General features: G+C 38.5%; 1 protein-coding gene across 1 annotated transcript; it reads left to right on the top strand.

Moving 5' to 3' along the window:
- The first annotated feature begins 31560 nt into the window (after positions 1–31560).
- LOC112813399 (zinc finger X-linked protein ZXDB) lies at positions 31561–39437 on the top strand. The gene has a single exon (XM_025858447.2). It carries the CDS (start codon positions 32229–32231, stop codon positions 34656–34658), a length of 2430 nt encoding a protein of 809 aa, XP_025714232.1. The 5' UTR covers positions 31561–32228; the 3' UTR covers positions 34659–39437.
- The last annotated feature ends 32652 nt before the right edge of the window (positions 39438–72089 follow it).

Raw genomic sequence — 72089 nt, 5'->3', positions numbered from 1 at the left:
AGGGCAATTCGGCCTCCAGCAAAGACATTTGGGAACCACGGCAAAAGGCCCCTCCCCCAGGAGATCAGCACGAATAGCCAGCAAGCCAAGACCAAGTTTACCAATCAAGGAAAACGGGAGAACTCCAGCGCGAGGGGAACACTGCACATAGAATTCATGGCTTTTTTACCATGATTCATTAGTTTTTCAAATTTTCTTAACTGTTTTTAGTTTTTTTTTTGAATTTTTCTTATTCCCTTTTTCAACCAACAACTTATCGATCCCTTTTTTAAAAAAAACATTTTTTATTTTTCATTTTTAGAGTCATATTTTATCCCTTCATAGGAGTTACCCTTATTTTTGGAATATATATATATATATATATATAAGTTCTTCTCTCTTTAAAATTTTGATATACAGTTTCTTCTAACAGATCAAAATATACCCTAAATCACTAGTGTATGGCTTTGTTCTAGTCTCCTGCCTGATCACAGTCTCTCCCATTTTTTTTCTTTTTTCTTTTTTTTAAATCTTCTTCCTTCTTCTTTCAAACAAATTCTTATCAATTCCGTTTATAAAACCTGTTATAAGTTTCATCTTTACAGTCATCTTCCATCCCTTCATTTTATCAACCCTTATTTTGTACATATATGTCTTTCTACCTTTAAAATTTTAGGAGGCACTTTCTTCTAACAGACCAAAATACACCCAAAATCTAGTGTGTGGCACTGATCTATGCACTAGCCTGATCATATTTGATCATATTCTGTTTTTTTTTTGTTTTATTCTGTTTTTGTTTGTTTTTATCTTTTTTTTTCTTTTTCTTTTTTTTCTCTTTCTTTTATCTTTCTCTCCCTTTCTGGTCCCCTGGTTTCAGGTCTTTTCTGATTTGTATAGAGTATATTTGCTGGGGACGTTGTTAACCTGTTAGCATTTTGTTCTCTCATTTATCTGTTCTCCTCTGGACAAAATGACAAGACGAAAAAAATCACCTCAGCAAAAAGAACAAGAGGTAGTACCGTCTGCCAGGGACATACTCAATACTGATATTAGTACGATGTCGGACCTAGAGTTCAGAATCATGACCTTAAAGATACTAGCTGGGTTTGAAAAACGCGTGGAAGTTATTAGAGAAACCCTTTCTGGAGAAATAAAAGAACTAAAATCTAACCAAGTCGAAATCAAAAAGGCTATTAATGAGGTGCAATAAAAAATGGGGGAACTAACTGCTAGGATAAATGAGGCAGAAGAGAGAATCAGCGATATAGAAGACCAAATGATGGAAAATAAAGAGGCTGAGAAAAAGGGAGATAAACAACTACAGGATCAAGAGGACAGAATTCGAGGGATAAGCGATACGATAAGACAAAACATTAGAATAATTGGGATCTCAGAAGAAGAAGAAAGAGAGAGAGAGGCAGAAGGAATATTGGAGCAAATTATAGCAGAGAACTTCCCTAATGTGGGGAAGGAAATAGGCATCAAAATCCAAGAGGCACAGAGAACCCCTCTCAAAATCAATAAAAATAGGTCAACACCCCGACCTCTAATAGTAAAACTTACGAGTCTCAGAGACAAAGAGAAAATCCTGAAAGCAGCTCAGGAGAAGAGATATGTAACCTACAATGGTAGAAACATTAGATTGGCAACAGACCTATCCAGAGACCTGGCAGGCCAGAAAGGACTGGCATGATATCTTTAGAGCAGTAAACGAGAAAAATATGCAGCCAAGAATACTATATCCAGCAAGGGTGTCATTGAAAATAGAAGGAGAGGTAAAAAGCTTCCAGGACAAACAAAAACTAAAGGAATTTGCAAACACAAAACCAGCCCTAAAAGAAATATTCAAAGGGGTCCTCTAAGCCAAGAGAGAGCCTAAAAGCAGCATAGATCAGAAAGGAACACAGACAATATACAGTCACAGTCACCTTACAGGCAATACAATGGCACTAAATTCATATCTTTCAATAGTTACCCTGAATGTAAATGGGCTAAATGCCCCAATCAAAAGACACAGGCTATCAGATTGGATTAAAAAACAAGACCCATCAATATGCTGTCTGCAAGAGACTCATTTTAGACCCAAAGACACCCTCAGATTGAAAGTGAGGGGGTGGGAAACCATTTACCATGCTAATGGACACCAAAAGAAAGCTGGGGTGGCAATCCTTATATCAGACAAATTAGATTTTAAAAGAAAGACTGTAATAAGAGATGAAGAAGGACACTATATCTTACTTAAAGGGTCTATCCAACAAGAAGAACTAACAATTGTAAATATCTATGCCCCTAACATGGGAGCAGCCAGTTTTATAAGGCAATTAATAACAAAAGCAAAGGAACACATTGACAACAATACAATAATACTGGGGGACTTTAACACCCCCCTGACTGAAATGGACAGATCATCTAAGCAAAAGATCAACAAGGAAATAAAGACTTTAAATGACACACTGGACCAAATGGACTTCACAGATATATTCAGAACATTCCATCCCAAAGCAATGGAATAAACATTCTTCTCTAGTGCTCATGGAACATTCTCCAGAATTGATCACATCCTAGGTCACAAATCAGGTCTCAACCGATACCAAAAGATTGGGATTATTCCTTGCATATTTTCAGACCACAATGCTTTGAAACTAGAACTCAATCACAAGAGGAAAGTCGGAAAGAACTCAAATACATGGAGGCTAAAGAGCATCCTACTGAACAATGTATGGGTCAACCAGGAAATTAAAGAAGAATTAAAAAAATTCATGGAAGCCAATGAAAATGAAAACACAACTGTCCAAAATCCTTGGGATACAGCAAAGGCAGTCCTGAGTGGAAAGTATATAGCAATACAAGCCTTTCTCAAGAAACAAGAAAGGTCTCAAATACACAACCTAACCCTCCACCTAAAGGAGCTGGAGAAAGAACAGCAAATAAAGCCTAAACCCAGCAGGAGAAGAGAAATAATAAAGATCAGAGCAGAAATCAATGAAATTGAAACCAAAAGAACAGTAGAACAGATCAACGAAAGTAGGAGCTGGTTCTTTGAAAGAATTAACAAGATTAATAAACCGCTGGCCAGACTTATCAAAAAGAAAAGAGAAATGACCTAAATCAACAAAATCATGAATGAAAGAGGAGAGATCACAACCAACACCAAAGAAATACAAACAATTATAAGAACATATTATGAGCAACTCTATGCCAGCAAATTAGATAACCTGGAAGAAATGGGTGCATTCCTAGAGATGTATCAACTACCAAAACTGAACCAGGTAGAAATAGAAAACTTGAACAGACCTATAACCACTAAGGAAATTGAAGCAGTCATCAAAAATCTCCCAACAAACAAAAGCCCAGGGCCAGATGGCTTCCCAGGGGAATTCTATCAAACATTTAAAGAAGAATTAATACCTATTCTCCTGAAACTGTTCCAGAAAAATAGAAATGGAAGGAAAACCTCCAAACTCATTTGATGAGGCCAGCATTACCTTGATCCCAAAACCAGACAAAGACTCCATCAAAAAGGAGAATTACAGACCAATATCCTTGATGAACATGGATGCAAAAATTCTCACCAAAATAGTAGCCAATAGGATCCAACAGTACATTAAAAGGATTATTCACCACGACCAAGTGGGATTTATCCCTGGGCTGCAAGGTTGGTTCAACATCCTCAAATCAATCAACGTGATACAATATATTAACAAAAGAAAGAACAAGAGTCATAGGATCCTCTCAATAGATGCAGAAAAAGCATTTGACAAAGTACAGCACCCTTTCTTGATCAAAACTCTTCAGAGTATACGGATAGAGGGTACATACCTCAATATCATAAAAGCCATCTATGAAAAACCTACAGCGAATATCATTCTCAATGGGGAAAAGCTGAGAGCTTTTCCCCTAAGGTCAGGAATGCGGCAGGGATGTCCACTCTCACCACTGCTATTCAACATAGTATTAGAAGTCCTAGCCACAGGAATCAGACAACAAAAAGAAATCAAAGGCATCCAAATCGGCAAAGAGGAAGTCAAACTCTCACTCTTTGCAGATGATATGATTCTGTATGTGGAAAACCCAAAAGACTCCACCCCAAAACTGCTAGAACTCACACAGGAATTCAGTAAAGTGGCAGGATATAAAATCAATGCACAGAAATCCGTGGCATTCCTATACACCAATAACAAGACAGAAGAGAGAGAAATCAAGGAGTCGATGTCATTTACAATTGCACCCAAAACCATAAGATACCTAGGAATAAATTTAACCGAAGAGGCAAAGGATCTGTACTCAGAAAACTATAAAATACTCATGAAAAAAATTGAAGAAGACAAAAAGAAATGGAAAAACGTTCCACGCTCATGGATTGGAAGAACAAACATTGTGAAGATGTCAATGCTACCTAGAGCAATCTACACATTCAATGCAATCCCCATCAAAATACCATCCACTTTTTTCAAAGAAATGGAACAAATAATCCTAAAATTTGTATGGAACCGGAAGAGACCCCGAATAGCCAGAGGAATATTGAAAAAGAAAAGCAAAGCTGGCGGCATCACAATTCCAGACTTCCAGCACTATTACAAAGCTGTCATCATCAAGACAGTATGGTACTGGCACAAAAACAGACACATAGATCAATGGAACAGAATAGAGAGCCCAGAAATGGACCCTCAACTCTATGGTCAACTAATCTTTGACAAAGCAGGAAAGAATGTCCAATGGAAAAAAGACAGTCTCTTCAACAAATGGTGTTGGGAAAATTGGACAGCCACATGCAGAAGAATAAAACTGGACCATTTCCTTAGACCACACACAAAAATAGACTCCAAATGGTTGAAAGACCTAAACGTGAGACAGGATTCCATCAAAATCCTAAAGGAGAACACAGGGAGCAACCTCTTCGACCTCAGCCACAGCAACTTCTTCTTAGAAACATCGCCAAAGGCAAGGGAAGCAAGGGCAAAAATGAACTATTGGGATTTCATCAAGATAAAAAGCTTTTGCACAGCAAAAGAAACAGTCCACAAAACCAAAAGACAACCGACAGAATGGGAGAAAATATTTGCAAATGACATATCAGATAAAGGGCTAGTATCCAAAATCTATAAAGAACTTATCAAACTCAACACCCAAAGAACAAATAATCCAATCAAGGAATGGGCAGAAGACATGAACAGACATTTTTGCAAAGAAGACATCCAAATGACCAACAGACACATTGAAAAGTTCTCAACATCGCTCGGCATCAGGGAAATCCAAATCAAAACCTCGATGAGATACTACCTCACACCAGTCAGAATGGCTAGAATTAACAAGTCGGGAAACGACAGATGTTGGCGGGGATGCGGAGAAAGGGGAACCCTCCTACACTGTTGGTGGGAATGCAAGCTGGTGCAACCACTCTGGAAAACAGTATGGAGGTTCCTCAAACAGTTGAAAATAGAGCTACCATACGATCCAGCAATTGCACTACTGGGTATTTACCCCAAAGATACAAATGTAGGGATCCGAAGGGGTATGTGCACCCCAATGTTTATAGCAGCAATGTCCACAATAGCCAAACTGTGGAAAGAGCCAAGATGTCCATCAACAGATGAATGGATAAAGAAAATGTGGTATATATATACAATGGAATATTATGCAGCCATCAAAAGGAATGAGATCTTGCCATTTGCAACGACGTGGATGGAACTGGAGGGTGTTATGCTGAGGGAAATAAGTCAATCAGAGAAAGACATGTATCATATGACCTCACTGATATGAGGAATTTTTAACCTCGGGAAACAAACTGAGGGTTGCTGGAGTGGTGGGGGGAGTGAGGGATGGGGTGGCTGGGTGTTAGACATTGGGGAGGGTATGTGCTATGGTGAGCGCTGTGAATTTTGCAAGACTGTTGAATCACAGATCAGTACTTCTGAAACAAATAATGCAATATATGTTAAGAAAAAAAAGAAGAAGATAGTAGGAGGGGAAGAATGAAGGGGAGTAAGTCGGAGGGGGAGACGAACCATGAGAGACGATGGACTCTAAAAAACAAACTGAGGTTTCTAGAGGTGAGGGGGTTGGGGGGATTGGTTAGCCTGGTGATGGGTATTAAAGAGGGCACGTTCTGCGTGGAGCACTGGGTGTTATGCACAAACAATGAATCATGGAACACTACATCAAGAACTAATGATGTACGGTGATTAACATAACAATAGAAAAATTTTTAAAAAAGAGTACACTTACCATGTTGAGCACTGAGTAGTGTATAGAATTGTTGAAACACTATATTGTAAACCTGAAACTAATTTAACAGTACATGTTAACAATACCGGAATTAAAATAAAAAAGGTAGGAAAAAACAGTAATCAAAATAATACAACATAAAGAAACCCAGAACATGATGGTTTCTCTGTTGAACTCTATCAAACATTTAAAGAAGAATTAACATTGTGGATTTGATTTGTATTTCCCTAATGGCAAGTGATGTGAAGCATTTTTTCATGTGTCTGTTGGCCATTTGTATGTCCTCTTTGGAGAAATGTCTGTTCATGTCTTCTGACCATTTATTGACTGGATTATTTGTTTTCTGGACGTTGGGTTTGATAAGTTCTTTATAGATCTTGAATATCAGCCCTTTTTCTGTTATGTCATTTGTAAATATCTTCTCCCATTCCGGAGGTTGCCTTTTAGTTTTCTTAACTGTATCCTTTGCCATGCAGAAGATTTTTTTCTTGATGAAGTCCCAATAGTTCAATTTTGCTTTTGTTTCCCTTGCCTTTAGAGATGTGTCTTGCAAGAAGTTGCTCTGGAATGAGGTTGAAGAGGTTACTGTCATGTTCTCCTCTAGGATTTTGATGGATTCCTGTCTCACATTGAGGTCTTTCATCCATTTTGAGTTTATCTTTGTATATGGTGTAAGAGAATGGTCCAGTTTCATTCTTCTGCATGTGGCTGTCCAATTTTCCCAGCACCATTTATTGAAGAGACTCTCTCTTTTTCCATTGGATATTGTTTCCTGCTTTGTTGAAGATTAGTTGGCCATAGGGTTGAGGATCCATTCCTGGGCTCTCTATTCTGTTCCATTGATCTATGTGTCTGTTTTTGTGCCAGTACCATGCTGTCTTGATTATCACAGCTTTGTAATATAGCTTGAAGTCAGGCATTGTGATGCCTCCACCTTGATTTTCTTTTTCAACATGCTCCTGGTGATGCGGGGTCTTTTCTGGTTCCATACACATTTCAGGATTGTTTGTTCCAGCTCTGTGAAGAATGATGGTATTTTGATAGGGATTGCATTGAATGTGTAAATTGGTCTGGACAGCATAGACATTTTAACAATGTTTATTCTTCCAATCCATGAGCATGGAATGTTTTTCCATCTCTTTGGGTCTTCTTCAATTTCTTTCATAAGTGTTTTGTAGTTTCTAGAGTACAAATCCTTTTCCTGTTTGGTTAGGTTTATTCCTAGCTATCTTATGGTTTTTGGTGCAATTGTAAATGGGATCAATTCCTTCTTACACCCATTAGAATGGCTAAAATTAATGAGACAGAGAAAACAAATGTTGGCAAGGATGTGGAGAAAGGTAAACCGTCCTACACTGTTGGTGGGAATGAAAGCTGGTACAGCCACTCTGGAAAACAGTACAGAGATTCCTCAAAAGTTAATAATAGAGCTACCTTACAACCCAGCAATTGCACTACTGAGTGTTGACCCCAAAGATATAGGTGTAGTGAGTCTGTGTCCAAATTTCTCTTTTCTTATAAGGACACTAGAAATTGGTTTGGGGTCCACCCTAATTCATATATTCTCATCTTAACTTAATGACATCTTCAAAGATCCTTTTTTCCCCCCAAAGCGGTCATATTCCCAGGTAACAGGACTTCAATATATCTTTTATTTGGGGGGGGGGAATACAACTGAACCCATAAGAGATCCCAACCATCATTAGGACAGAATCCCTTTTACAGAGTGGAACAATCCAGACCAGGTATGCCTTCACCTCTGACTATCTTCAATTTCATTTGCGTGTGTGTGTGTGTGTGTGTGTGTGTGTATGTGTGTGTGTGTGTGTTTTCCATTACAATATTTTTGCCATAATGTGGGTGTCCTGTTCAGGGCAACAGAGAGTGGGACCAAGCCAGTGTCTGCCCTTAACATTCAGGAGAAACTTCCCTTCGGTAACCAAAAGGCAGGCCCCCGAGGTGTAGGTGTGGCATCTCCTAGGTTGGTGGTCCTTGAGTTGGTTGGCCAAACTCTGGGCATGTGAGCAAACATGATGCCATAGACCAGAAAAACTGGGATTGATTAAAAAACATGCTTCTTACTACAGGTAATATTGAGTTACTGCACTTTTTGAGCCTTCATTTCCTCATTAGTCATGTGTAAATGTAATGCCTTTTTCTTCGGTTCCTTCCATCATTGGATAATACATATATTGGGCCCCTACTGGCTAATTGATAAACGTTACCTTTCTGACTTTTTCCTTTCACTTTTCCACACACATAGGGGTCTTCTAAAAATAATTTTTACCTAATATAAAAATGAAGACAGGGGTGCATGGGAGACTCAGTTGGTTAAATGTCTGCCTTCGTCTTAGGTCATAATCCTAGGGTCCTGGGATCGAGCCCCACACCGGGCTCTCTGCTCAACAAGGAACTTACTATTCCCTCTCCCTCTGGCTCTGCCTATTTGTGCTTGCTCTTTCTCTCTTTCAAATGAATAAGTAAATGAAGACAAATATAAAGAGTAAGTTAAAATATCTGTAATTCCCTCACCCAGATATAATTATTATTTAAATGTTTATGTATTTTCCTTACAGTCCTTGTTAATGCATATGTTTACACGCACTATTTCTACAAACTTGATCTCATTCTGTACGTATTTGTTTTGTAACCACTCTCACTTAACAAGATAGTACATTTTCATATTTAATTAAATGTTCTTCTAAAACAAAAGATATAGACATAGGGAAAAGAAGGGGCACATGCACCCCAGTGTTCACAGCAGCAATGTCCACAATAGCCAAACTGTGGAAGGAGCTGAGATGTCCTTCAACAGATGAATGGATAAAGAAGATGTGGTATATATACACAATGGAATATTACTCAGCCATCAGAAAAGATGAATACCTACCATTTACATCAACATGGATGGAACTGGAAGGTATTATGCTAAGTGAAATAAGTTAATCAGAGAAAGATAATTATCACATGGTTTCATTCATATGTGGAATAAAAGGAGTAGTACAGAGGATCATAGGGACAGGGAGGGAAAATTGGATGGGAGGATTTCAGACAGGGAGACAAACCATATGAGACTCTTGACACCGGGAAAAAAACTGAGGGTTGTGGAAAGGGAGGTGGATGCGGGGATGGGGTGACTGGCTGATTGACATTAAGGAGGGCATGTGATGTGACGAGCACTGGGTGCTATACACAACTAATGAATCATTGAACATTAAATCAAAAACAATGTTGTAATATATGTTGGCAAATTGAATTTAAGTAAAAAATGAAAAAAAGAGATAAAATGAAACTAAAAAGAAGAAGAAGAAGAAGAAGAAGAAGAAGAATTAACAGCATTTATATTTTCAAACTGTTCCAAACACATGAAGAGGGAACATTTGCAAAGACATTTTAGAGGCCATTGCCATGATTCTAAAGCCAGTTATGGGTACTACAAGAGAAGTGAACTACGGGTTAGTGTCTCTAATAAATGCAGATGCAAAAATTCTGGACTAAATGCAAGCAAATAATTGACTTTCTTTTTTAATAATCTGTGTATGCATTTATTTCTTTGTCTCCTTTTAGATGTTTCTATTCACTTCCCTAATGAAGCACAATGGATTAAGCTCACGTTTGTCATCCCTTCCCTCCCTTCCTCTTATTTAGACATGTTTTATTTTTCATGCTGCTGACCCTCATTTTCACTACATGTGTGTCTTTGGGGTAAATACCCAAGAGTGCAATTGCTGGGTGATAGGGTAACTTTATTTTTAATCTTTTGAGGCACCTCCACACTGTCTTCCAAAGTGGCTGTACCAACTTCCATTCCCACCAACAGTGTAAGAGGGTACCCCTATCTCGACAACCTCTCCAACATTTGTTGTTTTTTTTCCCTGTCCATTTTTGCCATTCTAACTGGTATAAGGTGGTATCTCAATTTGGTTTTGATTTGAATTTCCCTGATGGCTAATGATGATGAACATTTTTTCATGTGTCTGTTAGCCATTTGTATGTCTTCCTCAGAGAAGAACCTTTTCATATCTTCTGCCCAGTTTTTGGCTTGATTACTTTTTTTTTTAGGGGGGATGTTGAGTTTGAGAAGTTCTTTATAGATCTTGGATACCAGGCCTTTATCTGTAGTGTCATTTGCAAATATCTTCTCCCATTCTGTGGGCTGCCTCTTTGTTTTGTTGACTGTTTCCTTTGCTTTACAGAAGCTTTTTATCTTGATGAAGTCCCAAAAGTTCATTTTTGCTTTTCTTTCACTAGATTTTACAGATGTATCTTGAAAGAAGTTGCTATGGTCGATGTCCAAGAGGTTACTGCCTATGTTCTCCTCTAGGATTTTGATGGATTCCTGTCTCACATTGAGGTCTTTCATCCATTTTGAGTTTATGTTTGTGTATGGTGTAAGAGAATGGTCGAATTTCATTCTTCTGCATGTGGCTGTCCAATTTTCCCAGCACCATTTATTGAAGAGACTGTCTTTTTTCCATAGCATAATTTTTCCTTCTTTGTCGAAGATTATTTGACCATAGAGTTGAGGGTCCATATCTGGGCTCTCTATTCTGTTCCATTGGTCTATATGTCTGTTTTTGTGCCAGTACCATGCAGTCTTGGTGATCATTGCTTTGTAATATAGCTTGAAATTGGACAAAGTGATGCCCCCAGTTATGTTTTTCTTTTTCAACATTTCCTTGGCAATTTGGGGTCTTTTCTGATTCCATACAAATTTTAGGATTGTTTGTTCCAGCACTTTGAAAAATGTCATTGGAATTTTGATCGGGATGGCATTGAAGGTATAGATTGCTCTGGGTAGCATAGACATTTTAACAATGTTTATTCTTCCGACCCATGAGCATGGAAAGTTTTTCCATCTTTTTGTGTCTTCTTCAATTTCTTTCATGAGTGTTCTGTAGTTCCTAGAGTATAGATCCTTTACCTCTTTGGTTAGGTTTATTGTGAGGTATCTTATGGTTTTTGGTTCTATTATGAATGGAATCATTTCTCTAATTTCTTTTTCTACAGTTGCATTATTAGTGTATAAGAAAGCAACTGATTTTGGTGCATTGATTTTGTATCCTGCCACATTCCTGAATTGCTGTATGAGTTCTAGTAATTTGGGGGTGGAGACTTTTGGGTTTTCCACATAAAGTATCATGCCATCTGTGAAAAGAGAGAGTTTGACTTCTTCTTTGCCAATTTGAATACATTTATTTTTTTTGATGTCTGCTGTTGCTAGGGCTTCTAATACTATGTTGAACAATAGTGGAGAGTGGGCATCCTTGCTGTGTTCCTGATCTTAAGGGAAAGGCTCAGCTTTTCCCCATTGAGGATGATATTTGCTGTGGGTTTTTCATAGATGGATTCTATGAACTTGATGAATGTTCCCCCTATCCCTATAGCTTGAAGCGTTTTAATCAGGAAAGGATGCTGTATTTTGTCATATGCTTTTTGTGCATCAATTGAGAGGACCATATGGTTCTTCTCTTTCCTCTTATTAATGTGTTCTATCACATTGATTAATTTGTGAATGTTCAACCACCCTTGCATCTGGGGGATAAATCCCACTGTGTCATGGTGGATGCTCCTTTTCATATATTGTTGGATCCTATTAGCTAGGATTTTGTTGAGGATTTTGGAATCCATATTCATCAGGGATATCAGTCTGAAATTCTCCTTTTTGATGGGATCTTTGCCTGCTTTGGGGATTAAGGTAATGTTGGCCTTGTAGAACGAGTCTGGAAGCTTTCCTTCTGTTTCTATGTTTTGAAGCAGTATCAGTAGAATAGGTATTATTTCTTCTTTGAATGTTTGGTAGAATTCTCCAGGGAATCCATTAGGCCCTGGACTCTTGTTTTTTTTCGGGAGGTTTTTGATTACTGCTTTAATCTCGTTACTGGTTATTGGCCTAGTCAGGTTGTCAATTTCTTCCTGTTTCACTCTTGGCAGTTTATACGTTTCCAGGAAGGCATCCATTTCATCCAGATTGCTCAGTTTATTGGCATATAGTTGTTGATAATAATTTCTAATAATTGTTTCTATTTCCTTGGTGTTAGTTGTGATCTCTCCCCTTTCATTCATCATTTTATTAATTTGGGTCCTTTCTCTTTTCTTTTGGATAAGTCTGGCCAGTGGTTTATCAATCTTATTAAATCTTTCAAAGAACCAGCTTCTAGTTTTGTTGCTCTGATCTACTGTATTTCTGGTTTCTAATTCATTGATCTCTGCTCTGATCTTATTTCTCTTCTAGCGTGGCTTAGGCATCGTTTGTTGCTTTTTCTCTAGTTCTTTAAGGTGTAGAGTTAGTTGGTGAATTCAGGATTTTTCTATTTTTTTGAGTGAGGCTTGGATGGCTATGTATTTCCCCTTAGGACTGCCTTTGCTGTATCCTATAGGTTTTGGGCCGATGTGTTTTCGTTCTCATTGGTTTGTATGAATTGTTTAGGTTCTTCTTTGATACTCTGGTTGAGCCAAACATTCTTGAGCAGAGTGGTCTTTAGTTTTCAAGTGTTTGAATATCTGCCAAATTTTTCCTTGTTATTGAGTTATAGTTTTAAAGCATTGTGGTCTGAGAATATGCAAGGAATAATCTCAATCTTTTGGTATCAGTTGAGACCTGATTTCTGACCAAGGATGTTGTCTATTCTGGAGAAAGTTCCATGTGCACTCGAGAAGAATGAGTATCCTGTTGTTTTAAGTGAAATGTTTTGTATATATCTATGAGGTCTATCTGGTCCAGTGTGTCATTCAAAGCTCTTGTTTCTTTGTTGATTTTCTGCTTAGATGATCTGTCCATTGCTGGGAGTGGAGTATTGAAGTCGCCTACAATTAATGTATTGTTATCCATATGACCCTTTATTTTGGTGAACAGTTGGGTTATGTAGATGACTGTTTCCATGTTAGGGGCATAGATATTTATAATTGTTAGACCTTCCTGTTGGATAGATCATTTAAGAATGATATAGTGTCCTTCTGTCTCTAACTACAGTCTTTAGTTTAAAATCTAATTTTTCTGATATAAAAATTGCTACCCCAGCTTTGTTTTGAGGTCCATTGGCATGGAAGATGGATCTCCATCCCTTTACTTTCAGTCTGGATGTATCCTTAGGTTCAAAATGAGTCTCTTGTAGGCAGCATATGGATGGGTCCTGTCTTTTTATCCAATCTGCAACCTTGTGCCATTTTATGGGAGCATTTAGGCTGTTCACATTGAGAGTGATTATTGAAAGATCTGAATTAATTGACATCATGTTGCCTGTGAAGACCTTGTTTTTATAGATTGTGCCCATAAATTTCTGTTGTATATCACTCTTGGGGTCTTTCTCCTTTTATAGAACCCCCCTTAATATTTCTGCAGGGCGCAGCTCAGTGGTCACATATTCTTTCAATTTCTGCTGGTCTTGGAAACTCTTCATCTCTCCATCCATTCTAAATGACAGCCTTGCCAGATAAAGTATTCTTGACTGCAAGTTCTTCTCATTTGGTATCCTGAATATGTCTTGCCAGGCCTTTCTGGCTTGCCAGGTCTCTGTGGATAAGTCTGACGTTATTCTGATGTTACTCCCTCTGTACATAAGGAATCTCTTCCCCCTAACTGCCCTTGAGATTGTTTCCTTGGTTCTAAGATTTGCAAGTTTTACTATTACATGCCGGGGTGTTGGCCTGTTTTCCTTGATCTTGGGAGGGGTCCTCTCTGCCTCTAAGACACGAATGTTTGTTTCATTCCCCAGATTAAGGAAGTTCTCAGCTACGATTTGCTCAAATATATCTTCTAGTCCTCTCTCTCTCTCCACTCCCTCTGGGATTCCAATAATTCTGACATTGGAATGTTTCATGCTGTCACTTATTTCTCTGATTCTGTTTTCATGGATTCGGAGTTTTTCCCTTGCCTCCTCTTTTCCCTTTTATTTATTAAATGGTCTTCCAGGTCACTTATTCATTCTTCTGCCTCACTTACCCTAGCTGTTAGATTATCTAGATTAGATTGGATCTCATTGATAGCATTTTTAAGTTCTGCCAATTCAGCTTTCATTTCTGCCTTTGGAGACTCTATGTAGCCATTAATTGATTTCTCCATTCTAGCTATTGTCTTCACAATTGCTAGCCTGAATTCCATCTCTGACATCTTGGTTATCTCTGCATCCATTTGTAAATCTGTGGCATAAGGCATAATCTCTGAGTCTTTCCTATTTTGGGGGTTCCTCCTCCTATTCATTCTGTTTAGGGGTGGTTGAGGGAAGGTATAGAGTCCAAATTATTGACCAGAACCCAAGTAAGATGCACCTGGTTTCTAGGGACCTTAATGTTGCTGGCCTCTTGTTTTCCCAGCCTGTCATCTGGGGGAGGGGCCTGCCACGCTGTTACTCAGGCAACCCTGTTTGGTCAGAGTTGCCCTGCCCCCCTGTGGTGGGGGATGGGCTCAGTGGCAACCGTTGTTGGGGGCTTTTGTTCTCTGGCGACTTTCCCTGGTGGCTTTCTGTGTCTCTTCTGAGAGTCAGAGCAGAAGCGACCATTTCCAACCCTCTGCTTCAGAGCAGAGAGATTGCAGTCTGTTCTTCAGTGAGCTCTCCAGATCACACTATCTCCATTTCTGTCTATGCTGCTATTAACTGCACCATCCTGGGTTTTGTGCCCCTTAGCAGGGCTCCCAGTCCTACCTCCAGGTTGGGGCATGTCTCTGCCCTTTGTGCTTCTAAAACCACCAGCCGTTCCTAGTTCATATGCGTGACCCCGCCACTCTGGTTTCCGGCAGGATGGCTGCCCTAAAATCCTTTCCCTGCCGCTACCAGTCTGTGAGCCTGTACCCTATCCCCAGCGTGGGTGACTGCCACTCACTAGCAGTGTAGGATCCCCACAGCCAGGCTCCCTCCTGCTGCCATCCATCCTCTGATATCTGCCCACCAAAGTACACCTCCCTGCTTTGTACCTCAAAACCAAGTACCTCCGAACTTCTGTTTGTAGAGATCCAGATCTTCTTACATCTCAGGCTGATTTCGTGGATGCTCTAAGTGGTCTGGTAGATATCTAGCTCATTCCAGGGACCAGTTGGAATAGGGTCCCCTACTCCTCTGCCATCTTTTCCCCCAATCAAATAATTGACTTTCTCTGCTTGACTTTATTTCACTTAACATTATCTCCTCCAGTCCCATCCATATTGATGTAAAAGTTGGATATTCATCCTCTTTGATGGCTGAGTAATATTCCATTGTATATATGGACCACATCTTCTTTATCCATTCGTCTGTTGAAGGGCATCTCAGCTCTTTGAACAAAAGGAATCGCATGGAAGACATTAGGAGAAGGAAGGGAAAATTGAAGGGAGGGAAATCGGAGGGTGAGACGAACCATGAGAGACTATGGACATGGAAAAACAAACTGAGGGTTTTGGGGGGGGGAATGGGTTAGCCCGGTGATGGGTATTATGGAGGGCATGTATTGCATGGAGCATTGGGTGTTATTTGAAAACAATGAATCATGGAACACTACATCAAGAACTAATTTTGTACTGTATGGGGACTAAAATAACACAATAGAATAAAATTAAATTAAAAAAGGGGAAAAGTATGAACAAAAAAAACAAGTATTAAACTTTGAATTGACAATTTGGGAGCTATTTAGGACTCAAATTTATTACATTTCTTGATGACATTCGTTTGGGTATTTTTTCCCCCTTGATAGAATTAAGCTCTCTTAATATAGGCTATTTTCTTCCATTTTTTTTTCCTATTGTCTATGCCTGATTTTAGTTCACTACAGCATCTGACCTCTGTAGTTTAAAAAACAAAATTTGGGGGCACCTGTGTGGCTCAGTTAAGCGTCTGCCTTCGGCTCAGGTCATGATCTCAGGTCCTGGGATCGAGCTCCGCATCGGGCTCCCTGCTCAAAGGGGAGCCTGCTTCTCCCTCTCCCTCTGCCTACTGCTCCCCCTGCTTGTGCTCTCTCTCTCTATCTCTATCTCTCTGTCAAATACATAAGTAAAAATCTTAAAAAAAATAAAAAACAAAATTTGTATTAAGTTGTTTTAGAATATAGTAAGGTCATTCATTGAAGATAACCTTAGATAGTAATTATTTCAAGACCTAAAAATAATATTTGCTAACGATTTCTTTCTACAATTTAAAACATGTTTCAAAGAAGTTAAGTGTTTGATGAAACAATACTGATTTGTATATTATATGAGAATTATATTGGCAACAAGTAAAATAGACCTTTCTGTTGCAAATTTATCCAAGCTAGTTTGGTTATTCATATTTTTTCAGGGTTTTTTTGGTCATAGCCTTGCTTCAGGTGAACTGAAATCTCAGACCAAATTTTGCCCCATCTACAAATCTTTATTAGCAAGCAAACACCAAAATAATCAAAGAACCCTATTTATAGGCAAGAAAATTTCCCACTTTGTTTTTTTAAACATACTCGGGCAAGCACTAAAACAAGTAAATAATATTTTATTGGTGGTATTAGCTCACTTTTTAGTCTGATTAGGCCTCAGAATCTTCTATGAAGCGGAGGGAGGGTGTTTGGTGCAGGAACAAGACCTGAGGACTTTAATGACCTTGGATGCAACTCAAAAAGTGTTAGGCTGCTGGAATTGTTGGAGAATCCTACTCTATTCATGCAAAGGTGGAGAAGTTGGTATGCTATTTCTGACTAGTCTCATACTTCAAACCCTCTGTCCCCAATAAAATTTATTGCTAACATCCTTTGTGCTTAAAGATGAACCCTCCATTGGAGATGCAGGTAAAGATAAAGAATGCAGGTGAAGCTATTGGATCCAGCTGCCTTTGGAGTTAAAATCCTGAATAAAATCTTTAGTAAGCTGACAAACCACTAAAAAAAAGAAAATTTAAAAAAATGCAAGCAAATAAAATTCAACACCACGTGAAAAGCATCATACACCATAATCCATGGGATTCATCCCTGGGATGTGAGGATGATTTGATATATGCAAAACAATAAGCATGATACACAACATTAATAGAAGATAAGTTAAATATTATATGGGGAGCCTGGGTGGCTCATTCAGTTAAGCATCTGCCTTTGGCTCAGGTCATGATCTCCGGCTCCTGGGATCGAGCCCCACATTGGGCTCCCTGCTCAGCGGGGAGTCTGCTCCTCCCTCTCCCTCTGTGCTCTCTCCCCCTCTCTCTCTCTTTCAAATAAATACAAAAATTTTTTTAAAAATATATGATTATTTCAATAGATGCATAAAAAGGATTTGACAGAATCCCATAATTCTTTCATGATAAAATCTCTCAAGAAATGGGATAAAAGGAACACATTTCATCATAGTAAGTTTTATATGATAAGCAAACAGCTAACATCATAGTCAATGTTGGAAGGTTAAAATCTTTTCTGCTATGGTCAGGAATAAGACAGTAGTGCCCACTCTATCCATTCTTATTCAACATACTAACCAGAGCAATTAGGCTAGAAAATAATAAGAAAAAGGAAGTAAAAAACTGTCTCTATTTGCACATCACATAATCTTATATATAAAAAACCCTAAAGACTCCACCAAAATACTGCTAAAACTAATAAGCAAAATCAGTAAAGTTACAGGGTACAAAACCACTGTACAAAAATCAGTTGCATTGGGGCACCTGGGTGGCTCAGTTGGTTAAGCGGCTGCTTTCAGCTCAGGTCATGATCCCAGGGTCCTGGGATTGAGCCCCACATCGGGCTCCCTGCTCAACGGAGAGCCTGCTTCTCCCTCTCCCTCTGCCTGCTGCTCTGCCTACTTGTGCTCTCTTTCTGTCAAATAAATAAATAAAATCTTTAAAAAAAATCAGTTGCATTTCTATACCCTAACAACAAACATTCTGAAAGAGAAAAAAAGAGAAGAATCTCATTTACAATAGCATTAGAAATAATAAAATACTTAAGAATAAATTTAATCAAGTAGGTGAGTGATCCATACACTATAAATGGCATGATGTTTATAAAAAGAATTGAAGAACACACAGAGAAAGGAAAAGATATCCCAAATTCATGGATTGGAAGAATTAATATTGTTAAAATGTACCCAAACCATCTATAGAATCAATGCAAACCCTATTAAAATCCCAATGGTTATTTTTAGAAAAATGGGGGGAATCACAAAATTTATATGGAAATACAAAAGACCCCAAGGAGCCAAAATAATTCTGAGAGGAAAGAACAAACCTGGGGGAAGCACAATTCTGGATCTCAAACTTTATTACAAACCTATAGTTACCAACATAGTATAGTATTGGCATAAAAACAGATACATAGCTAAATGGAACAAAATGGAGATCACAGAAATAAGCCCACACATATATGGTCAACTAATATTGGACAGGGGGGCCAAGAATATTCAATGGGAAAAGTCTAGTCCCTTCAATAAATTGTGTTGGGAAAACCAAGTATTTACATGCAAAAGAACAATATTGGATGCTTTTATTACACCACTCATAAAAATTAACTCAAGATGGGATTAAAACTTAAATGTAAGTCTTGAAATTATAAAAGTACTACAGTAAAACATAAGGAGCAATCTCCTTGACTTTGGTGTTGGCAACAATTTTGGGGGTAGGACACCTAAAACACAAGTAACAATAGTACAAATTACGAAGTAAGATTACCTCTATCTAAAAAGCTTATGCACAAAAAAATTAATTTAATTAAATGGCAAGCTATGGAATGATATAAAATATTTGCAAACCATCTATCTTATAATGAATTAATATCCAAAACATATATGGGATTCACACATCGCAATAGCAAACAAAAACAAAAAATATGATTAAAAAATGGACAGAGGACCTAAATAGACATTTTTTCCAAAGAAGACATCCAATGGTCAGCAGTTATATGAAAAGATGCTCAACATCATTAATCAACAGAAAATGAAAGTCAAAACCACAATTAGCTATCACCCACACCTGTTAGAATGGTTATTATCAAAAAGACAAGAAAACAAATGTTGGCAAGGCTGTAGAGAAAAGGGAACCCTTGTGCATTGTAGGTGGGAATATAAATTTCATACAGCCATTATGAAAAATAATATGGAGCCTCCTTAAAATTTTAAAAAATAGAAATACCATATGATCCAGCAATTTCTCTTCTGGATATATGTCTGGAGAAAATTAAACCACTCTTTTGAAGAGATATCTTTACTCTCATGTTCCCTGCACTTTCACAGTAGCCAAAACATGGAAACAAACTGTCTATTAACAGATGAATGGATAAAGAAAATCCTTCATATATGTATGTACACTGAATATTATTCAATCATTGAAAAAAGGAAATCTTGCTTTTTGTGACTACATGGATAGACTTGCAGGTATTACGCTAAGTGAAATAAGTCGGACAGAGAAATTCACATATTTATATTCCCAATTATATGTGGAATCTAAAAAAAGCCGAACTCATAGAAACTGAGACCAGAATGGCGGTTTCCAGTGCCTAGGTTGCGGGGGAAATGGGGAGATGTTGGTCGAAGACTACAGACTTCTAGCTATAAGATGAATCAGTGCTGGGGAACTAATATGCATCATAGGTGATTATAGTTAACAATCTTGTACTATATTCTTGAAAGTTGTTAAGAGAGTAGATCTTAAACGTTATTGCCACAAAAAATGGAAATTGCATGTGGGGATAGAGGTGTTCACTAACCTTATTATGGTAATCATGTCACAATATATACATGCATCAAATTATGACCTTGTATACTTTAAACTTACATGTGTTATATGTCAATAATATCTCAATAAAGTTGAGAAAAAATAATAAAGTTGTATTTGAGTTAAAAGAAAAAAACCTGAGCTGATTTTAATAGTTAATGGGTAATTACCCCTTTCATCAATTCTCTCAATTTGGTCACCACCAGGATGGGTGGGATGGGGTTCCTTTACAGCATGAGTGCTTCATGGGATTAGGAAGATATTGGCACCTGTGACCTGGCAGAGTCAGCCAATGCTACTTTTTGGAATCCAAACCACAGTTTAGTGGTAAAAAGCTGATGACTTTTGACAGCTGCAAGAACCTTACATGAGATTGGATCCTTGTTACTGATAGTGATCAGAGATAGGTGATGGAAGATAAGGCTGCCTCAGAAGGGAAAGTTGGCCTGGGGTTGTAATCTAACCCTCGTAAGCATTGCAATTTCTCCACCAATTTACCAGAGATTATCCAGTTTGGGATCCCCATTGGATGGACCTTGCTCCCTGCTATATAGCCAGGCAGCTCCTTTTTCATTTGGTTTCTGGCCTGTGTCCTTAAAGAAAGATTATGCCCCAGGGCAAACAGAGGACTTTTCTCCTCCTTCAAAAGAGGATTCAACCCCTCCCTCGTATCTCTTCCTTTATCTTTTCTGTCTTTATACATTTCTGTATAAATGTATACAGAAGATAGCTATCACCCACACCTGTTAAAATGGTTATTAACAAAAAGACAAGAAAACAAGTGTTGGCAAGGCTGTGGAGAAAAGGGAACCCTTGTGCATTGTTGGTGGGAATATAAATTTGGTACAGCCATTATGAAAAACAATATGGAGCCTCCTTAAAATTTTAAAAAATAGAAATACCATATGATCCAGCAATTTCTCCTCTGGATATATGTGGTTACTGGCAAATTTTCCTGGGCCTTATTGCGGTGGCACTGTGCTGGCTTTTCTTCTAGAAAGTACCTATCCTCCCCTCCATCTTGTCTCCCCCAGGAATTTGGCCACTGCATCCTCTCCAGAAGTTGCTGCCAGCAAGGCAGCACAAGTCTCATGATTTGGAACACCTGTTCAGCAGGACAAGCACCTCCTTCAGAATCCTGGGAGTGACAAGGCTATAAATGTCCTTGCCCCTAGTCACTTTAAGTAGCACTTTAGTTGGCTGAGCCCATTTTTATTCCAGAGGTATGCACTTGCCCTCTTTTTTCTAATCAGGTGCACAAATCTTACAACATTCAATACCTACCTATTGGGGCACCCAGGTGAGGGGTTTGACCTCCTTACCTGCTCAGCTCAGTGCCTCTGACTTCAAGAATCCATAATAATGGTGTGAGTTCGCTCAAATGCTGGACCTACAGTTTGGCCAGGTTACTGAGGCACAAGCCAGACCATAAAAAGTGTATTGGTTAGTATAGCAAAGATCAAAAGCATGTCAAACTGATACAGAGACATTCCAAATTTTGTGTCTTAACACTTATGGCTATCCAAGATTGATTTTCCAATTAACTGTCGTACTACCCTGAATAGACTGCATGCCGATTTGTCCTTCATGATCAAACCCCCATCCTTTTCATAATTTATGATGAATTCTAGGTTCTGGTCTAATCAAGGAAAAAGACAAGACCACAAGATGGCAGTAGCACCCAACATGCTTTGTTTGGGAGCCGCTTTGACAGATTGCTTGAAAAGGGAAGTCTCTCGAAACAGGAGACCTTTCAATGATTCTTGGATCACTACATCAAAAAAATAATAAAATAATAAAATAAAATAAAATAATTTGCAAGAATTAAAAAGAACACTCTTTTTGTAATCTGCTAATATGCAGCAATAAATCACTAATTCAGATGCTTAAAAAAAAAAAAGGAGACCTTTCAAAGACAGCTATAGAAGGGCACTACCCAGAAAAAGAAGGGGCTAGGCAACTCTTGGTGAAATAGGGAAATAGGAAAGGGGCTTTCTTGTTTAAGTGATATGGCTCAACCACTAGAGGAGTCTGGGTCAGAGAGCTCTGAAGGCAAGCAGTGGTGTTTTATAGCCTCTGAGTTTGTCTTAACTCTGCCTAGCATATGTTTGGTGCAGTTTGGTAAAGCAAGCTCTAAATAGTAATATATATATTTCATCTATATTTAAAGCAAATGTATGTGCAAAAATTTGGGTTTGGTGATAATCCTAGCCTGTTGTGAAAACGTAAACAACCTAAGAGCCAATATGCAGGTCTTTAACTTTAACTCACTTATAGCAATATGTCATTTAGCCACTCTGATTAATCTGACTGACAAGGGCTGAGGTCAAATCTATGCAATTTGTAACTTTAATAAGACTCTAAGTAGCAAATTGTAATCAATTTTCAGTGTAAACTTCATTGATGCCCCACACCTCAGGGTCCTAAATGAGTAAATTCCATCAACTGTCATGATTTATCAAGTTCTGGTGATGAGAAGCACTGTAAGTGTATGATAAGCACACAGTGGGTTTATGTTACCATGTGGAAAACTCCAATATTTTAAAGGGATTTTAGCAAACTCCTTCAGAGGGAAATATTATCTTTGTTCCTGAACAGCAAACAAATAAACCTTCTGTCCCAGAGTGAAATACTATATTTTCTTCCAAGGCTCTTTGTTACATAGATAGCATTGGAGAATAGTGTGAAACAAATGCTGTTAATGCCTCTGATCAGAATTCAAGGAGAAATATGAGACTTATAAAGAATTGTCTCCCAACAATGACAAGCTATTTCTAAGATTTATGTGGAAATTCATAGGACTTAGAATATCCAAAAGTGTTAAGGAGGGCTCGTGTTGTGATGAGCACTGGGTGTTATACGCACCTAATGAATCATTGAACACCACATCAAAAATTAATGATGTACTCTATGGTGGCTAACTGAACATAATAAAACAAAAACAAAAACTAAAACAAAAAGAATAACAATGCGGTAGGACTTACACCGACAGCTTCCAAGACTTATTACTATAAAGCTATAATATACAAAAAAAGTGTGGCACTGGCATAAAGATAGGCAAATAGGTGAATTTTGCAGAACAGAGAATCCAGAAATAGACCCATATGGATATAGTATTTGCTTGTCAACAAAGGTACAAAGCTAATTCAGTGGAAAAAAGATAGTGTTATCAGGGACTGGTGCTGGAACAATTAGATAGCTATAAGTTAAAAGAAATGATAATCTTTACCTTATACCATATACAAAAATTAAGTAGAAATTGATATTAGACTTAAATATGAGCTAAAACTATAAAAATTTTAGAATAAAAAATAAGACAAAATCTAAGTGAATCTGGACTTGGCAAAAATATCTTAAATAGGTTGTAAAAAATATTAAGTACAATAAACAAAATCAATAAATTGGACTTCATCTAAATTAAAATAATTTGTTCAAATAAGGATACTGTTAGGGAAATGAAAAGTAAGACACAGAATGCAAGAAAATATCCATCAAAGATCTTATATTTAAATGTGTAAAGAATCCTTAAAAATCAATAAGTACTAAGCAAACAACACAATTATAATGGGCAAATATTAGAACAGACTCTTCACAAAATAAGATAAATGGATGGTAATTAAGCACATGGAAAGATGCTCAACATTATAAATAGGGAAATGCTAGTTGAAACTAAAATGAGGGGCCCCTGGGTGGCTCAGTTGGTTAAGCAACTGCCTTCGGCTCAGGTCGTGATCCTGGAGTCCCGGGATCGAGTTCCGCATCAGGCTCCTTGCTCGGCAGAGAGTCTGCTTCTCCCTCTGACCCTCTTCCCTCTCGTGCTCTCTATCTCTCATTCTCTCTCTCTCTCAAATAAATAAATAAAATCTTTAATAAAAAAATTAAAAAAAAAACTAAAATGATATACCACAACACACCTATTACAATGGTTCAAATTAAAAAGACTGACCATACCAAGGCTCCATGAGTGTATGTGGCTATGGATATTTGGAAACAGTTTAGCAGTTTCCTAAAATGTTAAATATACAGTTACCATACTGCTGTTCTTAAGTTTTTATCTGAGAAAAAATAAAGCATATATCTACACAAGGACTTGTACATGAATATTAATAGCATCTTTATTTGTAATAGGCAAAAACTGGAAAAACCTTAAATAACCATATGATGAAATACAATACAATAACAAAATAAATATATTATTACATCAAATAACAGCAGGGAAAAATCTCAAATAATTATGGTGAGTTTAAAAAGACAAAAAGAGAATATAGTGTATGATTCCATTTATACAAAATTCAACAAAATGCAAACTAATCTATAGTGAGAGAGAGCAGATTGGTGGTTGTCTAGAGGTAGGAATGGGGATGGGTAGGAAAGCAATACACAAGTGAGCAAAGAAACTTTTGGAAGTGATGGATATGGTCACTATTCTGATATGGTATGAGCTTCATAAATATATACATATGGATTTTTTACTTTTATTTAAAGCTTTTTTTTTATTTATTTGAGACAGAGAGTGCACGTGAGAGAGAGAGAGAAAGCATGACCGGGAAGGTTGGGGGGGGTGCAGAGGGAGAGGGAGAGGGAGAAGCCGACTTCCTGCAGAGCAGGGAGCCAGATGTGAGGCTCTATCCCAGGACCCTGGGATCATGACCTGAGCCAAAGGCAAACAACCAACTGAGCCACCCAGGCACCCCTACATATGGATTTTTTAAATTAAGTAATGGAAAAACATGTTTGGAGTCAAAGAACCCTTAAACAATAAGGCTTGCAAAGTCTTTGACAATTTTTAGCCAATTAGCTTTTCTTTAAAGTGAATAATAAATCAAAATCTTCAATACTTTTTTTTCTATTTCTTTATTTTAATGTGCTATTGCTTTCTGTATTCTGGGTCATATTTTCCAATTACTTCTTCATATGCTATAAATATACTTTTTTTCATTGATATTAGTAATATGCATCCCAAGCAAGGTCCTGTTTTCATTGTGATAGACCAGGAGCCTGTCTGATTCTGATATGAACCACTTGTGGGCATAATTATGTGTCAGAAGTCTAACATTTAAGGAAGGCTCTGGACTAGTTACCTGTTGCTGGGAAAATGAAAAAGCAATGAGCAGTTATTGCAAATACCACTTGATGAGTCAAGTACTCAAATATGCTAACTGGTTTAGACTGTTCCATTACCAAAAAATTCCAACCAATTCCTGTCCACAGTTCCTCTTTTACTCAATACTTCTTCATCCTTCAAGATCCCACTCCAAAGTTGTATACCAGCCCATAGTAGACCTTTGGGAAAGTACTTTTTCTTGGAAAAATGAATCATATGCAAGATGGGCTGAGGCCAAATGCAGCAGGTGGCTGGGAATTAAAGAGGTCTCTCAGCTGGGAACTGGAGACTTTGGGAGATGCTGAGGAAGAAAAATGACCATATGAGTCCACTGGGCTTTGAAATAGGGACCTTGCATTTGCATGTGTGGGATAAATTATGTGAAAACTAGTAACTTCCTTGTTGAGCAGGCTGCAGGAAAAAGGCTTTCTTCTGACTATGGTAGGCACTTGCCTTGTGAATCTCTTTTTACTCCAGGCGCTATGCTCTGTGCTGAGTCTGAGTTCACAGTTAAAATTACAGAGACCTCAGAGTCAAAGCCCAGGCCCATGTGAATGCCCTGCAGACCACACTTCTAGTGGAAGTGGGAAAAAAATTGAAAATAAGTGTGGATAGATGGTGGTTTCTATTTTCACCAGATCACACAGATAAAAAACAAGTGAAATGTAGCATATATCTTTCTGAAAAGTTAAACTGTCTTCAGGACATGAAGAGGTTTGACCTCCATCAGACCAGAAGGACAGAGGGACAGGTCCTGCAAAGTTCCCTGCTGAGCTAATAACTGGGACAGTCTTCCCCACCACAAGCTTTGCTGGCATACAGTACACCCTTCCAGAGGATGGCTTAGCCCATTAGTCCCTGGTTCATTTTATGGTCCCAGAGAGATGCTGTTTAGAGCACCTTCTGGGGAGAGGATTGCCCCTACCAGTTTCTCTCTTGAGATTAAATTCCCCTGAGCCAGTCAGAAGGTGCCAAGTTTGTGGATGGCAGGGAAACAGGGCCTGAGTGAAGTCTTAGGGTGGCCATGATATCCCTGAGTGTGGTTTGGGGTATTTGTAGTAAATAGAAACAGAAAGGGAAAGGAAAACCTCATACCCATAAAATTTTTGAGGGAAAACTGGAGCTTAATGTGATGGAGCCCAGGCATCCTCAGAAATTGTATTACATTCTGATTGAGAGTAGGTAAAGGGTACGGGGAAGGTTTCTGTGGTACAGTAGTTGTCAAGTTTGCCCAAAGTACAAATGGTTCCCACGCATAAACACAGGTTTTACCCCATACCCATCCCCTCTTTCCTCATTTGGACCAGAGAGAAACAACTACTTGAATTTTCAGGCATTCCTAAACTTTTACGCTTGCTCTGCATCTTCTGCCAGAGCATGATAGGTTGATATGCAAGACACAACAAGTAATACAACATGTTTGTGCTGTTTATGCTTCCTACTTTCTCCACTTTTGCTCTTTTGTTTGGGTTCAGGAGTGACAGGGCAGGGGTCACTCCTGTTGTCACTGGGAGGATGCAACACTTGGCGGGTCCCTCCCAGCTCATGCCTCATGGGGGCCCCCAAAATTCTCCTTCCTGCAGGGGAGAGACATCACAGCTACACAGCCCAACTTCAGAAGCCACAGATTGGAGGTGTCTGTTTCCACAACAACTGATTCTCTGTGATTTTTAGCAAGTCACGGTGCCTGCTTGGATGCCCAGTGGTTACAGCTTCCCAAGTGGCAGGCCTGGAGGGTTGTTTCCTCCTGTTCGTGAACAAGTTTCAGATTTCACATTTGTATCTCACCATTGCCAGAGTGGTAGTGAAGAGAGTTGGACCAGGCAACAGGTCCAACCAGCATTTAAAGGACAATCTCCCTATTCATACACAAGTCCTCATGTATAAAGTCTCAGGGTGCCTGGGATAAGAAGCCAGTCCAGTCCTATGTGTGAATAGAACTCTGCAGGTGAATTTTTTTCCTGTGGTTTCTGAGCACAAGAGGTGAATATGCTTCATACATTGCTCATACCAGAAAGAGAGTACAAGAGTACAAGGATGAGCAACTTTTCAAGTATTTTTTCTCCTGATTTAGCGATATCTTATTCTATCTATTGAATATGGGCACACAGAAAGAGAAAGTTTTTTTTCTTAATTAAAATACCTCTCCTTCTCAATGTAAGTTACAAGTTTAATCACTAAAGAATGGATTGCTTGCCCCTTAAGAATGGAAAAAAATATATATGCTACTTCCCCCCATCAATTTTTGTCCATTTTGGAGCCTAAGACCAAAGAGAGAAGTACAGTTGAGAAAAGTACAATTAAAACACTTAGACTGACAACAATGGTAAACATGTACACTTTGTTAGACTAACACAGGAATCTTTGGCCCTGCTGCTTCATGGTCAGGGCTCTGTTGGGCATGATTTTGAATGAAATCCAAGCATATTCTCTCCCTCTTTAGTTTAGGTACAGCTACCAGGAATGCAGAGCAGCATTTAAGGTATAAAGTACTTTGTTCTCAAGGACAACACTACGGTGAGAGAGGCAATCTCACCATACGCCAAGGTTCTCTTTACAGGTGAAGCAGACAAGCCCGGGGTAGGACTAGAATGCAGGGTTCACAAGTTCTCTGCCCTAGCCCCATGACAACCCCTTGTGCCAAAGCCTGGGTTTTACAGCAAAACTCAGCACTGAGTGTTATATGCAACTAATGAATCATTGAACACTACATAAAAAACTAATGTACTATACAGTGGCTAACTGAAAATTAATAATAATAATAATAAACTTAGTTCAGACCGGGGAACCCTGGGTCCACCAAAAATCCTAAGAAGTCTATTAAAGTTCCTGCAAAGGCCAGTCCTGATGCTTTAATCATTAATTTACCAGAGAAATAACGGGATGATACTATTCCTTGGGTGAGCTAACAATAACCCTGGCAGGTGGGATGCCTACTATCCATGCATACTAAGAATAAAAGTGAATCCCTTAAACTGATAAAGGACATGAAGCCAATTATTAATGTGTTGCCTCTCTACTCTAAATTCACCCCTCAAAACATGCTCTCTGATAATAGATGAATTTTTTAAGTATCTCTCCTTCAGAGTGAACACAATATTATAATCTCAGTAGAAGACACTGGAGGTTGAAGGAGGAAGTGCCTGTGATTTCTGGTTCTTAGGGGTGTGGCTATGAAGATATCCTCAGTGCTCGGCTCCAAGCATGAGCCAAAAACAACTGTCTTCATCAAATGTGCAATCCTGATGTGGCCTGGAAATAAGCTTTTTGTGGCCCTCTTCATAGGTACATCCATTGGTACATCATACTACGTTTGGTATCATCCAAAACACTTGCCCCCTTAATTCCCTCTGTTTTCTTGCTCTTCTGCCCCATCCCCAAACAACTACTCTTCTGTAGTTCTCCCAGTGCTGCAGCCCTCCCAAAACCAAGGTCTTTCTGATCCTATGTGCAGGGCATTTTTAACTCCAGGCCTCCAACTCCACAAGCACCCCCATTCTTACTACACACCCACACACTGGCCACTAGTTGTGGCTTGTCCACACTGATGTGTTCCAGAGGGTTGTTTCCTGCTTACCCTGTAACTGTAGACCAGCTCTGGTTTTGTAAACCAGCTCTGGCACCCACAAACCAGCAAACTTGTTTGTCATCCAGTAGGTTCTCCTATACCTTCTCCACTGAGGTGTGAACTCCAGCCTTGGAGAGGGGCCCACATTCAAAATTGGTCTTTCCTTGGGCCCTCTCCCACAGCCCTAGAATACCACACATAGGAAATAACATATCCTATTTATTATGCATTTTTCATAGTTTAATAATTCTTTACATTAAACCTTATGTTTATGTTAGACTTCCCCTGTCCACTGTGCACTTTCTACCCCGTGCTTGATTCAGATTTCTACAGAACACATGTACATCAAACATCATTCTTAGAATTACTGATACCTTTCTCTTTGAGAGATGCATCAAATAAAGACCTCCACGATCATTGAGAGAAAGCAGTAAGGGAAAAGAAAGGAATAAAATGCTTTGAAAGGAAGAAGTAAGACTGGCATTATGTGCAGATGTTATGATTCTGTACCTTAAATCTTACAAGTATGTACAGACAAGTTGTTAGAATCAACAAAAGAGTTTAGGTATTTGTAACATAAAAAACCAATATACAAAAGCCATTTGCATTCTATTTACCAGAATAAATTTAGAAAATGAAAATTTCAAAGATGGTATTTGCAAAATATGAAATGCCTAGGATAAAATGTCCTCCTATGGAAAAAATACAAAATATTATTGGGACACATTAAAGAAGGTTTTTTTATTATTAAAAGGAAAGATAGACCATATCTATGAATCAAACATGCAATAATGAAAAGAAGGCGAATGTGAAAGTTCAACACAATCTTAATTAGATACCACAAAGAGTTTTGCTTTAAATTTTTAAATTTTTCTGATGAATTGATCACTTAAATGGAGTCAAAACAGGCCAAATATAACCAAGACACTTTTGAAAAACAAGGAAGAATTGACAGGCCTTATCCAAATATCAAGATTGGCTTTAGACCTGTAATAATTAATACTGGTATATAGTATTTCAAATAGACAGATTAATAGGGCCATGGTACTTACTAGAGTGTATAGAAACTAGCTTATACATAGGTAGATACTTGACAAATGTGGCACTAGAAATCAGTTGGAAAACAGCAGAATTTTCAATGAGTGGTTCACTGAGACAATTGGTTATCCAAATTAAAAACAAACAAACAAAGCCCTACTCAACACCATACACAAACATCACTTACAGGTGGACTAAGACCCGTGAAAGGCAAAACCATAAATATTTTAGAAGACAATATAGGAAATAGAAAATATTTTCATGACCTTAATGCAGGGACAGATTTCATAAAACAGGAAATCACTAACCATAGGAAAAGAATGGTAAATTTGACTGCATTATAATTAAGATCTGTTCACAAAGCACAGCATAAAGCACGTGAAAATACAAGCAACAGAGCAAGGGACTTTTTGGCCACACGTATAATGACCAATGCACTGGTATTTAAAACATATGAAGAACTCATTAAATCAGTAAGTACAACACTGAAAATAGAATAGAAAAATGGGCAAAAGATTTGAATTTGAACAGTCCTTTCACAGAAGAGAAAATCCAAAAGGCTCATAAATATGAGAATATGCAAAAGCTTAATAGTAAGAGTAAAAAAAAGTAAATTCTGACAATTCTTGGTGTAGGTGAAGAAGTGTAGCAGCAGGAACTCTCTGTGCTACTGGTGAGACTGTAAATTGGCACAACTACTACAGAAATCAATTTGGCATCATCTAGAAAAGTTGAGGGTATTCATACCCCAGTGATTCTATTTTTGGAGGTGGACCCAAGAGACTTTTACACATGTATTCCATGGGAAATGTCCAAGAATGTTCACTGCAGCATTGTTAATACTAATAGTCCCAAACTAGAAACAACCATAGTGTCCATCCACTGTAGAATTGGATGTTCAATCAATTCATGATTGCTTCACTAAAATTATACACTGGAATGCTAGTGAACAATGGAGACAAAGAATCTATAGCTACTCTGAAAAACATGGATGAATCTCTCAAATAAGTGATACAAGTGAGAGAAGCAAGCCATCAGAGGAAGCATGCGGTATGATTTATTTATATTAATTCATATAAATGGTATTATTTAGGGATGTGTACACAAGTGGTAAAGCTATAAAGAAAAACTCTGAAATACTCACAATGTCAGGATAATGACTATATCTCTAAGAAAGGGTGTGGGTTGTGATTGGGAGGAACACAGTGTCTGTATTCTGGAAAGCTGGCAATGGTCTATTTCTTGACCTGGGTCCTAGTTACATGGGTGTTTGTTTTTACAAATTATCTAAACCTGGCAGATATGTTTTATGCACTCCTCTATACCTCAGATTTTTAAATATGGCTTCCTGCAAAAAAATGTAATGGAAGGAAAATATGTGAAGTAAAAATTTTGATAAGGTTTAGAGTATTAGGGATGAAAAACTTTTTCTTTCTATCAAGTGTTCTGCAAGTATACATTATCACTAAAAAGGGGGGAGTGGGGATTATTTAAACTATATGCGCCCCATAATCTAGTCATTACCCTAAACCTTTTCCTTGCTAGATATTTCACCCTCTATTTATATCATTTCCCAAATCACAGATGACAGACAAGTCGGAAGATCATCATCATCATCATTAACACAATCATTAGGCATCACAGGCCAAATCCATTACAGTGAGATTGGGTCACCACACTGAAATGCAAGCCGGCACACCAGGACTATTGAACACGGTCATATGTGTATTTTTCTCAGCAGAGTCCATAACAGTGACTTAGGGCTTAATCTTATCACACTTAACTGGTACTCCTGTCCAGAGACCTCCATGTGCTGGAGAATCTAGAGTTAGCTAAGGAATGCTGTGGGACTGGACATGAAATTTACCATGGTGTAATGGCAAAGAGCTGGTTTAGGTTGTGCACCCTCTTAGAAGAACCCAGGGGTGGGGTGGGTTTTCCAGGATTCAATATAAATTGTTTCATCTTCCAGGCTTTGCACTTCTAGGCTGAACAGTGGTAATCTGTTTTGGCCCCACCTCTTACTCATTCTAATTTCTGTATCAGCAGGCAATAAATAAATAAATAAATAAAATTTTCCTGAGGACCTTGCTCAAGACAGTTCTGGATATGGAACTTGCCCAGGAAAAGAAAATCATTTTCAGCATAATTTGCTAGCATTATGGTAGTTTAATGTTGACACATAGTGTATTGTCCCAGGAATTTTCTCTCACTGGATTGATAAATCCAGCCAGGCAGCCATCCAGTAAACAATTTTTTACAAAAATCACCATGCTTACCACTGGGAGGGGGTGAGGGTGTTTATTTTGGTATATACAGTGATGTACAGATTTAAGTTGCATTTAGCAGATAGATTGCTAGGTATTCCAGCACCATTTACCAAGTGAACTTTCATTTCCCCATTATCTGGGAAGACGTCCTTGATTTCCTACAAATATTGAATGTAGAACTTATTTGTGCATACCAGGCTCTGCCTTTGGGCTTTCTATTCTGTCCCAGAGACCCAGTACCAGAATATTTAAATCACTGTGTCGTTAAACACGTTTTAATATCTGATAGGGCCAGTTTCTGCGCATTGCACATTTTTTTTTTTTTCCCTTTCAGGAACGTGTTCAGGCCCGCGGCAGGGGGCGGGGTCGCGCCTCCTCCGTGGCTCTGGTTCCAGTGGAGCCTCACCGACGCGGAGATGGAAAGCCCGAGGCTGCTCCCGCCTCGAGGGACACGACAGAGCGGCGGTGCTGGCAGCCCCGCGGGCGCCAGCCGGTTCCACGGCGGCCCTGACCCGCGGGCTGGCCAGGTCCCCGCGCGCCGCCTCCTGCTGCTCCGGGGCCCCCAAGATGGCGGGCCCGGGAGGCGGCACGAGGAGGCCCGAGCGGCCTCACGGGGCCCGGGCCCGAGCCCGTTGGCGCCGAGGTCGGATCACGCTGGCGGCGGCGGCGGCGGCGACAGCGATGACTTCTTCCTGGTGTTGCTGGACCCGGCGGGTGGCGATGTGGAGACCACGGGCGCCGGCCAGGCCGCAGGGCCTGTATGGAGGGAGGAGGCCGAGTCGGTCCCACAGCTCCAGCAGGGTGAGAATGGCGCGAATCCCGCGGGCCGCCAGGCGCTAGGCCCCCGCTGCCTGTCCGCAGTCCCCGCCCCATCCCCGGCTGAAAACCCGATCCCCGCCCCAGGCCTGGGACCCGCCGCGGCCTTCACGGGCACCGTCACCATCCACAACCAAAACCTGCTGTTGCGCTTCGAGAACGGTGTCCTCACCCTGGCCACGCCCCCGCCGCCAGCCTGGGAGCCTGGGGTCGCGCCTGCCCCTCAGCCTGGGGGTCTGATGGCTCCGCAAGCGGGGGTCCCGCACGCCGCGCAGCCCAGCGACTGCCCGGAGCTGCCGCCCGACCTCCTGCTGGCGGAGCCGGCGGAACCGGCGCCCGCCCCCGCGCCTGAGGAGGAGGCAGAGGGCCGAGCCGCAGCCGAGAGTCCCCGCAGGCCGCTGGGCCCAGGCCCGGGCGTGGTGCTGTACCTGTGTCCCGAGGCGCAGTGCGGACAAACCTTCGCCAAGAAGCACCAGCTGAAGGTGCACCTGCTGACTCACAGCAGCAGCCAGGGCCAGCGGCCCTTCAAGTGCCCCCTGGGCGGCTGTGGCTGGACTTTCACCACCTCCTACAAGCTCAAGAGGCACCTGCAGTCGCACGACAAACTGCGGCCCTTTGGCTGCCCTGCGGAGGGCTGTGGCAAGAGCTTCACCACGGTGTATAACCTCAAGGCGCACATGAAGGGCCATGAGCAGGAGAACTCGTTCAAATGCGAGGTGTGCGAGGAGAGCTTCCCCACTCAGGCCAAACTCAGCGCCCACCAGCGCAGCCATTTCGAGCCTGAGAGGCCGTACCAGTGCGCGTTTTCTGGCTGCAAGAAGACGTTTATCACAGTGAGTGCCCTGTTTTCCCATAACCGTGCCCATTTCAGGGAACAGGAACTCTTTTCCTGCTCTTTTCCTGGCTGCAGCAAACAGTACGACAAGGCTTGTCGCCTGAAAATTCACCTGCGGAGCCACACCGGTGAGAGACCTTTCCTTTGTGACTTTGACGGCTGTGGCTGGAACTTCACCAGCATGTCCAAACTCTTAAGGCACAAAAGGAAGCACGAGGATGACCGGAGGTTCATGTGCCCTGTGGAAGGCTGTGGGAAATCTTTCACAAGGGCTGAGCATCTGAAAGGCCACAGCATAACCCACCTGGGCACAAAGCCTTTTGTGTGCCCTGTGGAAGGCTGCTGTGCCAGGTTCTCTGCTCGCAGTAGTCTCTACATTCACTCCAAGAAACACTTGCAGGACGTGGACACTTGGAAAAGCCGTTGCCCAGTCTCTACTTGTAATAAACTCTTCACATCCAAGCACAGCATGAAGACCCACATGACCAAAAGGCACAACCTCGGCCAGGATCTCTTAGCTCAGCTGGAAGCTGCGAATTCTCTTACGCCCAGCAGTGAACTTACCAGCCAGGGACAGAGTGATCTCAGTGATGCAGAGCTAGTGTCTCTCTTCTCTGATGTGCCTGGCAGTAGTTCTGCTGCAGTGTTGGACACAGCATTGGTGAACTCTGGAATCTTGACTATTGATGTGGCTTCTGTGAGTTCAACTCTGGCAGGGAGCCTCCCTGCTAATAATAATAATTCCTTAGGGCAGGCTGTGGACCCTCGGGCCTTGATGGCCACCAGTGACCTTCCTCAAAGTCTGGATACCTCTCTCTTTTTTGGAACGACAGCCTCTGGTTTTCAGCAGAGTCCCTTAGATATGGATGATGTCCCAAGTCTAAGTGTGGGGCCATTGGCATCTCTGGGCTCTTTGACTATGAAAAACTCAAGTCAAGAGCCCCAAGCTTTGACCCCCAGCAGTAAGCTAACAGTGGACACGGATGCTCTGACTCCTTCAAGCACCCTTTGTGAAAACAGTGTCTCAGAACTACTGCCGCCAACCAAAGCAGAATGGAATGTACATCCTGACTCTGACTTCTTTGGACAGGAGGAAGAAACCCAGTTTGGATTCTCCTCCAATCCAGCAGGAAACCATGGTTCTCAGAAAGAAACAGATCTTATCACAGTGACTGGCAGCTCATTTTTGGTATGAACTAACTATTAATTCCTTGCCACGTGGCTTATTCTTATGAATTACACTCAATTTTTAGGCTAGTCTGGACTAAATGTTTAAATTCAGTCATTCCTTATAGGTTTAAAAAACAGCAACGCCCTGGGCTGTAAGTTTGGAGATTAAATTATGATCTTGACTCTGGAACTGTCAAGTTGTGTGACCCTGAGCAAGTTACTTAACCTATCTGAGCCTTAATTTCCTTATTTATAAAATGAGGTGGTTTGAATAGATTGTTTCTAAGGTCTTTTCAGCTCTGTAATTCCTTGATAATAAGCTTATTTCTTTGGAAAAAAAATTAGGACATTTTTTAGTGATTGTGGTGCATGTGCTTTTTTTTCAAACGTACATAATAGTATAATGAACAGCCATGTGCTTAGCACTCAACCTCAACTATTATCCATTTGCAAACAGTTTTATCTAATCCCCACTCTAACCCTCATCAAGAATTATTTTGGAATAAATACCATACTTTACATCATTTCAACCATAATTATTCTATATATAGTTCTATAAAGTATGGTCTCTTTTGGAAAAAATTACAATTCCATTATCATACTTAATGTTAACAGTAACTCCTTAATATCAATAAATATCCAGATTCCAATTGCAATTGTCTCATAAATGCTATTTATGTTAGTATTTTTAGTATAAAATTCCAGTAACTCTCATAAGTCTTTTTCATCTGTGTTTCCCGTTTGTCTCTTTCTTTGCACTTTTATTTGTTGAAGAAATAGGTTGTTTCACATGTAGCATTTACCACAATCTTAAATTTTTGTGATTACATCCTTGTGGTGTTAAGTTCCTTTACCCTCTGTTTCCTTAATTTGGTAGGTGGATCTAGAGACTTGATCAGAATGGAAGTATGATTTTGGGGGCAGGAATATTTCTTAGGTCATGTATTCTTTTTATAAGGTGATACATAATGTCTGGTTCTCTCTTTTTTTGTGATATTTGCAGCTGCTGCTGATGAATGCATTTATTGGTGATTACCTGTGTTTCTGATATCATGGGTTGTTCTTATAGGATTACTATTAGTGGAGGAGGAAATGCTGTTTAAGGCATTTATAAAAGTTTAATTGAAGTATTATTCAATGCCAGAATATTTTCTTAAATAGTGATAGAATTAACAAGAAAAAAGATAACAAAAAATATGTTGGCTATTCTCACCATTTATAATCCTGACCCTTTTTAATGAGGTAGGATTTGTTTTTGTTGAAGTTGTCAGCCAGAATTTTGACATGAAACAAGCCCAGGGTCAAATTTGTGTGGGATAAGTGGCCTTGAATAAATTAGTCTCACTAAGCCTGAGTTTCCTAGCTGTCAAATGATCATAGCAATGCACACACATAGATAACACACTTTAAACTTTTCTTCTTTTCCAGTTTTTAATACGCAAGGAAAAGAATTATGTGCTTTGGCATATTTTTTTTTTTTTTTTTTTTTACCCTCTCAGGCCTTCCTTCTGTAAGGGAGAAATTGAGATAATTTAATCCTATTAATGTTTAGGCAATAAGTTTTGTTAGGGTTAGAGTGAGGTAGGATAGGGAATCTGTATTTTCTCCACTGAATAATCCCGCCCCCTTCCAGGAATTTCTGTGGGGAAATGCCAGGAGTGGAGACATTGCTCACAGGTATACTGCAACTCTTTCCCTTAGATCAGTTTGTCACCTTCTTTGCTCTGCTTCCAAAGTCAGACTTTGCTGTGATTACGGAGCCTGCTGTTGCATGAAGCTTTGATAATGGAGCAGAGGTTTCCTCCTTTCTGTGGTCTGGAGAGCTCATTGTTTGCATTTTCTCAGAGTTGGAAGGATAGAATTAATCTGATTATTGTGTGAGCTGTCTGTCTTATATGAGTACAGCTTTTGAATTTTGTGGAACATCTTCACAACTGGTATCTTATTTGTTGTTCAGAACAACCCTGTGTAGTAGTTTTGGCAAAGTCTGTATTGTGACTGGTGACAGTTTAGCCAACTTACATTCCAAATGGGCTTTGGCTAGTGACTGACAGTTCTATACATAGCTTAAAACAAAGAAGAGAATTTGTTTTCACCTCTCCTTTTCCACTCATCCAACTTCCATGATTCATTCCAGTGTCAAGACTAGCTGCTGTTTCGGACTTTAATTGATTTCTGTTACTTTCTGCTTAACCACTCCACTCCCTTGCATGTGCATGTGCATTCCGGTCTTTGCCATTCTTTTCTTTTTCTTATTTTTTAATGGATAGTTTTCCTGCCCCTGTTTTCTCATCTTAGATAATACTGTGTGTAACACACACACACACACACACACACACACACACACACACACATGATTCATGATAAACGAGATTATTTTCTACATTGTTCAGATGAGAAGTAGATTTCTGTTTCATTATTTTCATTTTTTAAAAGTTTTTGCCACAGAGTTTGGCTAACTAATGCTCTCTTATTTGCTGTAGTGTACTAGTCCAGTAGTGTTTGCACGTGAATGTCTATGGATGACAGTTATTGTAGCACTTTGGCAGTGCACTAAAAATTTGCCACTTTGAAATGTTTCTGTACTGTGTGTGGGTATACACACATACACACATATATTTTTTTAAGTGGTTGTATTCGTTTAGTGAAAAAAGTAGGCATACTTTTGTAAATCAGAAATGTTCAGAATTGTATTGTCTACTCATTCAACAGTTTTCTCCCTTTGCTTTGAAATATTTGTATTTATAAAGTGCATTTCAAAAATATTGTCATTCATTAAGGTCTCTTAAATAGACCATTATTTTTCATGTCCAGAAGATATGTGTGTCAAGCATCGAAATGAATGCACAAGTAGCAAACATCAAATAAATTATTTAAACACCAAGAGAATTTAATACTGTGACTTTATTTTTTTTAATCCCTTAAACCAACTTTCTCCCACTAAAAATCATAAAATATATTTTTTTCTTATTCATCACTGGAATTTTCATAGGACAAATGTTACTTTTCTAAAAAATAAAAGCTTTTATTTGTCCATGGGCTCACAAGAGTTTCACTGAACAAATTTGTTCAAATGATTTCTCTTTCAACACCATTTTCTAGAAAAATGGTGACCCACTTTATACTTTCAAGGTAAGAAGTCTAATTTTTGTTGGTGGTGACATAAAGTTGGGAGTACTCCTTTTAAATAATGGCACATGTTTTAATTTAATCCTATTTATTTTCTTTTTCCCTTCAGTCTTTGGTTTATTAAAAAATCTTGCCAAAAATAAGCCTTGCCAAAAAATTAGTAAAATCTTGTCAATTAAAAACACAACAACTTGATGACTTAAAAAGAAGTCTGCTTCTAGGGGTTCTATTGATCATTTTGATTGTAAATTAAAATATATATTGGCATTGGCATTTTTAGAAATTAGTATAATTAATATAACATAATGCTTGAGTAACAGGAGTAAAACATGGGTAGATTATGAAGTTAATTTGTCTTGGTGACCTAAACTCTTCATGTTCTTATCCAGGAAACATATAAGAAGGCAATTTGTCAGCTGGAGTCTCCATTGTATTTATTTCAAATTAACAAATACTTATTAAGCATCATTGTGCAAATACAACATAACATATTGAGGATTCTATGATAAGAATAATATGCAACTCTGACCTTTAAGGAGATCAGTTTTTTTGTTTTGTTTTAAGATTTTATTTATTTATTTGACACAGAGAGAGAGACAGTGAGAGAGGGAACACAAGCAGGGGGAGTGGGTGAGGGAGAAGCGGGCTTCCTGCTGAGCAAGGAGCCCGATGCGGGGCTCAATCCCAGGACCCTGGGATCATGACCCGAGCCGAAGGCAGACGCTTAACGACTGAGCCACCCAGGTGCCCCAAGGAGATCACAGTTGATAGGAGAAGAGAGAAAAACATTTATTAAAGAATTGGAGAACAGAAATGGGGTTAAGTTTAATTCGGTACCAAAATGACTGAGAGGTAAACACACACACACACCCCACACCCCCACTTCTCCCCACACACAATAAGAACAGTGAGAAATTTATTCTGGGCAGAGGTGAAAACATGTGAACATGTTTTAATAGAGAAGTCAGATCATGGAAATTATGTCTTAGAAAGATTAATGTAATGGAGATGTACAGTATGAATTAGGTGGGAGAGACTGGAATAGGAGAATCAATGAAAAAACTTGTAGCAATTCAAGTGTAATATGATGAAGCATAAAGCCTGGACTAGAGTGATGTCAGTGGGAAGTGAAAGGAAGGAACCAAAATTGAAGAAGTTTTCAAATTGAGGAAAGAGTAATCCTTAGTGCCTCATTAGGGAGATAGATAATATAGATAGATGATAGATAGATGATAGGTGATAGGTGACAGAGAGAGACCGAGAGAAATCAGAAATGATAACTCGGGTATCCTTGGGGACTGTAATAATCACATTTTTACTAACTGAGGGATGTAAGGAAGAGTTTTCAGAATTAAGTATGTAAAGATGGTGTTTAGTTAAATGCTAATTGATAAATCATAGTTATCCCTGCATAAGCTATCCATATTGTGGTTTATCCACTTTCTAGACAACAACAGAGGGCTGCTTCCTCTTTCTTGGTTCCTTCAGGCATGCTCAGAACTATCTATATAGTTCTATTCTTTTTCCTTCCCTTTCAATGACCAGAATCCTCCTCATCTTGTCTTGAATGATCTATATCTGCACTAATCAATATGGCAACTACTAGTCATATGTGGCTATTGAGCACTTAAAATGTGGCTACTATGAGAGACTGGATTTTTATTTTATTTAATTTATTTATTTAAAGATTTTTATTTATTTGACAGACACAGTGAGAGGGGGAACACAAGCAGGGGGAGTGGGTGAGGGAGAAGCAGGCTTCCCGCTGAGCAGGGAGCCCAATGCGGGGCTCAATCCCAGGACCTTGGGACCATGACCTGAGCCAAAGGCAGACGCTTAACGACTGAGCCACCCAGGCGCCCCTGAGAGACTGGATTTTTAATTTAAATTTAAATTTAAAGCTGAAACAGTTTAAAATAGTTTCCTGTTAAGTATAATCTTATTGTTTTAGTAGGATTAATTTTCACTTTAACCGCTGACAATTTTGCATCTGAATTAAGACATGCTATAAAATACCAGATTTTGAAGGCTTAGTTTAAAAAATTAAAATATTTCATGAGTATGTGTATACTGATTACATATTGAATAATATTTGAATTTATTCAGCTTTATTGAGGTATAATTGACAAAGTTGTAAGATATTTAAAATGTACGTTGTGGTGATATGTATACGTTGTGAAAGGATTCCCACCATCTACTTAACACATCCATCACCTCACATATTTATTTATTTGTAGTGGAAAAATTTTATTTTAAATATATTTGCTCAAAGAAAATGTAATATTAAAATTAATTTTAGAAGTTTATTTTTTAATTTTTATTTCTTATTTCTTATTCTTTTTTATTATTATGTTCAATTAGCCAACATATAGTACATCATTAGTTTTTGATGTAGTGTTCAATGATTCATTAGTTGCCTATAACACCCAGGGCTCATCACCACACATGCTCTCCTTAATACCCTTTAGAGGTGGGGGGCAAAGGGCAGAGCGAGAGGGAGAAAATCTTAAGCAGGCTCCATGCCCAATCTTTGACTTGAGATGTGCTAGAAGTGATCTTAGAAATTTTATACTTTCCTTTCTCATTTTATGAATGAGAAAAAACTATTAAAGCCTATACTTTTGTATGTGAAATTTATTTTATTATAAGCATGAAGGCAAAATTTAATTTTCTGGAATAATAGGGACATTATTTTGAAAATAACTATTATATAGTCACACTAGCTGGAAGGAAGGAAATAGTAATTCATTTCATGTAATATTTGAGGCTGAGACCTAAACATGAAGGAATTTAAAAATTCACCAGTACACTAGGGTGTGTGTGTGTGTGGAAGGGTTGTCCAGATAAATATGTATTTTGATTTCTAGGCAAAAACAGTAGTTTAACACTTTCAGTCTGTTCCAAATTAGCAAAGTTTTCTTTAATGATGAGCACCTTAAGTGTTCAAGATGTAAAACATGGACAAAAATTAACAAAAACAAGCAGGATTGGAATGACATTCTACTTGTAGCATAAATGCAATAAAATGTCATTTATTTTAAACAGGACTAACCTCCCTCTTCTGTTTATAATATAGAGTGGGGAGATAACTCCAGGGTGAGATTTGGCTCACTGACAGGAGGAAATTGGCCATATGTCTGCTTGGACATTGGCCAGGACAACCCTAGTAGAAATTCCAGTAAATGCAGTAGTAGCAGTTCATCCCAAGCTATTTCAAACTTTAGTTGATGCCACAATGAGTCGTTTCCTGTCCAAAGTGGCTGTATCACTTAGTTAACACGTACTGGAGTCAAACCTTAGTACTTGATATTTCTAGTAAGATTTAACATGTCACATTAAATTCACATATGTTGTGGCTTCCTGGAACTAATTAATTATTATGTTATAATTTTGACAATAATTCAGATTCATGCCTTAATGATAATAGTAAAAAAATGAATGTCAATATTTAATTATTTGACTCCATTTAAAAAATATTTTGACTAAATCAAATTTTCTTTTACGTGGAGCATATTTTTCCACATTATTTGAGTATGTCTCAATCATTTTGTAAGCTGCAAGCAATAAAAATGAGAACTCTGTTAAAATAAATATTTAGAATTATAGTCTTAAAGAGTATTGGGAACTTTGAAAATGGAGAAAGTTAGGCGGGCTTCCCTCCATTTACAAATCAGTGATAGAGCTCTTGGAAAAATCTGAGTAAGACATTCAGTGAATCTTGTGGCTAAGATGAACTTTATAGAAAAAAGTCAGTTGATTTTATCATTTTAAATTATCCATTTATATTTATCAAGTTGGCCTCTGAATATAATCTTACATGCTGTAAGAACATAGAGAATTCTGTTTTTAAAAACGTCATCTAAAATATCAGATCATTTTTAAATTTTCAAGAAACCTCCATACTATTTTCCAGAGTGGCTGCACCAGTTTGCATTCCTGCCAACAATATGAGGGTTCCCTTTTCTCTGCATCCACGTCAATACCTATTGTTCCTTGTGTTCTTAATTTTAGCCATTCTGACTGGTGTGAGGTGCTATCTCATTGTTCTTTTGATTTATTTCCATGAAGATGAATGATGTTGAGTATCTTCTGATGTGTATGTTAGCCATCTGTATGTCTTCTTTGGAAACCTGTTGATTCATGCCTTCTGCCCATTTTTTTTAACTGGATTCTTTCTCTTTAATTTAAATTCAATTAGCCAACATATAGTACATTATTAGTTTCAGATGTAGAGTTCAGTTATTCATCCGTTGCATATTAACACCCAGTGCTCATCACATCATGTGCCCTCCTTAATGCCCATCACCCTTACCCCATCCCCCCACCCCCCACCCCTCCAGCAACCCTCAGTTTGTTTCCTATAGTTAAGAGTCTCAAATGGTTTGTCTCCCTCCCTGATTTCTTCTCATTCAGTTTTCCCTCCCTTTTCCTATGATCTTCTGCACTATTCCTTATATTCCACATATGAGTGAAGCCATATGATAATTGTCTTTCTCTGACTGACTTATTTCACTCAGCATAATACCCACTAGTTCCATCCACGTTGATGTAAATGGTAAGTATTCATCCTTTTTGATGGCTGAGTAATATTCCATTGTGAAATACCACATCTTCCTTATCCATTCGTCTGTTGATGGACATTTGGGCTCTTTTTACAGTTTGAATATTGTGGACATTGCTGGATTATTTTTTAAGTGTTGATTTTTGTAAGTTCTTTATAAATTTTGGATACTAACCCTTTATCAGATACGTCATTTGCAAATATATTCTCCTAGTTTGAAGGTTACCTTTTAGTTTTGTTGATTGTTTCCTTTGCTGTGCAGATTTTTATTTTGATGAAGTCCCAGTAGGGTGTTTTTTGTTTTTCGTTTTTTGGGGTTTTTTTTGCTTTTGTTTCTCTTGTGTCAGGAGACATAACTTGTAAGAATTTGCTACAGCTGATGCAAAAAAGGTTGCTGCCTGTGTTCTCCTCTAAGATTTTGATGGTTTTCTGTTTCACATTTAGGTTTTTCATCCATCTGGAATTGATTTTTGTGTATGGTATAAGAAAGTGGTCCAGGTTCATTTGCTTGCATGTTTCTGTCCAGTTTTCCCAGAACCATTTGTTGAAGAGACTGTATTTTTTCCATTGGATATTTGTTCTTGCTTTGTCAAAGATTAATTGACCATATAGTTATCGGTTCATTTCTGGCTTTTCTATTCTGTTCCCTTGAACTATGTGTCTATTTTTGTGCCAGTAGTATACTGTCTTGATGACTGCAGCATTTTAATGTACCTTGAAGTGAGGAATTGTGATAACTCGAGCTTTGCTTTGCTTTTTCAAGATTGCTTGGGCTACCCAGGGTCTTTTGTGATTCCATACAAAATTTAGGATTGTTTGTTCTAGCTTGTAATACATGCTGGTGGTATTTTGATAGGGATTACATTAAAGATGTACATTGGTTTGGGTAATATAGTCATTTTAGCAATATTTGTTCTTCCAATCCATGAGCATGGAATGTTTTTCCAATTCTTTGTGTCACGTTCAGGTTCTTTCGTAAGTGTTCTATGGTTTTCAGAGTACAGATCTTTTACCTCTTTGGTTAGGTTTATTCCTAGGTATATTATGGGTTTTGGTGCAGTTGTAAATGGGGTCAATTCCTTGATTTCTTTTTTGCTGCTTCATTATTGGTGTATAGAAATGCAAACAGTTTCTGTACATTGATTTTGTATCAGGAGACTTTACTGAATTCATGTATCAGTTTTATCAAGTTTTTGGTGGAGTCTTGGGTTTTCTGTATAGAGTATCATGCCATCACAAGTAGTGAAAGTTTGACTTCTACCTTGCCAATTTGAATGCTTTTATTTCTTTTTGTTGCTGTTTTATTTCTTATTACTAACACTAGGGCTTCCAGTACTATGTTAAATAACAGTGTTGTGAGTGGATGTCCCTGTCGTTTTCCTGACCATAGAGGAAAAACTCTCAGTGTTTCTCCATTGAGAATGATATTAGTTGTGGGGTTTTCATATATGGCCTTTATTATGTTAAGGTATGTTCCTTCTATCCCTATGTTGTTGAGGGTTTTTATAAAGAATGGATGCTAAGGGCACCTGGGTGGCTCAGTCAGTTAAGCATCTGACTCTTAATTTTGGCTCAGGTCATAATCTTGGATTCTTGAGATCGAGCCCTGCATTTGGTTCTGCACTCAGTGCAGAGTCTGCTTGGGATTATCTCTCTCCCTTTCTCTGCCCCTCCCCCCACTCATGCTGTCTTTCTCTCTCTCTCTCAAATAATAAATCAATATTTTTTTTAAAAATGGATGCTATATTTTGTCAAATACTTTTTCTGCATCAACTGAGAGAATCATATGGTTCTTAATTGTTTCTTTTATTAATGTGGTGTATCACTTGATTGATTTGTGAACATTGAACTACACTTGCAGCCCAGAAATAAATCCCACTTGATTATGGTGAGTGATTCCTTAAATGTACTGTTGGATTTGATTTGCTAGTATTTTGTTGAGAATTTTTGCATCCATGTTCATCAGGGATATTGGCCTGTAATTCTCCTTTTTATTAAGGTCTTTGGTTGGTTTGGGGATCGATGTAATGCTGGCCTCAGAAAATGAATTTGGAAGTTTTCCTTCCTTTTCTATTTATTGGAACAGTTTGAGAAGAACAGGTATTAACTCTTCTTTAAATGTTTGGTAGAGGGGCGCCTGGGTGGCTCAGTCGTTAAGTGTCTGCCTTTGCTCAGGTCATGATCCCAGGGTCCTGAGATGGAGTCCCGCTTTGGGCTCCCTGCTCCGCGGGAGACCTGCTTCTCCCTCTCCTACTCCCCTGCTTGTGTTCCCTCTCTTGCTGTGTCTATCTCTGTCAAATAAATAAAATCTTAAAAATAAATAAATAAATAAATAAATAAATAAATAAATAAATAAATGTTTGGTAGAATTCCCCAGGGAAGCCTTCTGGGCCTGAACTTTTATGTTGTTGTTGGGAGATTTTTGATTACTGATTCAATTTCTTTGCTGATTATCAGTCTGTTCAAGTTTTCTATTTCTTCCTGTTTCAGTTTTGGTACTTTTTATGTTTCTAGGAATTTATCCATTTCTTCCAGGTTGTTCAGTTTCTTGACATATAATATTCTCATATAATAGTTTGTATTTTTGTGGTGTTGGTTGTTATTGCTACTCTCTCATTTGTGCTTTTATTTCTTTGGTTTCCATCTCTTTTCTCTTTGATGAGTCTGGCTACGGATTTATCAATTTTATTAATGTTTTCAAAGAACTAACTCCTGCTTTCATTGACCTGTTCTAATTTTTCCCTTTATTTTTGATTTTGTTTTGTTTTTAGTTTCTATATCATTTATGTCTACTGTAGTCTTTAGTAATTCCTTTCTTCTGCTGGCTTTAGGCTTCATTTGTTGTTCTTGTTCTAGCTCCTTTAGGTGTAAACTTAAGTTGTTTATTTGAGATTTTTCTTCCTTTTTGAGGTAGGCCTGTATTGCTATATACTTCCCTTTTATGAACAGTTTTGCTGCATCGCTAAGGTTTTGGACAGTGATGTTTTCAGTTTCATTTGATTTCATGTATTTTTTTTAATTTCTTCTTTGATTTCCTTCTTGACCCATTCATTGTTTAGTAGCATGTTTTTTTTTAATTTAAATTCAATTAGCCTGGGGCGCCTGGGTGGCTCAGTCGGTTAAGTGTCTGCCTTCGGCTGAGGTCATGATCCCAGGGTCCTGGAATCGAGCCCCACTTCGGGCTCCCTGCTCCACGGGAAACCTGCTTCTCCCTCTCCCACTCCCCCTGCTTGTGTTCGCTCTTTTGCTGTGTTTCTGTCAAATAAATAAATACAGTCTTTTAAAAAAGGACGCCTGGGTGGCTCAGTTGGTTGAGCGACTGCCTTTGGCTCAGGTCATGATCCTGGAGTCCCTGGATTGAGTCCCACATTGGCCTCCCTGCTCGGCAGGGAGTCTGCTTCACCCTCTGACCCTCCCCTCTCTCATGTGCTCTCTCTCTCTCAAATAAATAAAATCTTTAAAAAAATAAATTCAATTAGCCAACATATAAAATACATCATTAATATTTGATGTAATGTTCAATGATTCATTACTTGCATATAACACCTAGTGCTCATCACATCATGTGCCCTCCTTAATGTCCATCATCTAGTCACCCCATCCCCCCACCTAATTCCCTTTCCACAACCCTCAGTTTATTTCCCAGGGTCAAGAGTCTCATATGGTTTGTCTCCCTGTCTGATTTCCTCCTGTTCAGTTTTCCCTCCCTGTCCCTATGATCTTCTACGTTATTCCTTTTATTCCACATATGACTGAAACCATATGATAATTGTGTTTCTCTGATTGACATATTTCAATTAGCATAATACCCTCCAGTTCCATCCATGTTGATGAAAATGGTAGATATTCATCCTTTCTGATGGCTGAGTAATATTCCATTGTATATATGAACCACATCTTTGTTCATTCATCTGTTGAAGGGCATCTCAGTTCCTTCCAGTTTGGCTATTGTGGACATTGCTGCTATGAACTTTGGAGTGAAGGTGCCCCTTCTTTTCACTACATCTATATCTTTGAGGGTAAATACCCAGTAGTGCAATTGCTGGGTCATAGGGTAGCTCTATTTTTGACATTTAAGGAGCCTCCATACTGTTTTCCAGAGCGGCTGTACCAGCTTGCATTCCCACCAACAGTGTAAGATGGTTCCCCTTTCTCCACATCCTCACCAAATTTTGTTCTTTATATCTTATTAATTTTGGCCATTCTAACTGGTGTGAGGTGGTATCTCATTATGGTTTTGATATGTATTTCCCTGATGGCAAGTGATGTGGAGCACTTTATCATGTGTCTGTTGACCATTTGTATATCTTCTTTGGAGAAGTGTCTGTTCATGTTTTCTGCCCATTTCCTGACTTGATTGTTTTTTGGGTGTTGAGTTTGAGAAGTTCTTTATAGATAGTGGATGCCAGCCCTTTATATATTATGTCATTTGCAAATATCTTCTCCCATTCCAGAGGTTGCCTTTTAATTTTGTGGACTGTATCATTTGCCGTGAAGAAACTTTTAATCTTGATGAAGGCCCAAGTGTTCATTTTTGCTTTTGTTTCCCTTGCCTTTAGAGATGTGTCTTGCAAGAAGTTGCTGTGGATGAGGTCAAAGAGGTTACTGCCTGTGTTCTCCTTTAGGATTTTGATGGATTCCTGTCTCACATTGAGTTCTTTCATCCATTTTGAGTTTATCTTTGTGTATGGTGTAAGAGAATTGTTCAGTTTCATTCTTCTGCATGTGGCTGTCCAATTTTCCCTGCAGTATTTATTGAAGAGACTCTCTTTTTTCCATTGGATATTCTTTCCTGATTTGTGGAGTTTTAGTTGACTCTAGAGGTGAGAGTCCATTTGTGGGCTCTCTGTTCTGGTCCATTATCTATGTGTCTGTTTTTGTGCCAGTACTATGCTCTCTTGATGATCACAGCTTTGTAATATACCTTGGAGTCAGGCACTGTGAAACTCCCAGCTTTAGTTTTCTTTTTGAATATTCATCTGGCAATTCGGGGTCTTTTCTCTTTCCATACAAATTTTAGGATTGCTTTTTCCAGCTCTGAAAAATGTTGATGGTATTTTGATAGGGATTGCATTGAATATGTAGATTGCTCTAGGCAGCATAGACATTTTCACAATGTTTATTCTTCCAGTCCATGAACATGGAATGTTTTTCCATCACTTGTGTCTTCCTCAATTACTTTCATAAGTGTTCTGTAGTTTCTAGAGTACAGAACCTTTACCTCTTTGGTTAGGTTTATTCCTAGGTATCTTGTGGTTTTTGGTGCAATTGTAAATGGGATGGATTCCTTAATTTCTCTTTATTCTGTCTTGTTGTTGGTGTATAGAAATGCAACTGATTTGTGTGCATTGATTTTGTATCCTGCCACACTGTTGAATTTCTGTACGAGTTCTAGCAGTTTTGGGGTGGAGTCTTTTGCATCTGTGAAGAGAGTTTGACTTCTTGTTTGCCAGTTTGAATGCCTTTTATTTCTTTTTGTTGTCTGATTGCTGAGACTAGGACTTCTAGTACTGTGTTGAACAGTAGTGGTGAGAATTGGCATTCCTGTCGTGTTCCTGACCTTAAGGGAAAAGCTCTCAGTTTTTACCCCATTGAGAATGATATTCTCTGTGAGCTTTTCATAGATGGCTTTTTATGATATTGAGGTATGTTCCCTCTATCCCTATACTTGCAGGTGTTTGAATCAAGAAAGTATGTTGTATTTTGTAAAATGCTTTTTCTGCATCAATTGAGAGAATCATGTTGTTCTTCTCTTTACTTTTCTTAACGTAATCTATCACATTGATTGATTTTGAATGTTGAACTTCCCTTGCACCCAGGAAAAAATTGCACCTGGTCGTGGTGAATAATCGTTTTAATGTTGTTGGATCCTATTGGCTAGTATCTTGGTGAGTATTTTGGCATCCTTGTTGATCAGGGATATTGGTCTGCAATTCTTTTCGGTGGGGTCTTTGTTTGGTTTGGGGATCAAGGTAATGCTGGCCTCATAGAAAGAGTTTGGAAGTTTTCCTTCCATTTCTATTTTTTGAAACAGCTTCAGGAGAATGGGTATTAGTTCTTCTTTAAGTGTTTGGTAGAATTCCCCCTGGGAAGCCAACTGGCCCTGGACTCTTGTTTTTTGGTAGGTTTTTTATTACTGCTTCAATTTCCTTGCTGGTTATTGGTCTGTTCAGATTGTCTATTTCTTCCTGTTTCAGTGTTGGTACTTTATAAGTATCGGGAATGCATCCATCTGTCTAGATTCCTTAATTTGTTGGCATATTGTTGCTCATAATATGTTCTAACAGTTGTCTGTATTTCCTTGGTATTGGTCATTATCTCTCCCCCTTTCATTCATGATTTTATTAATTTGGGTCCTTTTTCTTTTCTTTTGGATAAGTCTGGCAAGAGGTTCATAGATTTTATTAATTCTTTCAAAGAACCAGCTTCTAGTTCATTGATCTGTTTAATGGTCTTCTGGTTTTTATTTCATTGATTTCTGCTATAATCTTTATTATTTCTCTTCTCCTTCTTGGTTTAGGCTTTATTTGCTGTTCTTTCTCCAGCTCCTTTAGGTACAAGTAGCTTGTGCATTTGGAATTTTTCTAATTTTTTGAAAGAGGCTTGTATTGCTATGTACTTCCCTCTTAAGACACCTTTGCTGTATCCCAGAGGTTTTGAATCGATGTGTTTTCATTCTCATTAGTTTCCATGAATTTTTAAGTTCTTCTTAATTTCTTGGTTGACCCATTCATTCTTTAGCAGGATGCTCTTTAACCTCCAAGTGTTTGAGTTCCTTCCAAATTTCTTGTGATTGAGTTCCAGTTTCAAAACATTGTGGCCTTAAAATATGCAGGGAATAATCTCAGTCTTTTGGTATCTGTTAAGACCTGATTTGTGCCCCAGTATGTGATATTTTCTGGAGAATGTTCCATGTGCACTCGAGAAGAATGAGTATTCTGTTGTTTTAGGATGGAGTGTTCTTTTTTTTTCTTTAAGGATTGTATTTATTTATTTATTTATTTATTTATTTATTTATTTTTTATTTATTTTTCTTGTTTTTTATTAACATATAATGTATTATTTGTTTCAAGTGTACAGGTCTGTGATTCATCAGTCTTATGCAATACACAGTGCTCACCTTAACACATACCCTCCCCAATGTCCATCACCCGACCACCCCATCTCTCCCACCCCCCCCTTCCACTCCAGCAACCTTCAGTTTGTTTCCTGAGATTAAGAGTCTTTTATGGTTTGTCTCCCTCTCTGGTTTCCCCTTGTTTCATTTTTTCCTCTCTTCCCCTATGATCCTCTGCCTTGTTTCTCAAATTCCACATATCAGTGAGATCATATGATAATTGTCTTTCTCTGATTGGCTTATTTCACTTAGCATAATACCCTGTATTTCCATCCACATCATTGCAAATGGCAAGATTTCAATTTTTTGATAGCTGCATAATTTTCCATTGTATATATATATATATATATATATATATATATATATATATATATAACATCTTCTTTATCCATTCATCTGTCGATGAACATCTAGGCTCTTTCCATAGTTTGGCTATTGTGGACATTGCTGCTATAAACTTTGGGGTGCATGTGCCCCTTCGGATTACTACATTTGTATCTTTGGGGTAAATACCCAGTAGTGCAATGACTGGGTTGTAGGGTAGCTCTATTTTCAACTTTTTGAGGAACCTCCATGCTGTTTTCCAGAGTGGCTGCACCAGCTTGCATCCACACCAACAGTGTAGGATGGTGCCCCTTTCTCTGAATCCTTGCCAACATCTGTCATTTCCTGACTTGTTAATTTTAGCCATTCTGACTGATGTGAGGTGGTACCTCATTGTGGTTTTGATTTGTATTTCCCTGTTGCCGAGTGATGTGGAGCACTTTTTCATGTGTCTGTTGGCCATTTGGATGTCTTCTTTGCAGAAATGTCTGTTCATGTCTTCTGCCCATTTCCTGATTGGATTATTTGTTCCTTGGGTGTTGAGTTTGATAGGTTATTTTTAGATTTTGGGTACTAGCCCTTTATCTGATCTGTCATTTGCAAATATCTTCTCCCATTCTGTTGGTTGTCTTTTTTTTTTTACATTTTTTAAAGATTTTATTTATTTATTTGACAGAGACACAGCGAGAGAGGGAACAAAAGCAGGGGGAGTGGGAGAGGGAGAAGCAGATTTCCCACTGAGCAGGGAGCCCAGTGCAGGGCTCAATCTCAGGACCCTGGGATCATGACCCGAGCCGAAGGCAGACATTTAATGACTGAGCCACCCAGGCCCCTGTTGGTTGTCTTTTGGTTTTGTTGACTGTTTCCTTTGCTGTGCAAAAGCTTTTTATCTTGATGAAGTCCCAATAGTTCAAGCTGTATTACAAAGTTATAATCATCAAGACAACGTGGTACTGGCACAAAAAAGGACACATAGATCCATGGAAAAGAATAGGGACCCCAGAAATAGACCCTCAACTCTATGGTCAACTAATCTTTGACAAAGCAGGAAAGAATATCCAGTGGAAAAAAGACAGTCTCTTCAATAAATGATGCTGGGAACATTGGACGGCCACATGCAGAAGAATGAAACCGGACCATTTCTTTACACCATACACAAAAATAGACGCAAAATGGATGAAAGACCTAAATGTGAGACAGGGATCCATCCAAATCCTTGAGAAGAACACATGCAGCAACCTCTTCAACCTCAGTCACAGCAACTTCCTCCTAGACACATCGCCAAGACAAGGGAAGCAATGGCAAAAATTGCGGTTGTCTTTTAGTTTCATTGTGTTGTGGTCAGAAAATATGCATGGTAAGATCTCCATCTTGTTGTACTTGCTGTGGCCTAATTTGTGACCTAGTATGTGGTCTATTCTGGAGAATGTCCCCTGTGCACTTGACAAGAATGTATATTCTGCTGCTTTAAGATGAAATGTTCTGAATATATCTGTTAAGTCCATCTGGTCCAGTGTATCATTCAAAGCCAGTGCTTCCATATTGGTTTTCTCCTTAGATGATCTGCCTGTGAGGTGTTAAAGTCATCTACTATTATTGTATTATTATCAATGAGTTCCTTTATATTTGTTATTAATTGTTTTCTATATTTTGGTGCTCCCAACTTGGGGTCATAAGTACTTATAATTGTTAGATTTTCTTGTTGAGTTGTCCCCTTTATTATGATACAGTGACCTTTTTCTTGTCTTATTATAGTCTTTGGTTTAAAATCTAGAGTGTCTCGTATATGTATTGCTACTTGGGCTTTCTACTGATGCACATTTGCATGTTATATGTTTCTCTCTCCCCTCACTTTCAGTCTGCAGGTGTCTTTAGGGTAAAATGAGTCTCTTGTAGGCAACCTATAGATTGTCTTTTTCTTAATCCATTCTGACACCCTATTCCTTTTGATTGGAGCATTTAGTCCATTTATATTCAGAGTAATTATTGATATGTATTTTGTGCCATTTTATTGCTTGTTTTGTCATTGTTATCTAGATATTTTCTCTGTTCCTTTCTAGTCTTTGTTGCTTTTGGTCTTTCTTTCCTATTCAAAGAGTTCCCTTTAATATTTCTTGGAGTGCTGGTTTAGTGGTCATGAACTCCTTTAGGTTTTGCTTGCCTGGGAAACTCTCTTTCTCTTCTGAATGTTAGCCTTGCTGGATAGAGTATTCTTCACTGCAGAGTTTTCTCATTCAGCACATTGAATATATCATGCCACTTTCTTCTGGTTTGTCAAGTTTCTGTGGAGAGATCTGCAGCTCGAGTTATGGGTCTTCCCTTATAAGTTAGGGACTTATTAGACTTGGTATTTTTAGAATTGTTTTTCTTTATCACTATATTTTGTAAATTTTCATTATAATACCTTTTCTTGTTGGCCTGCTTTTGTTGACTTTAATGGAGGTCTCTGTGACTCCTGAATTTGGATGTCTTTTTCCTTCCTAAGATTAGGGAATTTTTCAGCTATTATTTTCTAAAATATACCTTCTGCCCCCCTTTCCCTCTCTTCTTCTTCTGGGATTCCAATGATACAAATGTTATTATGTATGATGGAGTCACTGAATTCCCAAAGTCTATTCTTGTGGTGCATAATTCTTCTTTCTCTCTTTTGTTCAGCTTCATTATTTTCCATTTTTCTATCTTCTGTATCACTTCTTTGTTCCTCTGCTTCTTCCATCCTGTGGTCAATACATCTAATCTGTTTCAAATCTCAGTTATTGTATTTTTTCATTTCTGAATTTTTTAAGCTCTTTTTTCTGTATGGTAGGGGCCTCCCTGATGTCTTCCATTCTTTTCTCAAACCTAGCGAGTATTCTTGTGATTGTTGCTTTAAAATCTCTATCGGGCATGTTAGTTATATCTCTTTTGGTTAGATCTCTGGCCATGACTTTTTCTTGTTTTTTCTTCTGGGATGAATTCCTCTATCTTGGCCTTTGTGTAAGTCTCTGTCTTCTGTGTTTTAGGAAAGCCTTTTATGTTTCCTGCTCCTGAGAGTCATGGCTTATTTTTTTTCAAACATATTTATTTATTTGAGTGAAGGAGAGAGAGCACATGAGGTTTGGGGGATGGGCAGAGGGACAAGGAGAGAAACTCAAGCAGACCCTGTGCTGAGCAATGTGGGGGCTCGATCTCATGGCCCTGAGATCATGACCTGAGCCAAAATCAAGAGTCAAACACTTAGGGTGCCTGGGCAGCTCAGTCGTTAAGTGTCTGCCTTTGGCTCAGGTCATGGTCCCAGGGTCCTGGGATCAAGCCCCGCATTGGGTTCCCTGCTCCACAGGAAGCCTGCTTCTCCCTCTGCCACTCCTCCTGCTTGTGTTCCCTCTCTCAGTGTGTCTCTCTCTGTCAAATAAATAAATAAAGTCTTTAAAAAAAAAGAGTCAGATACTTAACCAACTGAGCCACCCAGGCAACCCAAGAGTCATGGCTTTATGAAGAAGAGGTCATAAAGTGTCCAGGACCTGGTGCTTCTGGACCAGGTTGTCTCTGCTGTGTGCTGCATGGACTTTGCTGCTATGTTTTGGCTGCTGTATCCTTCAGGCCAGTCATCTGCAGATTCTCTCCTTGCCCGCAGTGGGCAGTGTTTGGAACTTGGCCGGAGTGTAGTGAGTTTTTTCTAGGTGTGCTGTGATCTGCTTAATAAATGAAGCCTGATGCTACTTCCACTAGAACTGAAGTCTTGCAGAACTCTCTGTTCCTGAGACATGGTGTGTAAAAGGGTTTCTGCTGGTCTTCTGGGGAAGGGGTCTGCTGCACTGAGACTTTGGCACCCTTGCCTGAGAAAAGCAGTACCAAAAGATTGCAGGGGGTCAGGACTTGGTGTCAGTAGGTTAGGGACCCAGTGTAGGTGCTGTGTTATTTACTGAGACTGGTTTATGCTGGAGGGAGGAAAATGACACCAGCATGCTCCTTCTTCCCTGGAGAGGGGTCTCTTTTCATGCTGCTCTCAGGGAAGCCCTCCCAGAAGAGTGAATAATTTCCACTCATGTGTCCCAGGCATTTTTCAGGACACTGTTTTCAAGCTGTGTATCTCTGGGTTCCTTGCCTGCCTGAACCAGTGCACTGCACTTTGTGCTCTATCCCAGCCAAGCCTGCTGACTTTTAAAACTCCAAACATTAGATATGTACTGTGGTGGCCGAGTGTACTTGGTTAGTGTCTTGCTGCAGTGGGATGGATGCAGGTTTGACTTAGAAGGGCAGTTGCACCAGAATGCAGGGGCATGGGAATTGGAGCAAGTAGGCTAAACAACCAATATTCAAGTGAGAAACACTCAGCAGGTTTGTCTGTGCCTATGCTGAAGGGTGGGGAAGGGAAATGGTGCCCACAGGCTCTTTTGTCCCCAGAGAGTCATCTCTGTGAAGGCCACTTTTCACAGATGCACTCCAAGAAGAGGGAACAGTCTCTCCCCTGTGCACCTTAGGTGCTCTGGGGTTGTTTGTCTGCCTTCTCTCCAGGATTAGGGCAGCACCCTCAGAGATCTATCCCAGCCAAGCCCTCTGACCTTTAAAATTCCAGTCTTCAGGGGCACCTGGGTGGCTCAGTCAGTTGAGTGTCTGACTCTTGGTTTTGGCTCAGATCATGATCACAGGGCAGTGGGATAGAGCCCCAGGTGGGCTTCATGCTCAGTGTGGAGTTCGCTTGTCCCTCTCCCTCTGCTCCTCCCCTGCTCTCTCTCACTCTCTCTTTCTTAAATAAATAAATAAATAAAATCTAAAAAAAAAATCCAGTCTTCAAGCCCTCCTGATTACAAAAAAACTCAAGAAAATCAGCCCCTCTTGTTATCCCAGCCAACAGCTTTGGGCAAAATTTCTCCTAGTGTGTTTCCCTGTGTGCTCCTCTGTCTCTCATCTTTCTCCATGACCAGGGCTCCCTCCCCCTGCAGCACTCACAATCCGTTTCTCCCCCAAACCAAGTCTCCTCCTACCTTCCTCGATGTGGCCTCTTCTCTCCCTCTAGTGTGCAGTTTGTTCTGTCAGTCCCCTCGTAGATTTCTTGGGTATTCAGAATGATTTGGTATTTATCTACTTGTATTCAAGGGACAAGACAAGCCTAGTGTCCTCCTTCTACACCACCATCTTAGCTCCTCTCAAGGTGAAAACTTGATACAAGTGAGTAGCACTCTCTGTCTTCACTGGGCCTGGAAATCCCTTCCCCCACCTAGAGATACACCTGGGCAGGGGGATCCAATACAACAAACACCCACCTAGGGAACATCTCTGCACTGGCTAGAGATGTTGCTCCATTCAGGAATCACTTACTAAAGCCAATTAGATCTTCCAAAGGAAAAAAAATCCACTTAGGAAGAGTTCTTTGCTTCCATGGGCCCAAGAACCACCTTCCTACCTAGATAGACCAGGGGGCCTTACTGTAACAGTAAGGAGAATCCTTCTACAACAAGCAGTTTACCCAGGAAGTGCTCTCTTTTCCCCCACCAAACCAAGGCTCCCTTCCCCCATACAGAGACATCTGGCATCATTGCACCAGCAGTGGTCTTCATGAAATAAGCAGCTAGGCAGAGCCTACAGGTAATCCCTAACCCATAAACCTGAGACTCCCTTCATAAACTTACAGGAAAAGAGGCAGCCCAGGCTGAGGAAGTTCATTCTATTCTCTTAGGAAGTGCAAGCAGGGATTAGTGGGAAACATGATGGCACCAGATATACCAAGCAGAAAGAATAGCATGCCAAAAGCTCTTATTAATTTGTATTCAAAAGTCACTCTACAAAGCATGCCAGAATCTTCATGTTAAACCTGAACAGACTGGTTGTCTTCTAAAACAAAGGATTTAAATAAAACTCAGAATATTCCAACACCCAAATATCCAGAATAAAATTGAATATCACCTGTCATACCAAAACCTAAGAAAATTACAACTTGAATGAAAAAAGACAATCAAATGACAGAAACAGTGAGATTAATCAGATATTGGAATTATCTGACAAAAATTTTAAAGAAGCAATCATAGGGGAGCCTGGGTGGCTCAGTCAGTTAAGCATCCAACTCTTGATTTCAGCTCAGTCATGATGTCAGGATTGTGGGATTGAGCTCTGCATTGGGCTCTGTGCTGGGTGTGGATCCTGCTTAAGCTTCTTGCTCTCCCTCTCTCTCTAAAAAATAAAAAAGCAATCATAAAAATGCTTCAGTGAGCAATTATTAATCTTCATTAAACAAATAAAAAATGAAAATCTCAGCAAAGACATAGAAGTTTTTTAAAAGGAACCAAATGTAAATTATATAACTGAAAAATACAGTAACAAATAAAAATCTCACAGCACAGGCTCAATGGTACAGTGCAGATAGCAGGATAGGTAAATAAACTTGAGAATAGATCAATAGAATTTAACCACCCAAACAATAGTGCGAAAATAACTGAAAATAAATGAAGATAGTTCAAGGCTCTGCCCAACAATAACAAAATGTCCTATATTAATAATCAGAATCCCAGAAGAAGAGAAAATGAGAAAGGTTAAATGCATATTTGAAGAAATAACAACTGAAAATGTCCTAAATTTTGCAAAAGACACCAAGCAATAATTTCAAAAATAGTTTTTGAATGTAGGGAATAATACAGAGATTTCCCATATACTTTCACTCAGTTACCCCAGTGGCAAAGTATTACAAAAAAATAGGCCTATATTTCAACTGAAAAACTGACATTGATACAATCCACCAATATTATTTAGATTTCCCTGGTTTACATGAATTTATTGGTGTGTTTATGTGAACTTAGTTCTATGCAATTTTGTAACATATTTAGGTCCATATATTACCCAGTACAGTGAAGATACAGAACAATTTCATCACCACAAGTATTCACCTCCCCCAGATCCTTAAACCCTGGAAATCACTAATATCTACTCATTTCTCTAATTTTCTTTTTTTCAAGAATGTTTTATAAGTTAAACCATACAGTATACAAACTTTGGGTATTGGCTTTTTTCACTCAGCATAATTTCCTAGAAATTGATCCAAGTTGTGGCATGTACCAACATTTCATTCCTTGTTATTGATGAGTGCTATTCCACAGCATAGATTCTGCACAGTTTTTAACCATTTACCCATTGAAAGACGTATGTGTCATTTCTAGTTTTTGGCCAGTATAATAAAGCTGCTATACACATTTGATTACAGGTTTTTGTATATACATAAGTTCTCATTTCCCTGGGATATATGCTCAATAATGCAGTTGCTGGATTGTGTGGTAATTACATGCTTAGTTTTATAAGAAACTGCCAAAATGTTTTCCAGATTAGCTGTACATTTTACATCTTTAACAATGAATGACTTAATCAGGTTTTCTACATCCCTCTCAGTGTTTGATGTTACAACTTTTTATTTTAGCTATTTTGATGGGTGTGTAATAATATTCCATTTTTATTTTAAATTGTATTTCACTAATTGATGATGATAATAAATATTGTTCAAGTGTTTATTTGCCATCTGTATGTCCTCTCTGAACTGTTTCTGAATATCTCTTGTTTATTTTCTAGTTATTTTTGTGGGGTTTTTTTTGTTAAATTTTGAATTGTTTCTATATTTTATATACACCTTGGATAATTAGTCTTTAACACGTATATGGTTTGTTGCCTAAACAGTAATCTGTATGAGGTTTGTCTTTTCACCTTCTTTACAGTGTCTTCCAGATAGCAAAAGCTTTTGATTCTGATAAAGTATAATTTATCAATTTTCCCATTTATATATTTTGCTTTTGGTGTCAAGTCAAAGAACTCATCACCTAATCATAGATTCTGAATAGTTTCACTTATCCTTTCTTCCTTAAGTGGTTTATATTTCCAGTTTAGGTCAAGGTTCACAGTTTGTTGAAAGGGCTATCTTCCTCTGCTGAACCACTCTGTATTTTCTTCAGAAATGAAGGAGAGAGGAAGATGGTGGTGGAGTAGGAGGACACTAGGCTTGTTTCATCCCACCAATACAACTAGATAACTATCAAATCATTCTAAACACACAGGAATTGACCTGAAGACTGACACAACAAACTCCACAACTAAAGGGAGAGAAGATGTGACATTGGAGAAGTTAAGAAGTGTGGAGAGGTGGTTTGGGGCAGAAACAGATCACGGGTGCTACTGAAGGGAGGGAGCTGTGGTTGGGGAGAAGGGTGAGACAGAGGAGCACACAGCGGAATGCGTAAGGAGGTTTCTCCAAAAACTATTGGCTTCAAAAACAAGAAGGGCCGAATTTTGTGAGTTGTTGCAACCAGCTGGGCTTAAATTCTGAATTTTTACAGGTCAGTAGGCTTGGCTAGGATGGAGCCTTGAGCACACTGTCCAGTACCTGGAGGGAAGGCAGGCAACCCAGGGACAGACAGCGTGGAAACAGCTATTTGAAGAATGCCTGGAGCACACAGAGGTGAGATTATTCACTCTTCTAGGATCATGTCACTGAGCAGCAGCATTCAGGGAGATGCCTTTCTGGGAACAAAGAAGGTGGCTGGTGCCATATACCACCCCTCCTGCCGCATAAAAACAGAGACACCTGAGAAAGTATAAGAGCACAGATACTAGCTGTACAACATGTTTACACCAAGGCACAGCCCACTGTGCTCTGGCAGGACTGCCCTTCTCACTTAAGCTTGCCTCAGTCACAGCATGGAAGGCCCGTTCCCCAGAAGACCAGTATTCACCTTCTGGTAGAAGGGATGTCAGATTTCATGTCAAAAGTAGACCAAAGCACACCTAGTTAAAACTCATGACATTCAGGCCTAGAAACACAAACTACCCACAGCAAGCAAGGAAAGCATCTGCATGAAGAAGCCTGAAGGATAGACAAAAAAAGAAAAGAAAAAAAAAAACACAACAGCATAGCACATACACCACACACTGGAGATAATCCCTAAATCACCAGGCTTGGGATACTACATGACCTCTTCTTCATAAGGCCATTACTTTCAAGAGCAAGAGACATAACGCTTTTCTAACACATAGAAGGAGGCAGAAACTCAGACAAAATGACAAGATGGAGTAATTTATGACAAATGAAAGAACAAGATGAGACCATGGCCAGAGATCTAAGTGAAACAGATATAAGTAACATGCCTAATGGAGAATGTAAAGCAATAATCGTAAGGATACTCAATGGGCTTGAGGAAAGAATAGAAGACATCAGGGAGATCCAGAGATAAGAGAGTTAAAAATAAATTGATAAGAGAAGAGTGAAATAAATGATACTGGAAACAGACTTGATACAATGAAGAGTAGGCTGGAAGAAACAGAACAAATTAGTTACATAGAAGAGAAAGTAATGGAAAATAATAAAGCTGAACAAAGGAGAGAAAGAAGAATTATGGAACATGAGAATGGACTTAGGAAAATCAGTGACTCCATGAAACGTAATAACATTCGTATCATAGGAGTCCAAGAAGAAGAAAGAGAAAAAGGGACAGAAAATTTATTTGAGGAAATAATAGCTTGTAAACTTCCCTAATCTGGAAAAGGAAACAGACATCCAAATCCAGGAGACACAGAGAACTCCCATCAAAATCAACAAAAGCAGGCCAACACCAAGACATATAGTCATTAAATTTGCAGAATACTACTATAAAGAAAAATCTTAAAGGTAGCAGGACAGAGGAGTCCTTAAGTTACAAAGGAACACCAATAAGGTTAGTTGCAGCTCTCTCAAAAGAAACTTGGCAAGCCAGAAGGGAGTTGCCTGATATATTCACAATGCTGAATGGTAAAAATCTGCAGCCAAGAATACCTTACTAGCAAGGCTATCTATCGAATAGAAGGAGAGATAAATAGTTTCCCAGATAAACAAAAACTAAAGGGGTTTTAAACACTAAACCAGCTCTGCAAGAAATATGAAAGGGGACTCTTTGAGTGGGAGAGAAAGACCAAAAGCAACAAGACTAGAAAGTAACAGAAAATCTCCAGAAACACCGACTTTACAGGTAATACAATGGCACTAAATTCATATCTATCAATAATCACTCTGTATGTAAATGGACTAAATGATGCAATCAAAAGACATAGGGTGTCAGAATGGATAAAGAAAAAAAAACAAGACATATATATTGCCTACAAGAGACTCATTTTAGACATAAAATCACCTGCAGATTGATACTGAGGGGATGAAAGAACATTTATCATGCAAATGGACATCAAAAGAAAGCTGGAGTAACAATACTTGTATCAGAAAAAATATATTTTAAAACAAAGACTGTAACAAGAGATGAAGAAGAGCACTATATCATAATAAAGGGGTCTATCCAACAAGAACATCTAGCAATTGTCAATATTTATGCCCCCAACTTGGGAGCACCCATACATAAATCAATTAATAACAAACATAAAGCAACTCATGGATAATAATACAATAATAGTAAGGAAGTTAAAACCCCAGTTACAGCAATGGACAGATCATCTAAGCAGAAAATCAACACGGAAACAATGCCTTTCAATGACTCACTGGACCAGAAGGACTTAACAGATATATTTGGAACATTTCACCCCAAATCAGGAGAATATGCATTCTTCTTGAGTGCACATGGAACATTCTCCAGAATAGATCAAATACTGGGACACAAATCATGCTTCAACAAATACAAAAAGGTTGAGATCATATGATGCATATTTTCAGACCACAATGCTATGAAACTTGAATTCAGTCTCAAGAAAAAAATTGGAAAGACCACAAATAAATGGAAGTTAAAGAACAGCCTACTAAAGAATGAATAGGTTAACCAGGAAATCAAGGAAGAATTTAAAAAATACATGGAAACAAATGAAAATGAAAACATGACAGTGTAAAACCTTTGGGATGCAGCAAAAATGATCCTAAGAGGGAAGCATCTAGCAATACAGGCTTACCTCAAGAAGGAAGAAAAGTCTCAAATGCACAACCTAACCTTACACCTACCTCCTTGGCATCGGCCATAGCAGCTTCTTACTTGATATGTCTCTTGAGGCAAGGGAAACACAAACAAAAATAAACCATTGGGACTTCATCAAAGTAAAAAGTGTCTGCACAATGAAGGAAATATCAAGATAACTAAAAGGCAACAGATAGAATGGGAGAAGATATTTGCAAATGATATATCCAAAATATATAAAGAACTTATGAAACTCAACACCTGCCAAAATGAATAATCCAATTGAAAATATGCAGAAGACATGAATTTTCCAAAGATAACATACAAATAGCTAGTAGACACATGCAAAGATACTCAACATCACTGATAATCAGGGAAATCTACAATGAGCTATCATCTCACGTCTGACAGAATGGCTAAAATCTACAACACAGGAAACAATGAGGCTAGGACATGGAGAAATAGGAACCCTTCTGCACTTCGTCGGAATGCCAACTGGCACAGACACTCTGGAAAACAGTATGGAGGTTCCTCAACAAGTTAAATATAGAACTACCCTATGATCCAGCAATTGCACTACTATGTATTTATCCAAAGAATACAAAAATACTAGTTTTAAGGAATACATGCACCCTAATAATTAGAGCAGCATTATTTACAATAGCCAAACTATGGAAACAGTCAATTTGTCCATTGACTGATGAATGGATAAATATTTGGCATATATATATGGTGATTAAGGAGTGCACTTTTGATGAGGACTGGGTGTTGTATGGAAGCTTTGAGTCACCAAATTTTACATGTGAAACTAATACTACACTGTATGTTAACTACCTGGAATTGAATAAAAACAAACAAACAAAAAACACAGATGGACCAACTGAATATCTATTTAAAGAGCATTTGGAGCCCCAGTTCCCCTCCTTTCCTCAGCTTGGTAGATGACTGCCATGTATATTCTCACCCCAGCAGAAATATGAGGTGTTTTTTCTGGAGAGTTCTCTGACCTCGAGGATTCCAGGCATTACCCTAACCTCTAGCCCTAACCCCAGCAGAAGTCTGGTATTTTATTCTCTGGTGAGGTCTCTGACCTGCAAAATACCAGGCATAAACCCTAGTCCTAACCCCTACCCTAACCAAAAAAAGGAAAAAAAGAAGAAGAAGAAAAAATTGAAACCCAGCCTGGTTATCCTAAAACATACAAAAATTCAAGGGACCCGGATAGCAAAAACAATCTTCAAAAAGAAGAAAATCGGGCACCTGGGTGGCTCAGTTGGTTAAGCGACTGCCTTCGGCTCAGGTCATGACCCTGGAGTCCTGGGATCGAGTCCCACATCGGGCTCCCTGCTCAGCGGGGAGTCTGCTTCTCCCTCTGACCCTCTTCCCTCTCGTGCTCTCTATCTCTCATTCTCTCTCTCTCAAATAAATAAATAAAAATCAAAAAAGAAGAAAATCATAGGAGTCAGAATTACTTATTATAAAACTAACCATAGAGCTGTAGTAACCAAGACAGTGTGGTACTGGCATAAAGATAGATATCTGTATTTCAATGGAATAGAAATGAATTAAAAGTCCACAAATAAATCCTTACATTTATAGTCAATTGATATCTGATAAGGGTGCACAGACAAACTTATGTGGAAATAATAGTCTTTGTAAACAATAATGCTTAGATAAATGTATACCCAGATGTAAAATAATGAATTTGGATCATTTCCTCACACCAGCCACACACAAAATTTCACAATAAATCATAAACTTAAATATCAGAGCCAAAAGTATAAAATTTTTAAAGGAAAGAACCAGTGCAAATCTTTGTGACCTTGAAGTAGACAATGATTTCTTATATATGATGAAAAAACACAGCCAACAAAAGAAAAAGTGGATAAATTATATTTCATCAAAATTATAATATTTTGTGTTTCAAAGGACACTGTGAGTTAAGAAACTCCCCATAAATGGAAACAAACAAACAAACTTTGGTAAATGATATATTTGTTAAGGGACTAATGTTGAATATATCAAGAAATCTTGCAACTCAGTGATAATAAAACAAATATTCCAATTTAAAAATGATAAAGGATCTGAATAGACATTTCTCCAAAAGAGATATAAATGGCTAATAGGAATATTAAAAGATGTTCAACATCATTAACTATCAGAGAAATGAAAATCAAAATCATAATGAGATACCATGTCACACCTACTGGGGTGACTTAAAATAAAAAGTACACATAATAACAAGCACTGATGAGGGTATTGAGAAATTACAGCCATCATATATTGCTGACAGGATTATATAATGGTGCAGTCATTTTGGAAAGTAGCATAGCCATTTCTTCAAAATGTTAACCATAGAGTAGCCATATGACTGAGCATTACATTTTTAAGTATATACCTAATAAAAATGTGTCCATACCAAAAATTGTACATAAATGTTTACAGCACTATTCATAATAGCCCAATTGTATAAATAACCAAAATGTCCCTCAACTGATGAGTGGATAAACCAGAAATGGTATAGCCATACAATGGAAAATTATACAACAATATAAAGGCATAGATGAAACTCGAAATCATTATACTAAATGAAAAAGCCAGCCACAAAAGACTACAATATTGTATGATTGCTTTCATATGAAATGTCCAGAGTAGACATATCCAGAGAAACAACAGATATTTTAACAGTTGGCTAGGGCTGGATGGTTTTGTTGGAAATAAAGAAAGACTACTGAACTATTCTGTATTTGTTTGAGTACTGCTGAAGATTTTAAGCAACAGACTGATGTAACAGGTTTTTTGGCAAGAATACTACATTGACAGCACATAAACTAAAGTGAAGAGAATTGTGCGGGGATAGTGAAATATGATTGGAAGCTATTGTAATAATTTTGATTACATTTGTTGAGGATCTGCTCTAAATCCTGCTGGTTCAGAAGGAAAATATTTAGGAAGTAACAGTAAATAGAAAATTGATGATAAACTGGAAGTAAGTAGATATGAAGATTCTGGAATGATTCCCAAATTGCTGGATTGAAGAGCAGCACAGAGGTTGGCTTCCTTCACCCAGGTAGAGGCTGGATTAGAAGCAACAAGTTTAAAGTCCAAGTGGCTGAGTGATCTGTAATATTTCCTTCAGTGGTCTTAGTTCCATTTCTTTTTAATTTTCTATTCAATTAAAAGTGTCCAGCTCTGCTTGTATCCTTATATTTCTATTTAAAGGTGTACATGATATTTCAAATTGTTCTAGAAGTTCTGGTTAAAGAAATAAAATATGAAATTGACAAAAAAGGAATGACTACTATTGGGTAGGTTTTTTTTTTTGGAGGTGAAGGAAACATTCTAAAGTTGATTGTGATGACAGTTGCACAATTCTGTAGATATACAAAAAAACCATTAAATTTATACTTTAAATGGTTGAATTACATGTTTTGTGAGTTCTATCTAAATAAAGCTGTTATAAAAAGATTATCAAGGTTTTTTGTCTATTTCAAAATAGACATTATACTTACAAATTTCGTGTATTATCTGGTATTAAACAATACCCTTAATATTAAAAGCAATAGTCTGTTATATTAAAGACGTCTACATTTGCTGGAAAGAACATAATAGGCCAAAGAAAATCATAAATCTCATACTATATTATGTTTCACTCCTACCACGCAAGTTTGTCAATTATATCAGAATATAGTATACCAGCTGGTAGAAATGCCAAAACTTCTTTCTGATATATTTAACATAGCACTCTGGAGAGAGATTCTCATGGATATATTTTGAATTGGTACTATTTTAAACAAACTCATGACTAAAGAGGAGCAACAATAAAATGAGATAAATTTAAAATAGAAATCACTGTTTATAAAGACTGATGTCAAATTTATGCCACCACCCACAAATGTAAGCATTTTTGCCCTCTAATCAACTTTTGTTTGTAATGTTGTACCTTGAAAGCGTGAAGCTATTCTCTGCCATCATGCAAGGAAACAGGGTAGAAAAAAATAATTTGAACAAATTGGATAAGAGAAACCTTTTGAGCATTTTGGACAGATAAAAGCTTTATCTTTTTAAAATCATAGGCCTTTTTAATTGAAGTATAGTTGATGCTCATCACAAGCATAGCACACCACAAGCATAACTCACCAGAAGCATCTGTCACCATACAATACTGCTAGAAGACCATTGAGAACATTTCCTTATGCTGTGCCTATCCTTTAGTCCTTTAGACTTATTCATTCCATAACTGGAAGACTGTACCTCCCACACCCCTTTACCCATTTTACCCATTACCACCTCGCCTCTGGCAACTAACAGTTTGTTCTCTGTTTTTATGTGACTGTTTCTGAGAAGCTTTGTCTTTGAGATGAGTAATATTTGCCCTTTGAATATCCCATAAAGGAGTAGAAAAATATTATAGCTTATGTTGGTTTTATTAGGAGAAATTGATCTGGGGGTTTACAAGAGGGAAGTAAAAAATGTTTGAAATACTTTTATGTTTAAATAATGTATTTGATACTTGTAACATGTGTGTTTACTTCAGCATTCTACATACATATCTATAGGACAAAATTCATAATTGTCTAAGATAATTTGGGCTAGTTGAGCTTGAGTCTAGGCTGTGGGCTAGGTTTACATCTCCTTTTTTCTCTTATCATGGTAGGATCTGCAGCAACCTTACATATATTCTCACAGGGTTGACAAAAATCCAAGAGGGCACAAGCCAAACTCCACAAACCTCTTCTCATGGCATGCCCACTAATATTTCATTGATCAAAGCAAGTCACATAACCAAGCCCCACATCAGTGAAGCAGGACAGCATATTCTTCCCATTTCAGGAAGAGCAACAGACTGACAAAGGAGCATACATGTATAATTTTAAACAGAGTAGGGGTGAGGAATTACAAACACTGAGACAGCCAGCTACAGTGTAGCACCATCTAAGCTTAGAAAATAATTTCTTCCTTTTTTCTTTTTTAAATTTTTTAATTCAATTTAATTAATATATACTGTATAATTAATTTCAGAGGTAGAATTCAGTGATTCATCAGTTGCATACAACACCCAGTGCTCATTACAAGTGCCCTTCTTAATGTACACACAGACTTCAAAGAACACTCAATGTTATGACTGAAAGACTGCAACATATGGAGAATGGTTGAGGAATATTGGACATGAAAGGGACCTGTTAATCAAGGGAAACAATGGAAAAATATGGAAGAAAATAATATTCACATGACAAGGTATGAGAATGGACATGAGAATGGAATAAGAAGAAACACAAAAATCCATTAATATGAAATAGAGCAATTATTTATGAATCAGGGATGAATCATGACTCAGAATCGAGAGAAATGAGAGAAACAAAAGAATCTCTTTTCCCTTGTTTTCAGTCACATAGAAATTTCAGTCATTATATAAATCCAGAAGTAATGTAACAAATGTTATTATAGGTCATAGTGCTGAATTTGTCACAACCGCTTCACAGAGATGCTGGGAAGGTAAAATGAGATTAAAAATGTGAATATGTTTAATGAACAGTAAAATGTTTTCCATCTAACTCAAGGAGAGTGTGAACAATGAGCATTTCAGGGCACAGAGGGGAGTAAAAGTTTTTCTGCCCCATTCCCAGAATTTCTTGGAGCAGTAGTCTTCATAGTAACAACTCAGCCTTTATTTGAATGCAAAGCAAAGATGCCGCCAAACTGGGGTTAAGAAACAGAATGCCTATATATCTGCCAATGACCCCACCCCTGGGTTGTCCCCTTGGAACTTCCTGAGCAGAGATTATCTTCTCTTATTCCATGGAGGGAAGAAAGAGATTGCTAATCCTTTCCTTTAATCTCATGTAAAGCTTTATTATCTGCATCAGGAAGAGATTAAATAAACTCAATCTCTCCCCTTTGAGCTGGGGTAATTCCTCAGAATATGGCAGTTGTAATATTTTGTATTATTATAATTATTCCCAAATACCTTCCTGTATTTAATGATCTGTTTAGGGCGCCTGGGTGGCTCAGATGGTTAAGCGTCTGCCTTCGGCTCAGGTCATGATCCCAGAGTCCTGGGATCGAGTTCCGCATCAGGCTCCCTGCTCCTTGGGAGCCTGCTTCTCCCTCTGTCTCTCTCTCTCTCTCTCTCTCTCTCTCTCTCTCTGTCTCTCATGAATAAATAAAATCTTTAAAAAAATGATCTGTTTAAATGTCTATTTGATTCTACCAGCTCTCATAATGACTTTGCTTGTACATTCTGACAATTAGACTCTTAAACTCTCCTAGTACCTTTTCATCTGATTGTTCAAAGTATTTGCTGAATGACTGGCTGGCCAGCAGGAAAAGTGGATGGATAAATGAGAGAAATTCTACTAGCTTAGATAAAATTGTGTATGTTAATATTAACCTCCTAGGATGTTAATATTTTTAAAAAAAATATTTTTCTTCACACAGAGGGCAAGAGCCTCAGTTAATGTCTGTCCTGCTGATCTAGAGGAGAGGGAGGAGATTATTAGAGGATGGAGATAAAAAGTAAAATTAGCATTCATTATCTGAAAATGCAAAGCCTGAGAGACATGACAAACCAAAACTTTATATTGAAGTCTAGGAAATCTCAACCCATTCCTGGGATCGCCATATGTAGTACAAAATCTAGACATCTGTTTACATTAGCACTCTCAGTTACACCCAGGGAAATTTTGTATCCAATATCATAGCTCCTTGGAAATGCCCTTCAGGGTCTTTGGAATGAATTCCTAACGCACTGAAGGGGACTCTTCGGAGAAGACTGAACAAATGCTCGCCAAACAGCAAGGTATTGCCTGCTTTCATTTCAAAATGGCCTTCCTTCCTGACAGCAAGGGATTAAGCTTCTTCTGCTTAGCAAGCTTATTCATTAGTATTTGAGGGAAGTGAGATGATGATGATGATACAGAAGAAGAAGAAGAGGAGGAGGAGGAGGAAGAGGGAGAAGGAGGAGGGGAAGGAGGAGGAGGAGGGGAGGAGGAGAGGGGAGGAGAAAAACAACCTTTTTGATTATCAGTGATTTTTGATCTTGGTGGATAAATGAGATAGAAGACTGCTCAAGAGGTAAAGTGCTAACTATATATAAATATATACATATATATTAAAGATTTTATTCATTTATTTGACAGAGAGCGACACAGCGAGAGAGGGAACACAAGCAGGGGGAGTGGGAGAGGGAGAAGCAGGCTTCCCACTGAGCAGGGAGCCCAATGCGATGCCGGGCTCGATCCCAGGACCCTGGGGTCATGACCTGAGCCAAAGGCAGACGCTTAACCGACTGAGCCACCCAGGCGCCCCTAAAGTGTTAACTATAAATCTAGATTATCTCTGACTTTGGTGAATTGGGTATTTATTATCTCTGTTTCAAATATAAGTAATTTGAGTGACAGAAGACTTAAAAATATGTTCAGTACCACTCAGCTTAGTAAGAAATGGCACCAGGGCAGTACAAGTCTGCCTGAATCCAGAGTTTAATCTGAATCCAGTTTTATTCTTCCATAATAATTAACTTACTGCCATCCAAGGACTTTTATAAAATTTCTGTTCCTTCTGCCTGTAATGCTCTTGCCCTGTAAATATCATGTAAATCATTTCATCACTTCATTCAGATCTCACCTCAAATTAACTTCCTCAGAGAGCACCCCCCCACCATATTCACCCACACAAACATGCTCTCATTTTCTTTATCTTGATTTTTCCAAGTAGCACTTAACTCTATCCAACAATCTATTATGCAATTTTTTACTTTCTATCTTTCCCATCAGAAACTATTTGCCTTTCCTAGGTATTTTTCTTACCATTCTCATTAGAAGGTAGTGCACATTAAGAAGTTACAAATTTTAAAACGAGGTGGATGAATCTTCCCTAAAGGACATCAAAAGTGAAGATCATGGTGACTGGAAAAGTTGAATTAAATGGATAGTGCACTTCTCATGGGAAAAAAATTCAAATCCATCTTTTTTTTTCAAGATATATATTTCCATATTTCTAAATAAAATTCTTACACTGCTACTTTTTGAATTTTCAGCCAAACATATTATCTATTGACTTTGTACTATGAAAAAGAATAATTTAGCTCTCCTACACCAGCTATCACATATACTATAATAAAAAGACTAACTTCATTTTTGATACTTGACAGCTCACAGGTTTCAGACCTTCACCACTCCTCCTCGGCCTCTTGCTCCACATGCGGGATAGTCAATAAGAATGTCTGGGTGCTCTCTCCTTTGGCACTGGTGGGGAAGTTGCAAACCTACACAATCATGACTGCAGGAACCCTTACTCCAGCCCATCCCTAATCTACTCACCTCTCCCTTCACTTAAGCCGTTTCAGATCAGCTTGCTTGCCTTCCTATTCCTTTCAGAAATCTTCAATATGTACATAATACATATTTTCCTTCCTTCTTGGTGTGTGTGTGTGGCATCATCAGTCTTGACACCCAATCTGATTTTGGATGGGGCAGTGTTGTGCCCCATCAGCAAAGCACAACAATTGGTACTGTAAACAGAAGGGTCTAGGAAATGACCATGACCATGTGGGAATCTTATTTTTATTGCTTTTGGCTTGTTAATTGGCTCTGCTGCCTGCTAACTAGCATGCACTTTGAATTTCTTGCTGGTGAGCATGTAATTTGAGCTTTGCTGCTTTGTGATCAATTTGCCAAATTCTCCAGAGCCTCTATTATATATTTAAGTGACCTAAGTCACAAGTTTCAATAACTGGTATTTTTTGACAGAAATATAGAATTGGGGCCCTTCCTAAAATGGCCCTGTGCTGTATGTCTTGGCTGGGCCTTATCTGTGTGTCTCAAACTGGATCAATGTCTATCAATTCCAGCAAAAGCTGTGACTGACTTTAAGAGAAATGACTTGTACCCTGTGGCCATTGGCTGTGTGTCTCAAGAAGGCATTGATCTTGTTTTGTAGAGTGCGCAGGAGAAATATGATATCCTGTGTAACATACAGACCACATCAGGTGGTTACTCCTGTAAGGAGGAGCCATCAAAGGAATGCTGATGCCCACATTTCTATAAACAGATGATTTAGTAGGACTCTATGAAATGACTTTGCTGCTATTGCTTATGCCTCTGTTGCCAGTAAACAACTCGATCCTCAGAATTATAGGGCAAAGCATCCATAATATCTCACTGAACAGCCACATGATTAGTAATATAAAGATTTAAGCCCAGGGTTCTTAAACCCAATAAGACAACAATCACTATGGGGGGTGCCACTAACCCTGACAATATTGATTTGGCACTCTGAAGGAAGAAACATATAAATGAGTAGGGTAGAGAAGAATCCTCCATATCCATTAACACCTCCCTCTCACACGGTCTGCAATTTGACCCCTATTAATATAGGACAATATGGATTAAAACAAAGCCTACAGGAATTAAGACTCTTAAAAAAGTTACAAAAGAAGACACCATTGTTCCTACTGTCTTCATCTTTAATAGACAAATTTGGCCAATGTTCAATGTCAATGGAAAATGAATTACACCTAACAGTAAACCACCTTAATGCCAGTGAATGCCTACTTAAACGATATTAAAATTGTTGACTCAATGCAACCAACATTCAAAAATAGTTTGCTATTATAGATTTAGCTAATGTGCTCTATTCAGGTCCTATTTAAAAAACCTCTCAGCTGCAATTTGTCTTCACCTTCAAAGGCACACAGGTGTCTTTACCTGGCTACACATGAGATGCACTGTCACCGAACAAAATCTTTGCAGACAAGATCTTAACAGTGTCCAGCTTTCTCCAGTAGCATAAATATGACATCACATTGATGACATCTTCCTCTATGAATATTAATTTGACACATTCGCTCAAGTCATCCGAATATTGACAGTGGAACTCACAAAAAAGACATGGGACATTACTCCTTACACACTGAAAGACCCTGACATCTCAATAGAATACTTGGGTTTTATTTGGGCATTTGAGGTATGTCCCTGACTGCTGACACTGTCAAGAAATAATTGTTGATCTCTGCAGTCACAATATTAAAACAAGTACATGTCTTAGGTATTTTGGGGTTCTGGAGGCAACATATTTCATAATTACAAATTTTACTTAAACCCATTTGTGCTGTTATTTTTCAAATCATCCCAATTTGAATAAAGCTGCTTAGAAACAAGTGGCTCTAGAATCTCTCTAAATTGCAATACAACAGATACCTCCATTAGTTCCTGTCAGAGATTCCTTTACTATAGAGACCTTAGCAATGTCTTTTAATGCATCATAGATTTTCTGGACCAATAATGATGACCATAAGTTACACTTGGAGCTCTGGTGAGATAACATGCTTGCCACAGCCCTACAGTATACATTATTAGAGTGACAACTGCTGCCTGCATACTGGGTCCTTCTGGAGATAGAAGTTCTCACAGGCCCTCACCCTGTGATTCTCTATGCCCAGTTCTCCAATGTGCCTTGGGTCAGGAAGGCAGCACTATGTAGGCTTGGCTACACCACAGAAGACTCCTTATTGAAATGAAAATGGTACTTATAAGATAGGGCAAAACTTGGGCATCTGTAGGGTCACCAGAAGAGAAAATATCTTTCCCTGTCCTCCTTTCCTTGCCAAATGTGATGGTGCTGGAGGTCACTTCTATTCCAGACTGACTGACCACCTGGGGAGTTTCTTGGGATCAAATGAGATTACAAACAGTTTATGGATGGCAGCATCACTGTCTCATGTAATAGAGACTGTTGGAGACTGTTGCTATCTATTCCTTAATTGGAATTTATTTGATTAGGGACAGAACTCAAGGATCAGTAAAACTGGCAGAATTTCAGGCAGTCATCTTAGTACTAGAGAACTACAATAGTCTCCCCATGTAGTGAGAACTACCCACAGTTCCACTATCCATAGTTTCAGTTACCTGTTGTCAACCAAAGTCCTAAAGCAGATGATACTCCCTCCGACATATCATGAGAAGGTCAAGAGTAGCCTAACACTACATCACAATACCTACATCATTTACGACACTTCATCTCATCACATAGAAGGGTACATAGAGTACAATATGATATTTTGGGAAAGAGACTACATTCACAAAACTTTTATTGCAGGATATTATTATAATTGTTTATTTAATTATTAGTTATCATTATTAATCTCATACTTTGCCTATTTTATAAATTAAATTATCATAGGTATTTATGTATAGGAAAAAAACATAATATATATAGGGTTAAGAGCTAACTGGTTTCAGGCATCCACTGGGGGTCTTGGAATGTATCACCTGCAGATAAGGTGGGACTACGGTACCTAGCCACTAATCAACCCTATTTGCACATTTTATTTATATATCTCTCCAAGTTATTTAAATTCGTTAGTTAACATACAGTGTAATATTAATTTCAGGTGTAGAATTTAGAGATTCATCACTTACATAAAACACCTGGTGCTCATCACAAGTGCCC

Source organism: Callorhinus ursinus, unplaced genomic scaffold, assembly GCF_003265705.2.
Source record: "Callorhinus ursinus isolate GAN/ISIS: 27379988/994484 unplaced genomic scaffold, GSC_fseal_2.0 scaffold130, whole genome shotgun sequence".
Classification (NCBI taxonomy): Eukaryota; Metazoa; Chordata; class Mammalia; order Carnivora; family Otariidae; genus Callorhinus; species Callorhinus ursinus.
This window is presented reverse-complemented; position numbering and strand designations above follow the sequence as displayed.

Excerpts from the sequence above, each read along its gene's own strand:
- LOC112813399 (XM_025858447.2), top strand. The coding sequence starts at position 32,229 with ATGGAAAGCCCGAGGCTGCTCCCGCCTCGAGGGACACGACAGAGCGGC.